This window comes from Xenopus tropicalis, chromosome 7 (assembly GCF_000004195.4).
Source record: "Xenopus tropicalis strain Nigerian chromosome 7, UCB_Xtro_10.0, whole genome shotgun sequence".
Classification (NCBI taxonomy): Eukaryota; Metazoa; Chordata; class Amphibia; order Anura; family Pipidae; genus Xenopus; species Xenopus tropicalis.
Genome location: NC_030683.2, coordinates 63,523,834 through 63,579,983, shown reverse-complemented (window position 1 = coordinate 63,579,983; position 56,150 = coordinate 63,523,834). Strand labels below are relative to the sequence as shown.

At 39.4% G+C, this 56,150-nt stretch overlaps 3 protein-coding genes across 19 annotated transcripts; 1 reads left to right on the top strand and 2 right to left on the bottom strand.

Moving 5' to 3' along the window:
• Positions 1-393: 393 nt before the first annotated feature.
• Positions 394-36,363, bottom strand: nmnat1 (nicotinamide nucleotide adenylyltransferase 1). Of its 11 annotated transcripts, none has more exons than XM_031905094.1 (7): positions 36,261-36,343; positions 34,097-34,249; positions 29,637-29,663; positions 24,216-24,388; positions 20,589-20,772; positions 14,151-14,284; positions 394-1,230 (listed from the first exon to the last, which is right to left on the bottom strand). In XM_031905094.1, exons 2-7 carry the CDS (start codon positions 34,171-34,173, stop codon positions 836-838), a joined length of 990 nt encoding a protein of 329 aa, XP_031760954.1. In that variant the 5' UTR covers positions 34,174-34,249; positions 36,261-36,343; the 3' UTR covers positions 394-835.
• On the bottom strand, positions 17,396-19,770 carry LOC101730730 (putative nuclease HARBI1). 3 transcript variants are annotated; one of them, XM_004916025.4, is made up of 4 exons: positions 19,260-19,770; positions 18,631-18,993; positions 17,983-18,104; positions 17,396-17,546 (listed from the first exon to the last, which is right to left on the bottom strand). In XM_004916025.4, exons 1-3 carry the CDS (start codon positions 19,378-19,380, stop codon positions 18,004-18,006), a joined length of 585 nt encoding a protein of 194 aa, XP_004916082.1. In that variant the 5' UTR covers positions 19,381-19,770; the 3' UTR covers positions 17,396-17,546; positions 17,983-18,003. The 3 variants fall into 3 exon arrangements, with proteins under 3 accessions (XP_004916082.1, XP_004916081.1, XP_004916083.1); XM_004916024.4 differs by having other exon boundaries at positions 17,396-18,104; XM_004916026.4 differs by lacking the exon at positions 17,983-18,104.
• Positions 36,331-51,564, top strand: lzic (leucine zipper and CTNNBIP1 domain containing). 5 transcript variants are annotated; one of them, NM_001017291.3, is given in 7 exon segments: positions 36,331-36,346; positions 37,638-37,756; positions 39,038-39,173; positions 42,561-42,659; positions 42,745-42,840; positions 45,971-46,052; positions 50,475-51,564. In NM_001017291.3, coding segments are annotated over 6 exon segments (573 nt in total). In that variant the 5' UTR covers positions 36,331-36,346; positions 37,638-37,655; the 3' UTR covers positions 50,534-51,564.
• Positions 51,565-56,150: the final 4,586 nt, after the last annotated feature.

Here is a 56,150-nt window from a genome sequence, read left to right as displayed (position 1 = left end):
ACAGTACCTTGGCTATATTAATTTTACTTTTGAACAATGAATCTCTCACATATGGGGGTAAAGCTGGCCATACACACACCGATAATATCATACGAAACCTTGTTTCGTACAATATTCGGTGCGTTTATGGCAAGTTGACGAGTCGACCGATTTCGCAGGAACCTGCTGATATCGGTCGACTCGTCGATCAGGCCAGTTAAAAGATTTTGATCAGGCGCCATAGAAGGTGCCTGACCAAAATCTGCCTTCAGTGCTGAATCGGCAGAAGGAGGTAGAAATCCTATTGTTTCTACCTCCTTATCTGCCATTTCAGCCCTGAATGATTTGTGGCTGATTGTACGATCTTTCGCAGATTGCAAATCGCCACGTGTGTGGCCACCTTAACAGTGTTTCTTAAAAGTAAGCAAACATTTAAGGGCTCAGATTGGTGGGCCCTTGATATCAGGTTCTCTGGTGGGCCCTTGGTACCCTAGTTCAATATTGAAAATGCAAAAATAAAGCATTTAAAAAAATATCTGGATCAGCCTGACTTAGCCCACAGCATGGGTAGCAGGTGATACTGTACATGTATGACCAGCCATGCCATGATATTTTTTTTTATTTACCCGTAATTATGGTTAATACTCTTTCAAAAAATACTAAGCTTTAACCAGTTAACCTTCCACACTGGAGCAATTTATTCAACTACAGGAAGAAAAACGACTGCTTGAAATTTGTATGGTTCAAAGAGGTGTTAGAGCCCAGTTCTGAGGCTGAGCTGTAAGAACCAATTTTTCACTTGTGAAAAATAGCTTAAGAATAAAAAACTTCTAACATAATAAAGAAACTATCAAAGCTAAGAATTCTTGGAATTTCTTGCAAGAGGTTCTAGGATTATACCAGAATTCCTTTCTTCACTTCTCTCATTATACAATTCATGATTTTCAATATACTCCACCACACTATCAGGCACTAGGTAGCGGATACTCATTCCCCGTCTCAAAGCCCTGCGAATCTTTGTAGAGGAAATGTCATTGGTTATCCATTCTTCCACTAGATGAATCATATGCTTATACTTCCAGAGAATATCAGACTCATAAATGAAATTACTAGCATTGCTTCCAAGCCTGGTGATACAAACAATCCCAAAAGAAGACAGAATTTCAATCACATCTTCATTTTTCCAAAGGTTGGGTTTGCCAAGTGACTCCAGCATATCTGCCCCACAGAGCAGCTTCACCTGAGGCATAACTGTAAAATACAAAGGTAAGAAGTCAAGTATGTATTAACAATGTCATTCTCTTCACATGAGTACATGCATACATATGTACCCAAACATACATACATACATGTGCACATATTTGTGTATATGCAGGGGCGGGCCAAGCCAACCGAGTGCCCCCACCGTGCAATGATAACCCGGCGGGTCAATGACAAGGGAGAGCGGACAAGGGGTAGGCAGGAGAGGTTCCTGCCTGGTGGCCCCCAAATGCTGCGCCTAGGCAGGTGTGTCTTCTGCCTACCCTTAGGTCCGGTCCTGCATACATGTATACACACACTTATTGATACGTCTACATATATGTGAACATACACATTTAAATACATACATGTATGCGTACATGTATGTATGTATGTATGTATGTACATACAAGCACATGTACATACATGAATACACACATTTACATAAATGTACGCAGACATGTGTAGATAGATATGAACTCACATGTATACATATATATGTAGACACACATATCTACATACAAACATACATCTGAACATACATGTATACATACAGTCATATGAATACAACAAAAAAGATAACAGTGGTATGTCTTCATTTCCCAGGAACATCTGAGTACTGGGGTGTTTCTAAACAAAGATTTTTAGTGAAGCAGTATTTAGTTGTATGAAATTTAATTAAATGTGAAAAACTGGTTGTGCAAAAATGTGGGTACCCTTGTAATTTTGCTAATTGCAAAATGCATGTAATTGCTCAATACTGATTACTGGCAACACCAAATTGGTTAGATTATCTTCTTAAGCCTTGAACTTCATAGGCAGGTGTGTCCAATCATGTGAAAAGATATTTAAGGTGGCCAATTGAAAGTTGTGCATCTGTTTGACTCTCCTCTGAAGAGTGACAGCATGGGTTCCTCAAAGCAACTCTCAAAACTTTCAGTATGTAATGTATGTAATCAGGAAATGGAAGGCCACGGGCATAGTTGCTATAAAACACAGATCTGGTAGGCCAAGAAAAATACAGGAGAGGCATATGCAGAGGATCGTGAGAATGGCTACAGACAACCCAAAAATCACGTCCAAAAACCTGCAAGAACATCTTGCTGCAGATGGTGTATCTGACCATCGTTCTACAATTCAGTGCAATTTGCACAAAGAACACATCTGTATGGCAGGGTGATGAGAGAGAAGCCCTTTATGCACTCACGTCACAAACAGTCTCTTGTTGTATGCAAAAGCAGATGCTTGATAAGGAAAAAAAGGAAAGCTTTTAAGAAATATAAGTCAGAGGGGACAGTAGCTGCGTTTAATGAATATAAACACTATAACAAGTGTTGTAAAGCAGTAATCCGGAAGGCAAAGATAGGAAATGAGGAGCGCATCGCGGCAGAGGCCAAGACTAACCCCAAAAAGTTTTTTAAGTATATTAATAGTAAAAAGATGCAGGTTGAGGGTGTGGCCCCATTGAGTTATAGTAACAATATGGTTACAGCGGATACAGAAAAGTCAGATGTGCTTAACCAGTTCTTTTCTTCTGTGTATACAGTAGAGGAGCCAGAGTGCCAAGTCCCACCCAATAGCTGCACTGTTGCCTCAGCTCCAACTACACAGTGGTTGACACAGGATATGGTGCTTAAAGGGTTACACAAGATAAATGTAAACAAGGCACGTGGGCCAGATGGAATACACTCTCAGGTACTGAGAGAGCTAGGGTCAGAATAACAGTGGCCCTTGTTTCTGATATTCTCAGACTCGCTTTCATCAAGTATGGTACCTAGGCATTGGAAGAAGGCGAATGTCATTCCTATATTTAAAAAGGGAGTAAGATCTCAGCCTGGCAATTATAGGCCTGTAAGTTTGACATCCGTGGTGGGCAAGTTATTTGAAAGCTTGTTAAGGGATCACATACAAAATTATGTACTGGAGAATGCCATTATGAGCAGTAATCAGCATGGCTTTATGAAGGACAGGTCATGTATGACCAATTTAATTGCTTTTTATGATGAGGTAAGTAAGAAGCTGGACAGTGGGGATGCAGTAGATATAATCTATTTGGATTTTGCCAAAGCATGAGATACCGTTCCCCACAAACGACTGCTTTCTAAACTAAGGTCTATTGGTCTTAGTGAAGTCATTTGCACATGGATAGAAAACTGGCTACAGGATCGGGTACAGAGGGTGGTTGTTAATGGTACATTCTCTACTTGGAATAAGGTTCTCAGTGGGGTCCCTCAAGGTTCTGTACTGGGTCCACTTTTGTTTAACTTGTTCATAAATGACTTGGGGGAGGGTATTATAAGTAATGTTTCAGTGTTTGCAGATGACACAAAACTCTGCAGACCAGTCAATTCTATCCAGGATGTGGCATCCTTGCAGCAGGATCTTGACCAACTGGCAATCTGGGCAGCTAAGTGGCAGATGAGATTTAATGTGGATAAATGTAAGGTCATGCACCTGGGATGTAAAAATATGCAAGCCACTTATACCCTTAATGGGACTGCACTAGGCAAATCCATAATGGAGAAGGACCTTGGAGTCCTTGTAGATAATAAACTTGGCTGTAGCAAGCAATGCCAGGCAGCAGCTGCAAGGGCAAACAAGGTTTTGAGCTGTATTAAAAGGGGTATAGATTCACGGGAGGAGGGGGTTATTCTTCCCCTTTACAGAGCACTGGTAAGGCCCCATCTAGAATATGCTGTCCAGTTCTGGTCTCCAGTGCTCAAACGGGACATGATTGAGTTAGAGAGGGTCCAGAGAAGGGCAACTAAGTTGGTAAAGGGTATGGAAAGTCTCAGTTATGAAGAAAGACTGGCCAAGTTGGGTCTGTTTACACTGGAGAAGAGGCGCTTAAGAGGAGACATGACAACTACGTATAAATATATAAGGGGATCATATAATAACCTTTCTAATGTTTTATTTACCAGTAGGTCCTTCCAACGGACACGAGGGCACCCACTCCGTTTAGAAGAAGGGAGGATCCGTTTAAATATTCGGATTTTTTACTGTGAGAGCTGTAAAGTTGTGGAATTCCCTCCCCGAATCAGTTGTGCTGGCTGATACATTATATAACTTTAAGAAGGGGCTGGATGGATTCTTAGCAAGTGAGAAAATACAGGGTTATGGGAGATAGCTCTTAGTACAAGTTGATCCAGGGACTGGTCCGATTGCCATCTTGGAGTCAGGAAGGATTTTTTTCCCCTCTGCGGCAAATTAGAGAGGCTGATGGGTTTTTTTTGCCTTCCTCTGGATCAACTAGTAGTTAGGCAGGTTATATATAGGCATTATGGTTGAACGTGATGGATGTATGTCTTTTTTCAACCCAACTTACTATGTTACTATGTTCAGGGATCAGAGCGGGGAGGGGGGGCATAGTGTTAGCCAGCAGGCAGCAGATGCAGGGATGGGGGTGTGTTCTGGGAGCCGTCATGTTTGGGATCGGAGCGGGGGGGGGGGTGTTCAGGAAGCCGGCATGTTCAGCGATCAGTGTGAGGGGGGGGGGGGGGGGGGGAGTGTGAGCCGGCAGGCAGCAGATGCAGGGATGGGGGGGTGTTCGGGGAGCCGTCATGTTAGGAATCGGAGCGGGGGGGGGGGGCGTTCGGGGAGCCGGCATGTTCAGGGCATGGTTCAGAGCGGGAAGGGGGGTTGTGAGCCGGCAGGAGGCAGACGCATGGAACGGAGCGTGGGGGGGAACTGGCATGTGCTTTTCAGCAATACCCCATACAGACATGCTGGACAAGATGGCGGCGCTGTTCACTGAAACAAGTATGTAGTTTCTAGTATGTGTATCTCTGTAAATCTTTCATTAGGCAAGCCAGAAATATAGCGTTTTTACACAGCAATAGTAGTACTATTTAATAGTGTGCTTAATAGACTTTCTTTGTCCTTTAATGCCATTTTGGTTAACTGTCCCAACCCCAGAAAGAATCCAACAGCCACGGTCAATCACCTTAAGCGTATGACCCAGGGCTCTGCATTAACGGTTGAGGAGTTAGGCTCATAATAGAATCCACCCTAGGCAATGACCCTGATTGCGGGTTTGACTTTGATAGAGTTACGGAGCTCCGTATTTCACATCCCGATACTGATAGTGTGAGGGATTACCTAATTAGAACAAAGGTGCAAATAGATGAATCTCCCCGAATTGCCATCCCACCGGCGACATCGCCGGTGGGATGGCACACGCTGCACAGGCGATTTCGGCAAATCGACGAAGTTGCCTCGCGAGGCATTTCCGGTGATTTGCCGAAATCGTGCCGCCGCATGTGCCATCCCACCGGCGAATTACGTTGTCGCCGGTGGGATGGCAATTCGGGGAGATTGTTGCCGTTGGGATGGCAACTGATAGCAACTCGGGGAGATTAGTCGCCCACGAACAGGGCGATTGGTCGCGGGTGACTAATCTCCCCGTGTGCCAGAGTCCTAAGAGGTTGTATGGGAATTGTCAATCAATTATACTTGCTGCTGCATGTAAACAAAAGCAGGGAGAGTCAGTCACTGGTTATATTATCAGATTCAAAAAGAATCGGCTGGAACAAGCAGGCCTTTCACTGACAAATGGGCATGGTTTACATACAAACTGCAATGTCAGGGCTATTGCCAAAGATTCAGTGAGTATCTAAACAAATCCTTGATGATTGGCTCACTAAGGAGCCTAAGGAATTTGATAATGCCGCAGGGTGCATTGATATTGTTAAATCGACAAAGCCCCATGTGCAAGCGCTCCAATATAGCCCCCCCACAAAGAAGGGGTAGGAGTGACAAAAATTGGGTAAGAAGGTGGAATGACGGAGTTAGGAGGGGAGGTGCTGATAAGCGAATGAGAGATGCTTTAGGTGTGGTAAATTGGGACACTGGCAGCGTGACTGCTGGGTCAGACTGGAGGGTGATAATAGACCACGGGGAAATAGTGGAGTAGCTGCCCAACCTTCCCCTGATGTGCAGTCTGCACCCGTTAAATACAACATAAAGTGGGCTGATAAGACAATAGGTATGCCTCGAGGGAAACCCATCACTTGGTATTAAGTTACAAACTGCCCTAAACAGCAGCCATTAATTTTGACTGACTTACAGATTTGTGACATGCCCGTTCGGCTCCCATTCCTAGTGGATACCGGAGCCACCTCGTCCACAATCAAGGCAGCTGATTATGTCGGCCCCTTCACACCAAATGATCCCTCTATAGGTATTAATGGGGTTCCTACACCCACGTTCCGTACAGAACCCATACCCATTTTTGACCCAAATGGGAAGGAACTTGTACAACATAGCTTCCATGTCATGACAAATTGTCCCATTAACCTATTAGGTAGGGATTTAATATCAGTTTTTAAGATGGCCGTTGCCCCTGACCAACACGGAGGTTTACAGGTGCATTCAGAGTGAGAGTTCAGATCCCATTGATGAACTTATCAACCCTCCTGCCCAGCCCCCACCTGACATTGCTGCTTTGTGTGTGCCACCATCTCTGCTGTATAATCTGCTCTTTTATGAGCTGCAGTTATATGCCACCTCTGCAGATTTAACATTCTGGCAAGATAATATGTTGACAATCGATGACAATGGTCTCTGGTCAAAAGGAGGGATTATAGGTCTCCCGAAGCATGCAGCGCCACTATTCATTATGCAGTTTCATGGTGCAGGACACGTAAACAGGAAAATTGTAACAAGTGAAATACAGAAACGTTTTTGGGTTTTAGACCTAAAACAGATGGTTAATGAGCAATTTGACAGGTGTATCAAATGTGCACAAAATAACATAACACCTAGTCCTGGAACCTAAACATCCATATCAACCAGGAGACATTGTGCGGAGACTCCATCCAAAGAAAGGTGGAACCACCCCATACGGAGATCCCACCACAGTGATCGCCAGAACCGCCGTCTTGACGTCTGACAGCAACCAATGGATATACACAATGCCCGTGAGAGTTACTCCACAGGATATCCCATCCTCGGACGACTACTTCCCCCCCTTGTGGCCCTATCCAGTCCTCACCCCAGGTTTTGTCTACTTCATTATTTTGCTCAGCACTATGTGTGCCTACCACCCTGCCTATGATTAAGTGCATATGTGCACGAAATGCGTTAGGCGTTGTATGTTTATAATGAATAAATAAAGACCAAGTTTTAAAAGATTATCCTGCCGTCCAGTGCGCTTGGTGTTACCTCTTTCAAGTTCTGCATTTTCCCTGGCTACGGGTTTGGGGCCCGAGAACTCGGACCATTCTTGGACTACAGTGAGCTCCTTTCATCATATATCAGATGACTTTATGACTTCTTTGATTGTCTTCCACATGTGTGATAGACCCGGGGTTTTAACACCCGGGTCTCTACTTTATATTCGGTATCAACACTTGGCTTTGAACTTGCACTCGTATATATTTATATTTTTTGATTTAGCGTTTTCGGTTTGAGTTTGATACCACCCCGAGGAGCTACCCTTGTTGTGTGGACAGTCTCCGGACCGCCCCAACGGGAACATGACAGTAGATAAGACAGCATTAGACATACGTGATGATAATTTGTGGGAATACATGGCACGGGTCGTTCGTAACACTAGTTATATGTGTCTGAAGGTCACCAGTGCAACTGAATTAACTGAGACTTGTTTCGTAGCTGTTGCTACTCCACTACCGTACTTACTGACATTTTTCATGCTAAGAATAATGACTCTGAAGATTTTTATACCGAATCACATGTCCCTATATATGCTTATGCTGCAGACCAAAACGCTACAAAACGCATGAGAAAGAATTTTGCTTCCATAATTACTCATAATGTAACCGCAAGTGGTATATGTTATAACATGACCTGTAAGGTTTACGAAAGCCCTGCGTGCATCCAGGCACGTTTAACAGAGTACTGACCCACACCCAGTATGCAGTAGGTTAACCTCTCAATGCACCAACACTATGTCATGTAATCATACATAGTGTCACCTAGTTTAGATAAGCATGTGCCGATGCTCAGAGGTTGGTTTTTCTCTTGTGGGAACAACTCGTTTAATTATATTCCAGCTAATATTTCAGGTGGGCCCTGTGCCTTAACTAGGGTTAGTTTGGCTGTTCCTACAACCCACCTGGCATGGGCTGCCCAGGCCCAGCAACCTAAGAGAGGCACAGATTATGAAAACCTGCCTGAAGATTGTGAGTCGGGACTTACACCTAATGTCTAAGTCTGAAATAATAGTGCTGGGATTTTCACTGGTAGGAGTACCAGGATTGACTATATATCAGGGTAAACAAATTAATAAGATTGCTTGCATCATAGTTAAAAGCATTAACGCTACCAGCACTGCAATAGGAAACTTACTAACTGACGTTAGAAAAGCTGTACTACAAAATCGTGCAGCGATCGATTATTTGCTTTTCAAGCATAATCGTGGTTGTGAATATTTTGAAGGCTTATGTTGCTTTAATCTTTCTGATCATACACACGCAATTAACCAACAGCTTGACATACTTCATGGTTTAGTTGACAACATTACCCAACACAAGGATCAAGGTTGGTGGGACTGGCTTACTAGCTGGCTCCCAGACATTGGCGGTTGAGTCAAGACTGTTATCGAAGTTGTCATTATTATCATTTGCCTAATTATCATTCAGTGTTTCATTTAGTATAAAAGCTATGAGCACGTAAGAATAAACTGAACAAGTTTAAACTTCCATTGTGGTTGCGTCCTTCTTGTTCCCATATATACCCCTTTGTCCTGGCAAGAGAGCTCCCTACACTTACAGTCTGCAGTCAGGAACCCTAACAATGCTGATTAGGATTCGGATTTGGTTCGGCCATGACCATAGATTCGGCTAAATCCAAACCTTGCTGAAAAAGGCCGAATCCTGGCCAAATAACGAACTGAATCCTGGATTCGGTGCATCCCTACCCCAAACACAGTTGGAAATCAACTAAGGCATTTATGCAGAGGGCAAAGAACAATATTCTGGAATGGCCGTCATTGACGAATGGTCAAAAATACCACCATCCAGAATCCAGACTATAGTCATCAAAGACTATAGGAGAAGTCTGGAGGCAGTTACATTTGCAAAAGTAGGCTCAACTAAGTATTGATGTAATATCTCTGTTGGTGTGCCCAAATGTATGCACCTGTCTAATTTTGTTATGATGCATACTGCATATTTTCTGTTAATCCAATAAACTTTATGTCACTGCTGAAATACTGCTGTTTCCATAAGGCATGTTATACTGTATATTAAAAGGAAGTTGCTACTTTGAAAGCTCAGCCAACGATAAACAAGACTCCAAAGAATTAAGAGGGGTTCCCAAACGTTTTCATATGACTGTATATGCATGTGTGCATATGAACATGTACAAACCGGATTCCAAAAAAGTTGGGACACTAAACAAATTGTGAATAAAAACTGAACGCAATGATGTGGAGGTGCCAACTTCTAATATTTTATTCAGAATAGAACATAAATCACGGAACAAAAGTTTAAACTGAGAAAATTTACCATTTTAAGGGAAAAATATGTTGATTCAGAATTTCATGGTGTCAACAAATCCCCAAAAAGTTGGGACAAGGCCATTTTCACCACTGTGTGGCATCTCCCCTTCTTCTTACAACACTCAACAGACATCTGGGGACCGAGGAGACCAGTTTCTCAAGTTTAGGAATAGGAATGCTCTCCCATTCTTGTCTAATACAGGCCTCTAACTGTTCAATCGTCTTGGGCCTTCTTTGTCGCACCTTCCTCTTTATGATGCGCCAAATGTTCTCTATAGGTGAAAGATCTGGACTGCAGACTGGCCATTTCAGTACCCGGATCCTTCTCCTACGCAGCCATGATGTTGTGATTGATGCAGAATGTGGTCTGGCATTATCTTGTTGAAAAATGCAGGGTCTTCCCTGAAAGAGATGACGTCTGGATGGGAGCATATATTGTTCTAGAACCTGAATATATTTTTCTGCATTGATGCTGCCTTTCCAGACATGCAAGCTGCCCATGCCACACGCACTCATGCAACCCCATACCATCAGAGATGCAGGCTTCTGAACTGAGCGTTGATAACAACTTGGGTTGTCCTTGTCCTCTTTGATCCGGATGACATGGTGTCCTAGATTTCCAAAAAGAACTTCGAATCATGACTCGTCTGACCACAGAACAGTCTTCCATTTTGCCACACTCCATTTTAAATGATCCCTGGCCCAGTGAAAACGCCTGAGCTTGTGGATCTTGCTTAGAAATGGCTTCTTCTTTGCACTGTAGAGTTTCAGCTGGCAACGGCGGATGGCACGTTGGATTGTGTTCACTGACAATGGTTTCTGGAAGTATTCCTGAGCCCATTCTGTGATTTCCTTTACAGTAGCATTCCTATTTGTGGTGCAGTGTCTTTTAAGGGCCCGGAGATCACGGGCATCCAGTATGGTTTTACGGCCTTGACCCTTACGCACAGAGATTGTTCCAGATTCTCTGAATCTTCGATGATGTTATGCACAGTTGATGATGATAGATGCAAAATCTTTGCAATTTTTCGCTGGGTAACACCTTTCTGATATTGCTCCACTATCTTTCTGCGCAACATTGTGGGAATTGGTGATCCTCTACCCATCTTGGCTTCTGAGAGACACTGCCACTCTGAGAAGCTTTTTATACCCAATCATGTTGCCAATTGACCTAATTAGTGTTATTTGGTCTTTCAGCTCTTCGTTATGCTCAAATTTACTTTTTCCAGCCTCTTATTGCTACTTATCCCAACTTTTTTGGGATTTGTTGACACCATGAAATTCTGAATCAACATATTTTTCCCTTAAAATGGTACATTTTCTCAGTTTAAACTTTTGTTCCGTGATTTATGTTCTATTCTGAATAAAATATTAGAAGTTGGCACCTCCACATCATTGCGTTCAGTTTTTATTCACAATTTGTTTAGTGTCCCAACTTTTTTGGAATCCGGTTTGTACATGCATGTGTGCATACCAATGTGAACATACATACATGTGTAAATGCATACATATACAGTGGTGTGAAAAACTATTTGCCCCCTTCCTGATTTCTTATTCTTTTGCATGTTTGTCACACAAAATGTTTCTGATCATCAAACACATGTAACTATTAGTCAAAGATAACACAAGTAAACACAAAATGCAGTTTTTAAATGAGGGTTTTTATTATTTAGGGAGAAAAAAAATCCAAACCTACATGGCCCTGTGTGAAAAAGTAATTGCCCCCTGAACCTAATAACTGGTTGGGCCACCATTAGCAGCAATAACTGCAATCAAGCGTTTGCGATAACTTGCAACGAGTCTTTTACAGCGCTCTGGAGGAATTTTGGCCCACTCATCTTTGCAGAATTGTTGTAATTCAGCTTTATTTGAGGGTTTTCTAGCATGAACCGCCTTTTTAAGGTCATGCCACAACATCTCAATAGGATTCAGGTCAGGACTTTGACTAGGCCACTCCAAAGTCTTCATTTTGTTTTTCTTCAGCCATTCAGAGGTGGATTTGCTGGTTTGTTTTGGGTCATTGTCCTGCTGCAGCACCCAAGATCGCTTCAGCTTGAGTTGACGAACAGATGGCCGGACATTCTCCTTCAGGATTTTTTGGTAGACAGTAGAATTCATGGTTCCATCTATCACAGCAAGCCTTCCAGGTCCTGAAGCAGCAAAACAACCCCAGACCATCACACTACCACCACCATATTTTACTGTTGGTATGATGTTCTTTTTCTGAAATGCTGTGTTACTTTTACGCCAGATGTAACAGGACACGCACCTTCCAAAAAGTTAAACTTTTGTCTCGTCGGTCCACAAGATATTTTCCCAAAAGTCTTGGCAATCATTGAGATGTTTTTTAGCAAAATTGAGACGAGCCATAATGTTCTTTTTGCTTAAAAGTGGTTTGCGCCTTGGAAATCTGCCATGCAGGCCGTTTTTGCCCAGTCTCTTTCTTATGGTGGAGTCGTGAACACTGACCTTAATTGAGGCAAGTGAGGCCTGCAGTTCTTTAGATGTTGTCCTGGGGTCTTTTGTGGCCTCTCGGATGAGTTGTCTCTGCGCTCTTGGGGTAATTTTGGTCGACCGGCCACTCCTGGGAAGGTTCACCACTGTTCCATGTTTTTGCCATTTGTGGATAATGGCTCTCACTGTGGTTCGCTGGAGTCCCAAAGCTTTACAAATGGCTTTATAACCTTTACCAGACTGATAGATCTCAATTACTTTTGTTCTCATTTGTTCCTCAATTTCTTTGGATCTTGGCATGATGTCTAGCTTTTGAGGTGCTTTTGGTCTACTTCTCTGTGTCAGGTAGCTCCTATTTAAGTGATTTCTTGATTGAAACAGGTGTGGCAGTAATCAGGCCTGGGGTTGACTACAGAAATTGATATTGAAATTGAAAATTGAAATTGATAAACCACAGTTAAGTTATTTTTTAACAATCACTTTTTCACACAGGGCCATGTAGATTTGGAGTTTTTTTTCTCCCTTAATAACGTAAACCTTCATTTAAAAACTGCATTTTGTGTTCAATTATGTTATCTTTGACTAATAGTTAACGGTTTTTGATGAGCAGAAACATTTAAGTGTGTCAAACATGCAAAAGAATAAGAAATCAGGAAGGGGGCAAATAGTTTTTCACACCACTGTATGTGTCTTTTTTGCCTTACTAACAGTTTCCAAAAATGTCAGCTTTTCAAGCTAGTTTAAACTAGTGCTTTATTACTGCACAATATCTGTAAAAAATTGTCCACCAGTGTGTCTATTGTACACACCCATCAATGTTACTGGCATCATCACTCAATTAGTGATTCACCTTGAAATCTTAAAGAATAAGTAAACTTTTTTTTTTTTTTTTTTTTAAACCTCTAAGATTACTCTGTTCAGGCCGCAGAATAACATACCTTTCTCCCTGCATGCAGATTTATTTTGTTTCTCTATTACAAGCAGCTGAACAGTAGTTCTTTAAGTTACTTCCTTGTTTAGCTTGAACCTCCGCTCCCTTTTGCTTTTTAAGCACTCCTCTCTCCAACTATGATGACCTCAAAAAAGTGCCTCTACACAGTAATTTTAGAGAATTTTAAAATAAAAAGCTTACTTATCCTTTATGGGGATCAATATTCAATACTCAATATTAATATATATATATATATATATATATATATATATATTCAAGGATACAACGTATCTAAGGACAAGATTTTAGGAAACAGTATGGGATGGGGGGGGGGGGGGGGTAAAAAAAAAAAATTACCTGAGGACTGCAACTGGCCTACTGATCTCCATTTGAACAGCTCTGCTCTAATGAAGGCTTCTTGCCAACACCCCAGTTCTACAGCAAGTAGCCCCCAACTTGACTTTCTTACATCATGCTATATTTGCTTGTTAGACTAGGAATCTTATGATTAGGCCATCCTACACTAACAATGTCCAAACTCTGACTCTGATGTTGTTAGCTTTTAATTTTTTTAAGGCTTATCCATTAGTGAGTAATGGATAATGCTGGTACAGGACTTGTTATCCAGAATGCTTGGGACCTGGAGTTTTCAAATAAGGGGTAATTTTGATCTTTATACCTGCTAAAAAAAATGAAACATTAAATAACACAATGGGATTCTTTTGCCTTCAGTAACGATTAATTATATATTAGGTGGGATCAAGTACAAGGTACTGTATTACAGAGAAATAAATAAATTATTTGATTTAAATGGAGTATATAGAAGATTGCCTTCCCATAATTTGAAGCTTTGTGGATAACAGATTTTTGGATAACGGATCCTATACCCATATAACATTCGATAGTGTGGTTGTTGCAGTTTATATTTTAAAACACAATGCATAAGGATCCTTATTACTGAGCAGAAATGGGTGCTATTTTAACAAACTTTCAATGAACAAATAAATCACCAGTGCACTAGAGGTGTATTGAAGATAAGAGTGCTGTCAAAGTATTCATATATATATATGTTAAATAATAAACCTTTGCTTTCTTGGAGACAACGGTCAGTCTTATCTTGGTAGCTGTTTTCTCTTTTCCGCTTGTGCCCCTTCTTGTGTACAACTTTCTCTGATGAGTCTGAAGTATTAGCATTTGCAAGTTTTTGCTGGTGATGCCTGTAAGTCCAAAATAAAGGGTTAAAAAATTAAAGGACAAAGAAAGCCTCATTAACTGGGGGTATAGTAGCACTTTCTAATTTTAGCAAGGGATGTCTGGGAATAGAGGTGTGATGGTGATACAGCAACTCCTTAGGGCAGTGATCCCCAACCAGTGGCTCAGGAACAACATATTGCTCACCATGTTGCTATTTTTAGATTGCTGGCTTGGAGGCATATTTTGGTATTGACCTTCTGTAGGCTGCCAGGCAACATAGAGGCTACTAAATATCCAATCATAGCCCTTATTTGGCACCACAGGAAGATTTTTTATGTTTGTGTTGCTCCCCAACTCTCTTTACATTTGAATGTGGCTCATGTTCAAAACACTTCTTATTCCATAAGAATGTGGATTATCATAAACACTTTACATGCAGTGATCTGGCTTAAAAGCCATTATAGTATCTATAAATAGATAAACACCCAAAGACAGATTGTGACATACATATAAAAGACATATAGAAAAAAGTTTCTCTCATCCTATGGCATAGGGCTACTATAATACTTCCAAAGTCCAGCAGTTCCATGTCATATAAGATAGAGTTCCCATCCTGCCCCTCTTAAGTTCTGGGTTCCACCACTGCAGTTCTTTTCCAGTATATGCAGGGGATGCAACAAAAAATGCACATGGTGCATATTACAAACCTGCACTGCATCTGTTTTACAACAACAGAAGAGCAATGCTTGAGGAACCATTAATAGAAATTGGAAAAGATTAGATGGCTAAGCTTTATGAGATACAGGGATAAAAGAAACCTATGCCATAAAGGTAGTCAAAACAATTATTTTCTGTTCATGCTATAGCTGCCCTTTAAACAAGACATTTAACCATACTGCAAAAAAAAAAAAACACACCTGCCCTCATTCTTCAGCAGGTAACTATCAAGAAACTCAGGGGCTGATTCACTAAAGGTCGAAAAAACGAGTGATATTTATAGCATGCGTTAAAAATACTATCACATCATTTTTTTTTACGATCGATTTACTAAAAGGACACTTGTCTGAATTAAGAAGCAATGTTCTTGACGTTATTTATCTGCCGATGACCGTTTTTCAAGCATTATTTTCCGCCGCATGCGATATTAGCGATATTCCGCATGTAAGCATTACACGTCGTGTACCACATGACTTCTGCCATTTTGTGCAGTTCGCTGCGAGTGCTGAGATGGAGAGCGCGAAAGGTGCAGCTGCACAGTTATCGCCCATGAAGCGCCAAAAAAACCCTTGGCGAGGCAAGCAATGGAGAGGAGGGATGAGAGTGATCTTAAAGAAAGCAGTGGTGGTAGGAAGAAGGTCCCAAAAATGAAGGAACACCAAGGTAGGCTGGGGCATGAGAGAGCTGAGAGGAGATGGAGGCATGAGGGCTCACAGGTGCCAAAAAGCAGACACACTGCAAAACACCAGCAGAGGCCAAAAACCAAAATTGAAAGCCTACAGGAAAAAAGCAGCTTCTACATTAGAGATTTATCCCACACCACCAAAGCTGCACGTGAAGGGACATATGCAATCCAACATATGCAAATATTCCAAGTTCTGCACTGTCACATTTGTCCAGCAGTGACAGTGAGAAAGAGAGGCCTGGCTACATCAGCAGCCCACAGTTTTCAGATATTGAAGGCACAGATAAAGATTATCAGCCACAGAAAGCAAGTGAAGTGGAAAGTGAGGAACTTCACACCCACTCCTCACCCAAACAAAGCAAGAAACAACAGCATGAGAGCAGACTCTCTAAATCTAAAAATTTTCTAAATTTGAAAATGAGGCTCTTATGGAGAAGTTAGTGCCAGTGTACAACAGAATCATCAGAAAATATGCCGTAAAAACATCTACAGCTGTGAAAAACAGATACTGGAACGACATAGCTGACCATGTGAATAGTGTCGGGGTCTGTCTCAGGAGTGTGTAGCATTGCAAAAAACGATATCAGGACATCAAAAGGGTCCTGGAGAAAAACCTTGCGGAAGAATCAAGATATAGGTACACATCTTACATTGATATTTCTATTTAACACTTGCTCATCTGCTTTTCTCCTCAATCTGCTTTTCCTTTTGGCTTATTGTCTTTCCTTCCTTTTTTTTTTTGCTTCTTTCTTGCTTTCTTTACTTTTTATGTTATGTATGTATGTATGTACGTACATACATATGCACGCCTATCATTATGTGCACTACTTATGTACCAAAAGCTGTTGAGTACAACAACAAATTAAGACAGCAAATAGGGGGTCATTAACATATTCCCAAAATTGTTAATGCCCTGTACTCTCCTTTATAAAGGAGGATCATTGTGGAAGCATTGTTTAATACAGAATATAAGGGAGAGCCATGTGCGTTAGCGAGGCCACTTATTAGCAACTTGCAGCATTTTAGTAGGGTTTGTGTCAGAGCATACCTTAGTATTGTTACACTTGAAAGAAAGGGGATTGATTGGGGCAACAATGACTAACAAAAAGTGACTGCATTGTTATGGGATTGCTTATTGTATGCAACACAATAAAAGCATTCATATATGTTATTGGAACTGGAGAAGGGCCTTTCAAAAAAGTTTTTTACACAACCTATGAGGAGCAGCTTATGCCTTGTATACATGGAGACTACATGACTGGTGTCGCTGGCGTCTTTGATTTGGACAGAAATCTCAGCAAAGGTAGGTGTAAAGACATTATTACAAGTGTATTTTCTCTTGCAGAGAAGCTTAATATTAATGGAATACAATGTTTTGTAAAACAGATTCATCCTTACCACCACCTGTCAAAAGCAAAGGCAGACAAATCCTCAGTTTCTACTATTCCAGGTAATATTGTTTCCTAATTTTGTAGGACATGTGTTTTGTGTCAGGCTTGTGCAATGGCATGAGAGTGAATTGTGTCCGTGTATATTGCAGGTGTTTCAATTACAGAAGTACAGTGTATTGGTAATAAGATAAGTGTGTTATAGGCCAAGTGTGTCTTGCTGGGTTAGGTGCAGTCAGTTCATCTTGAACTTTTGGCCAATCTTTCCAACTTGTTTTTGCCCTTGCACTCTGTATGGCAAAACATTTTACCTTTTTTGGAATGAATCATTGTCCACAAATACATTTTTCAAAATCAACTTTGTAATGTTGTAAAAGAAATGATAAACATAATGCAAAACCTTGAAATTAACATAAATTTTTTTAAATAAAGGTGGAAAACGACACTTGGATGGACACTTATCAGGTCAGCTCCACTCGCAACACCGACAGGCTCCTGAAATGGAAAAGAATGTTTAGTGCTGATGATGATGCAAGACAGTCTGGGTCTGGTGAAATTTTCAGATGATGAATATGACCCCTCAGAATGTCCCCAATAACCAGTTGTTAAACATAAGGCCAAAACCCCAATATCTCATCTTCCCACCCAAATAATGGAAGGTGAAAACATTTTTTCCACTTATTTAGTATCACAAGTCTCTAATGAAAAAAATGCACGTTGTACACCTAGATTTGTGTGTTGCCACAACAGCCTACAATGACAGTCAGGCACGACAAGCGTCATACAAGGCAGCTATGTTTAATCTGCATGAGCAGCACTTAAAGGTACAGGGAAAAAAAATTGCTTTGTTGGAAAAACAATATGCCATTTTAGAGAACATGAGTAATTCACAACAGGAAATGAACAAAAACTTGCTAAGTGTTCTACATACCAGTCGTGTAATGCCAACACGCTATAGTAGTAAAGATAGTGCAGATAGTTCAGCAAGCACTTCTGCAACTACAACTCGACAGCTTCGTAAAAAAAAATAAATGTCCATGTTTTCTTCATGTGCTGAGGGACAGATTTGGTTAAAGTGTTTCATTATAATTCCTCACTGTAAATTTGCAAGCAAAGTGTTATTTTACTATTTGTAAGAAATCTTTTATTTTTGTATTTTTCATGGAAAAATGTTGTATTAAGCAATAATATTAATACACATTAGTCCTATGTGCTTATAGTGCTATGTAAATAAACATTTCTCTTTTTGCTATTTGTTGTGGGGGGGGGGGGGACTCACCCACTCCAAGGGACATGAGCCTTAGTGGATAAGATCCATTTTGTTTTTAATATACAACTATTTTAAACTTAGCTGCATCTTTAATGAGTTAATTATTATCAGCAATAAACAGTTACTCAATCCTAGTTCCTACCAATGCACAAATGTTGTATATTGCTACTCACTACTGCTGAGAGAAATAAAATAAATTGGCATTTCTTTTGTAAGCGTGCAACTATTTTCACTGTAAATAAAAACAGTATTGTTTAAGATGTTGTTTTGTGTTTCTTTTTTATGGTATTAAAGATTGTAGGTACTTACAGGCAAAGTAATTGTTAACGATTTCTCTCCGTACTCGATTGCCTCTGTCATCAGCACTTTGGACAGGACGTATAGGATGAAATGGGTCATCCCGGTCCTCAGCCACAAAAACAGGTAAGCCATGCCGGTTAGCTACATTGTGCAGTACAGCACAGGCTACTACTATCTGGGCAACTTTAGTGGGGCTGTACATAAGACTTCCTCCCGACTTGTCCAGGCATCGGAAACAGCTTTTAAGAACACAAATTCCCTCAAGCACAGACCGCGCTCTGACATGTGCTTCGTTGAAAGCACATTCGGCCCTTGAACGAGGCCTGGGAATGGGGGTCATCAGCCACCTAGAACAAGGGTAGCCAGCATCTCCTGAAATAAAATAAGATGGAATAAGTTGCTGAAATCAACTAAGCTGCTTCCAGTCTCCAACTGTGAAAAGAGGGCCCTTTTGCAACAGATGTGACAGTGGGAGACTGATAGCTGACACTACAAGTAGCTGCTTTGACTCTCCCACTGTCAAAAGAGGGCCCTTTTGCAATTGCAAATCATGCTTATGGCAGGCAGGGCCTGGTTTGACAGTGGGAGACAGAAAGCAAATGTGGGAAAGTTGTGCTAGACATGACACAAATACTTACCTAAAAGCCACCCGTGAGGCATTTGTCCGGTTTGAAAATCAGCATAAAGTCCGGACTGCTTCAGGATGTAAGCATTATGTGAGGAGCCTGGAAATCCCGACACAATGCTAATGATGTTCATGATAACGTCACAGACCACTTGGATGTTAAGGGAATGGTAACTTTTCCGGTTCCGAAATATATGCTCCTTGTATGGGGGGGGGGGGATTTAATGCCACGTGGGTGCAATCTATGGCACCCAACACATTGGGGATTCCACTCACAACATAGAACTGTCTTTTGACGGTGTTCCGCTCATTTCTATTGGTGGGAAAGGAGATATAATTGCCAGACACCGAACGTATGGCATCCAGGACCTGGCCAAGGCACCGTGAGAATGTGGGCTGTGACACTCCCCCTTATATCCCTCCAACCTTCTGAAAACTTCCCATGGCAAAAAAATGAAGGGAGCACAGACGTTTCACTATGCCAGGAACAGCATGGCTTCTGCATGTTTGTGGCTGCAGGTAAGGCTCCAGTACCTCATACAGGCTGTAGATTGCTGCTCTATTTAACCTGTAGCGCCTCACTATTTCCTCCTCTAGAGTTGACCTTTCCCTGAAAACTATAGGATGCATCACTCTAGGACGTTCACATACTTGTTGATCCCCTCCTTCAAAATCTAACAAAAATCCGACTGCAAACTCCATCTCGTCTTCACAAACGCTCACAAATTGCAATGTTCTTTAAGTACTGCCTACCCCAAGTAGTATTAGTAGGCGATATTTAGCACGTTTAATGCTTCATATGTGTTTGTAAATCACGCGTTAGTATTATTTCTATTCTATAATTAGCACAATGCGATGTAAATGACGCATTGCAATAATGTGCTTTTTTACGCATGCGATATGAGTGATAACGCATTGCAATAATGTGCTTTTTTACGCATGCGATATGAGTGATAACGCATGCAAAAGTAGTGCATCGGCCCCTCAGTATCTAAAAAGCTTGTTAAAATACAAGGATGATTTTTGATCACAATCATTAATACGTGATTTTAACTAATAGATAAAATAAAGTTGAACTAATATGAATAAAATAAAGTTGAACTCAAAACAGCACTCATTTATCTGAATGCCTCCAAAAGCAGCATACTGTTGAATGTCACCAATCTTGTAATAAACTTACCTTACAAAATATATAAATTGATTGGGACTATTTATTCAGCTACGCATCCTATTAAAATAAAATGCACAACTTATAGGGGCATTTGCAGTAGGAAAACATCAGACATCCCAGTAATCATTTAACCATCCCATCTATGCATAGTTCAAATGTTTTTCTGTGTACCTGAGCACTAATACAGTTTCCATCCATTCTTTCTGGGAGCATTCCCATGAATCCACCTCAATCCAGTTGGAGTTCTTCGTTGCTAGGTTTGCCATAGCTAGACGATGAGACGCCTCGATTAAGCCTTTCTTCTTGTACCCATCACCAACAGGAGAAATTATGCCTTTTATTACTTTGTATTTACCTGTTTTTTAGAAGAGAATATTAGCAGAATATCCTTAAAAACTTTGTTTTAATTTTGTATTTTATTTAAAAGGGATTTGGGTAAAGAACACCTAATATCCTTAAGGACGCTTTGAAGGGCAAAGTGTATGGATGACCTGCAGCTGCTGTTATGAGGTTACTGAAGAAAACTATTTTGTATAAATTATACATACATTTTAGACAAAATATGATGAAATAAGAAAGTTGCTTCTAAATCTGGTAATGTAAATAAAGAGGATTTTAGTAATATTTTAGGGTTATTTTGTATCCTCCAATTACAATTTTATTTAAAAATCTGAGAAAATGATACTCATAAATCAAACAGGCAATTCTATTCAGTCCATCTGAATAAAATGAAATTAGATCTTGACCATTTATTAGGGCATTTGGGGGCGATTTATCAAAGTTCAAATTAAAAAAAAAATTTGCACTAAATTATGGTTCAAAAACTTTTCATTATTTATTAAGTGCAAAACATATAAAAACTTGGCATCTAAAAGCTTGCGAGTTTATGTACAAATTAATGGTAGTTGTTAGACAAAATCAAGCCATTTTTTTAATTTGAGATTTTTGAGTTTTTCAAGTTGTTTTTCAAGTTTGTAAACTTGCTAATTCAAGGTAAAGGTATTCAAGCTTTTTTATTTGATCAAGTTTTTCATATTCAGATTTTTTTAACAAACAAGCAAACATTCGGGTTATTTTGTAATGCGAATTTATTCGAACTAGGAAATAGCAGATTCAGCCCAGAGAAGCACACGTTTATCCAACTTCACAGATTCCAGAATTCCAGAAGCTGTGAACATCCTGGAAACAGTTTAGAAGTCACAGAACAAACCGGTAATAGTTTGATTCACAGAGCCACTAAATATCACAAGTATGTTTACCTTCTCACTAACACAATGGAAGAGCTGGACAATTATGAAAGATGCAACAAGCTGTGAATAAAGTGGACAGGAATCCTAAGACAGTATCTGCAGCTGAACTTTTCAACACAGTTCTGTGCAAGGAACCAGATATTCCATTGTAACTCGACCAATTATACAAACCTGTGAAAAAGCAGAGGCTCGGATGTACCTAAAAGTTAAACACAGCTGAACAGAAATCTACCAAGACCTAGCTTGCACACAAAAAAGTGCAACAAAAGAAATACATTTAGATCTTTTCCTGCAGTCATAAAGGAGACTAGTAAATGTGGTGCGCATTTGGCAATGATGTTTTATTTAGCTAAATTCTCACACACGCACAATAACCCCTATTGGAGGATTGCGATATGTAATGTTGAAATAGTGCTGCAGACACTGGAGATCAGATTCCTCCCTAGAGTGTTATTGCACATTTTACATATCTATATATCAGAATAAGAAGTCAACACTGATATGAAAGAAAGTGTTAATATAGAATCCGAATGTATTTATTTTTAACACTATGGCCCAAGAGGCACTGACTTTCTGCATTATCACCACACTAGCTGCTGCCACTTCAATGACTGTGCAGTATGGAAAAAGTCACCTTAAAAGATGCCCACAATCCTGCATCAGTACCCATAATAAATAACATTTACTTTTTACCACTTATCTGTAAAATGTTAGCTTTGTGCAGGTGGCTATGGACTGTGGTGCATAACGCAGAACAAAAAGCACCTCTAAATGCCTGTTACCCCTTCACATTTAAAAGCTCTTCTTATTGGAGACATATGAGGTTAAAAGCAGTTACTTAAAGGCCAACTTAAGTATTTCCGAAAGGTGCCCTCTAGCGGTAACAGGCAGTTAAGAGAGTATTGATTACAATGATTCCCTTTATTGCTATATTTGTCATATGCCTAAATGAGCTACATAGCTTTGCAGGGCCCTATGAGCGCAGTCTATGGTTAAGATTTAAGAAAAGAGTAAAAAACACTAAGGCATAGTTTGAGTTGTGGGGTTTTTTGCCTGAGTGAAATTTTTTTTCTTTTTTTTTAGGGCAGTGGTACAGGGGGAGATTAGAATAAGGTGGGTACGTGGTACATACGGGGCACAGACAATGTAGCAATGTAAGCTGGATACTAAGCCTCTAAAAGTGGTGTGTGGGATTTTATAATTGGCAAATTCTGAGTATGATCAACTGTGAGTGTTTTTATAATTAGGTTAAATTTCACCTCATGATACCCCAAGTTTTAAACATTTTTTAGTGTTACATCATTTGGGTTTCAGTAATCCCTTTACTTTCAGCTTAAATATATACAGTACATTAATGGTTGCCATAATAAAATGTCTCTGATATGACAAAGTCGTTTTCGTTGTAAAGTCCTTCACCCTCCATGTGGGAATTTCCTGATTACTAAGCTAGTTGTCTAGGAAGCTTACATATCAAGGGGTTTCCCTGTGAATGGTGGTGGGGCAGTACATCTGCTACAGGAGCTGTAAATCTCATTACTGTATGTGAGAAACCTCAACAGTTTTTTAACAAAGGTTATGTGTGATTTTTATCTTCCCCCTCTGATCAGTTAGCATGTTAGCTGTGGAGGCAGGTGGGGAAAAGTGAGCACTAGACAGTAGTGAGAGAGCCAGTTACAGGGGGACAGCATGAGAGAACTGGAGACCAGAAGTTCTGGAGGATGCAGAGGTTTCTATGATGGACCTTCTGGAGAAAAGTAACCAGACCACTAATGTTTAGTGTTTGTTAGATAACTATAATGTAGACTTATAAATAATATGTAATTATATATATATATATATATATATATATATATATATCCAAAAAAGACCAGCAACACCGAGTTATATTCCAAAAACAATCAATTGTGTATTAAAAATGCATGAACAGCCAACCCATGCTAACCAACCCCATGTTCTATATCCCCATGTTCATTTACCTTGCACCCGAGCTAAGAGCTGAAGCAGAGTGCCACCCTGTATATATATTTAAATACTGTTTTAGCTTTAATAATCATTTATCATTTATGTAACAATTGCTTGATTTATTATTAAATATATTCATTTTAATAAACATTTATTGGTGTGAATTATTTGTCTGCTTCTCAAAACAATAATAATAATAATAATAATAATAATAATAATAATAAAAATACAATTATAAATATTATTTCAAATCTTACATGTGAATAATATTAGAAATATTATTTCAAATCTTACATGTGAATAATATTAGAAATATTATTTCAAATCTTACATGTGAATAATATTATAATATTATTTCAAATCTTACATATGTTCAACTCCATATTTTGTTAAGCCAACCCTATGATGAACTGAGGTATTGCATTTATTGCTGTTTCAAACCTAACCATAAGCACATGCATGCTTTTTACTCCCAGTCCAGCCCTGAACATGATGATATGTCAGCAAAACATGAGAACAAAAATTATTGGACTGCTATGAAAATTTTACAGAGGCACAATTTTATTATCTCAGCTTGATGTGATACCTGTTTCATGCAGATAGTCTCTTGCAAGTTCAAACAGCCTGAGATGCATAACTGTGATCGGGTTAAAAGAGCCAGTGGCCAGTAACACAACTTCTCTTCTGTCATCTGATTTTTCCATATTTTGTGGCGGCAGTAAAGATTGCTGAACGGCCTCTGAACTGCTCAGATGCAATCTATTGAGAGTGAAAAAAAATAAACAAGAGTTTAGGGCATGGTTAGATAGACACGACAGACAGATAACTGTCAGCAAAATAAATTAATCTTAATTGCATGCCCATAGCACAGAGGGCTACCATAATATATAAGCTGGAGAATTAAAGAAAAAACAATTCAAACTTCAGTCAAGGGGACGGATAATTCTTTTTAGGGAACGAGAATAAGGTTTCATATGGCAAAAAAAGCATAGCAGAATGTACAGCCCGTAAGATCTGATATGGCTTATGGCCTGTGCCCACTTACAGCAACTTAAAATTCATTTGAAAGGGAAATTTGAGACCTATGCTGCATACAGGACAAACAGTGGTTAGCACTGCTGCCTTGTAATGCTCGGGTTCTAGGTTTGCTAAGAGGAAAGAGTTTGTATGTTCCCCCTGTGCTTGTATGTGATTTGACCAGGTAGCACAGTTTCCTTCCATATTCCAAAGACATAAAGAAGGGTTAACTGGATGCTGATAACAAAAGTACAATATTTTGTACTGGGGGTGAATAAGGAATAATTGGTATGTATATGTCAGGGATATACAGTGGAGGAAATAATTATTTGACCCCTCACTGATTTTGTAAGTTTGTCCAATGACAAAGAAATGAAAAGTCTCAGAACAGTATCATTTCAATGGTAGGTGGCAGATAGCACATCAAAAGGAAAATCGAAAAAATAACTTTAAATAAAAGATAGCAACTGATTTGCATTTCATTGAGTGAAATAAGTTTTTGAACCCCTACCAACCATTAAGAGTTCTGGCTCCCACAGAGTGGTTAGACACTTCTACTCAATTAGTCAACCTCATTAAGGACACCTGTCTTAACTAGTCACCTGTATAAAAGACACCTGTCCACAGAATCAATCAATCAAGCAGACTCCAAACTCTCCAACATGGGAAAGACCAAAGAGCTGTCCAAGGATGTCAGAGACAAAATTGTAGACCTGCACAAGGCTGGAATGGGCTACAAAACCATTAGCAAGAAGCTGGGAGAGAAGGTGACAACTGTTGGTGCGATTGTTCGAAAATGGAAGGAGCACAAAATGACCATCAATCGACCTCGCTCTGGGGCTCCACGCAAGATCTCACCTCGTGGGGTGTCAATGATTCTGAGAAAGGTGAAAAAGCATCCTAGAACTACACGGGAGGAGTTAGTTAATGACCTCAAATTAGCAGGGACCACTGTCACCAAGAAAACCATTGGAAACACATTACACCGCAATGGATTAAAATCCTGCAGGGCTCGCAAGGTCCCCCTGCTCAAGAAGGCACATGTGCAGGCCCGTCTGAAGTTTGCCAATGAACACCTGAATGATTCTGTGAGTGACTGGGAGAAGGTGCTGTGGTCTGATGAGACCAAAATAGAGCTCTTTGGCATAAACTCAACTCGCTGTGTTTGGAGGAAGAAAAATGCTGCCTATGACCCCCAAAACACCGTCCCCACCGTCAAGCATGGGGGTGGAAACATTTTGCTTTGGGGGTGTTTTTCTGCTAAGGGCACAGGACAACTTATTCGCATTAACGGGAAAATGGACGGAGCCATGTATCGTGAAATCCTGAACGACAACCTCCTTCCCTCTGCCAGGAAACTGAAAATGGGTCGTGGATGGGTGTTCCAGCACGACAATGACCCAAAACATACAGCAAAGGCAACAAAGGAGTGGCTCAAGAAGAAGCACATTAAGGTCATGGAGTGGCCTAGTCAGTCTCCGGACCTTAATCCAATAGAAAACCTATGGAGGGAGCTCAAGCTCAGAGTTGCACAGAGACAGCCTCGAAACCTTAGGGATTTAGAGATGATCTGCAAAGAGGAGTGGACCAACATTCCTCCTAAAATGTGCGCAAACTTGGTCATCAATTACAAGAAACGTTTGACCTCTGTGCTTGCAAACAAGGGTTTTTCCACTAAGTATTAAGTCTTTTTTTGTTAGAGGGTTCAAAAACTTATTTCACTCAATGAAATGCAAATCAGTTGCTATCTTTTATTTAAAGTTATTTTTTCGATTTTCCTTTTGATGTGCTATCTGCCACTGTTAAAATAAACCTACCATTGAAATGATACTGTTCTGAGACTTTTCATTTCTTTGTCATTGGACAAACTTACAAAATCAGTGAGGGGTCAAATAATTATTTCCTCCACTGTATACTGTAAATACAGGGTTGCCAACTTTTCAAAAACTTTTCACCAGCCAGGCTGTGGTGGCTAAACACGTCATGACATAAAGGGGTATGGTGATGGCACAAGGAACAGAAGTGATGATCCAGATTCTGAATGAATCGGGGCAGAGAAGGGATAAGACATACTTAGGGTTTGGTGTAAATCAGGGCTTAAGTTACAAATTAACAAAGCACTTGCTGGTAAATTTGCAATACAGGTCCTGTCTTGGCATGTTTTGGCAGTGAAATACAAAATGAGTTGAAACCCTAGCTATGTAAACCATATTACCATGATTAGCCTTCTGTTTAAGGGGTTGTTCATCTTTAAGCTAACTTTTAGTATGTTATAGAATGGCTAATTCTAATCAACTTTTCAAATGGTTTTAATTTTTTCTTCCAACTTTCAAATGGGGGTCAATGACCCCAGACACCAAAACACTATTGCTCTGTTAGGCTACAATTTTATTGTTACTGTGACCTCTATTGCTAACCTTTTTATTTTGGCCATCTACTATTAATATTCCAGTCTCTCATTCTGTCAGGCGCACCCTTCTCTGCCACTCCATCCGCTGCCTTCAGTGACTGGACGTGTGTCGGTACCGTTGCACCGAACACAAGGATGCGCCGCGTGCGCGCACGTTTTGACGCTGTGCGCATGTCCATTTACAATTTAAGGCAGCTGTGGCCTACTCGCTTTGCGAAGTGATCATTTGTGCATTGCCTGTGACTCTGAGCATTGTTATGCTGCCTGATTCTTGTGTTCCTGACCCTGCCTGATTTCTGACCGACCTTCTTGCCCGCCTGACTTCGTTTTTGCCTGCCGATTCTGTCTTTGACGTCGGCCTCCTTTATGGCACTCCTGCCACTCCTCCACAGGAGCCAGTCCTGTTACTAACCTCAGAGACTGTTCTTCCTTGTGGGAGGTGTAGGTGAGGCTAGCTATCTTCAGTGCTCCCGGCAACGACTCACTTATCCTTAAAGGTACGTGACACATTCAAAGCCGCTTCAATTTCTGCCATATTTATTTGTTCTAGAAAATGTTAAAACCTAATTGTCCACAAAGTATCAATCATAACAGTTAAAAGGAACATAATTTCTTCAATGACTTCAGTTTTCTATTATCTCTGTATAACCAACTATTTTTCGTAGTGCATTTTATATAAATATATACAAACACATTATATGATTCCTATGTGTTTTAATGTATTTTAAATTTAGAAGTCTTAATAAAGGTATGGGGTCCCTTATCTGGAAAAAGCTTCCTTATATGGAAAACCCCAGGTTCCAAGCATTTTGGATAAAAGAGTCTATACTGGTAGTATATCATAGAGTGATTGTTTTATTTCCATTTACTACTAAGTGGTAGTTTGTTAGGGGAATCCTTAGGGCTCTGGCACATGTGGAGATTAGTCGCCCGCGACAAATCTCCCTTGTCACGGGCGACTAATCTCCCCGAGTTGCCATGACCCGCCATCCCACCGGCGAACATGTAAGTCGCCGGCGGGATGGCACACACGGCGGCGCGATTTCGGGAAATCGCAACTTGGGGAGATTAGTCGCCCGTGACAAGGGAGATTTGTCGCGGGCGACTAATCTCCCTGTGTGCCAGAGCCCTTAATGGAGAAGGATCTGGGGGTTTTTGTAGATAACAAGTTGTCTAATTCCAGGCATGTCATTCGGTGGCTACTAAAGCAAATAAAGTGCTGTCTTTTTAAATAAGGTCATTAAGTCAAGAGATGAAAACATAATTTTGCCTCTTTATAGGTCCCTGGTAAGACCTCACCTTGAGTATGCAGTACAGTTTTGGGCTCCAGTCCTCAAAAAGGATATTAATGAGCTGGAGAGCGTGCAAAGACATGCAACTAAACTGGTAAAGGGGATGGAAGATTTAAACTATGAGGTTAGCCTGTCGAGGTTGGGGTTGTTTTCTCTGGAAAAAAAGCGCTTGCATGCTTGAAGCAGCGAAGGTGGCTTTTCATGGTGAAGGTAGTGAGGTTGTGGAATGTCCTTCCTAGTGATATTGTGATGGCAGATTCTGTTAATGCCTTTAAGAGGGGCCTGGATGGATTCTTGAACAAGCATAGTATCCAAGGCTATTAGTTAGTTAGTATTAATGTTTGTATATATATAGTTTATGTATGTTAGTGTATAGATAGGTCAGTATAGGTTTGTGTGTGCTGGGTTTACTTGGAAGGGTTAAACTTGATGGATTCTAGTCTTTTTTCAACCCTATATAACTATATTAAAAAGAATATAGATAGTCATAGAAGGCATCTCTAAGCATCTTTTACCATCAAGAAGCATCATCTGCCTGCTTTTTACTGTGCCCTGATGAAGACCCCCTATACTTTGTGGGGGGTCAAAACGCATTAGGTACTTTGTTAATAAAATTATCTTCTAAAGAAATATTTTTGAGTGCCCTGCTATTAATATCACATCACTGCACAATCACTCTGGAATTTTGGGAACCTATGTTGAACAGGGGGTAAAACATGGGAAATTTCTAGTAACATAAATAAAAATAACGAACCAACAACTTTTACGATCCGGCAGAATATACCACAAGGGTTTCAACCTAATTCCAAACCAAATGCCAACCCTAGTTTGCAAATGCAAATTAAAAAAAAAAAAATCACAGAATAATACAAAATTTTGTGAAAAGTCAACTTATGCTCTAATGTTACTTGACAAATAAGGGGCATATTTATGACTGATTACCTCAACTAATAATTTTAAGGTGTTAAGGAAGTCATGCAGGGTTTCCTCTATGCCTGCAAGAGTTGATAATTAGAGTTTAAATTTTATGCCAGGCACTCAGATTTTGAACCTGAATTCTGCAACAAAAGCTCAGATTTTGCCCATTCCTACAAATTGCACCAAATTTCTCCTTTAGTAAATGAGCCCACATTTCATGTCTCTGTCTAGTAAAGTAGAATGGAAAACGGGTAATGGTTTATATGCCAATATGGGGGATCACTTATGGCTGGCTTTTAATTTAATGCAGTTGAGGCTGCACAAAACATTAACAGTCATTGCGTAAAAAAATTCTATTCATTTTACATACTTGCCTTTAAAGCCAGTCCTTGCTGCACTGTGGGCAAAAAAAGATGGCAAATTATGCTCAAAATTGCACTTTGCACACTGTAATTGCACTCGTAAATGCGCCTTTAGATAAAGCTTAATTTGTATTTGGGCTGAAAAACACATTATAAATCTTAATTCTGCAAATAAAACATCATCCACAAACACAAAAAAAATCATTGCAGGGCAGAGATCTTTGTAAAGTTAGAACGTGCACAATTAAACACACATTATGCATTCTAGTCATGCGCATATTAGGTTCACTTAGTTCCTACAGACACCATAGCACTGAGGACAGGGCATGGGAGATTCAAATACCTTAAAATCTCAAAAAAATTACAGAAGAGGAAAAACATGCCACCTATGTGGCATGCCTATGTGGCCTTCCCACAAATCCCAGCCTGTCTAACCCTGCGGTTCAGCTGGTTTTCCACAAGCAGCTAACCTGGAAATATAGAATTACCAAAGCTTCTGAAACTTAATATCTATTGTAAATATAGGGTTAACACATTTAGGGCTCTGGCACAGGAGGGAGTTTAGTCGCCCGCGACAAAACTCCCCGATATGACATCCCACCGGCGAAAATGTAAATCGCCGGTGGGATGACATACGCGGCGGCGCGATTTGCGGAAATCGCCAAAGTTGCCTCTCGAGGCAACTTCGGCTATCGCATCGCCACGTATGCCATCCCACCAGCGATTTACATTTTCGCCGGTGGGATGTCATATTGGGGACATTAGTCGCCCGCAACAAGGGAGATTTGTCGCGGGTGACTAATCTCCCCGTGTACCAGAGCCCTAAATAATTTTGTCTGATATGGCTGGTGGATGCTGATAACAAAAAGTTTAGGTACATTAGGATCAAAGGGAAAAAATGGCTTTATCTATAAGAAAACAAACTTTTCGCTCAATCTGCTAGATCAGTGCTGTCCAACTTCTGTGGTACCGAGGGCCGGAATTTTTCCTGCCTAGCTGGTGGAGGACCGATAATGGAAGACAGTTTTGACCACTCCCCTTTTTGAAACCACATCCGTGTTATCACATGACCATACCCATATTAATGGTTGTAGTACAGCAAAAACCTGCCATACTCTGCCTTCCCTACCCAGCCTGTGTGTGCCATACTCTGCCTTCCCTACCCTGCCTGCGTGTGCCATACTTTGACTGTGTGTGCCATTTTTGGCCTTTGTGTGTCATACTCTGTCTGCCCTACTCTGCCTGTGTGTACCATACTCTGCCTGCCCTACCCTGCCTGTGTGTGCCATACTTTGCCTGCCCTACCCTGCCTGTGTGCCATACTCTGCCTGCCCTACCCTGCCTGTGTGTGCCATACTTTGCCTGCCCTACCCTGCCTGTGTGCCATACTCTGCCTGTGTGTGCCATACTCTGCCTTCCCTACCCTGCCTGTGTGTGCCATACTCTGCCTTCCCTACCCTGCCTGTGTGTGCCATACTCTGCCTTCCCTACCCTGCCTGTGTGTGCCATACTCTGCCTGCCCTACCCTGCCTGTGTGTGCCATACTCTGCTTGCCCTATGCTGCCTGTGTGTATGGCACACACAGGCAGTATACAGTGACACAATGCTAGCACTGCTCCTACAGTCTGCAAAATAACTATATATTAAAAAACTTTTCAATTGCAGTACCACCTCAGTATATGTTCTTTTTGTAGTGTGCAGGGATTATTTTTGGGTTTCTGTCTGAGGTGTGAACCGGTGAACAATGTGGGTGATTACAGCCTGAGCCTGAGGTGTGAACACTGCAGGGGGTGAACAATGCAGAGATTAAAAGGTGTGAACAACACAGGGGATTACATTTTTAAACAATACAGAGGGTTTACAGCCTGAATCTGAGGTGTGAACCATGCAGGGGGCCAGTTAATCACAGTACTGATACCATTTAAAGCTTACACAAGACTAAAGGTGGCCATACACGTGGCGATCTGACGATGTCTCGTACGACCATCGGTCGCACGAAACATCGTAAGATCCGCCACACACCATTCAGGGCTGAATCGGCAGGTAAGGAGGTAGAAACAATAGGATTTCTACCTCCTTCTGCCGATTCAGATCTGAAGGGAGAATTTTGGTCAGGCGCTTTCTATGGCGCCCGATCAAAATGTTCCAACTGGTCCGATCGGCGAGTCGTCCGATATCAGCAGGTTCCTGCGATATCGGTCGACTCGCCGACATACCATACACGCACCGATTATCGTACGAAACGAGGTTTCGTACGATAATATTGGTGCGTGTATGGCCACCTTTAGCCATCAAAGCAGCCAGACAGGTGGGGGGCCACACAGAGGGGGGTTGGACAGCACTGTGCCAGATTAATAAATAAGGAAGTTCCCTACAGATAAACTATCTCTAGCCAGCTGCCATATTCTACAGCAGGGATCCCCAACCCCCAATTGTAATGTAAAAAGAGTTGGGGAGCAACACAAGCATGAAAAATGTTCCTGGGAGTGCCAGATAAGAGCTATGATTGGCTATTTGGTATCCCCTATGTGTACTGGCAGCCTACATGAGTACACCTGTTTTTTATGCAACCAAAACTTGCCTTCAAGCCAGGAATTCAAAAATATGCACCTACTTTAAGGCCACTGTGAGCAACATCCAAGGGGTTGGGAAGCAACATGTTGCTTAGGAGCCACTGGTTGGGGATCAGTATTCTACAGCATTACTAGTGGAAATGTATAGTGTTTTTATTAATAATGATTTATTTTTAGAATTTTGTTTAAACAATAAAAAACAGCTTTACAATATAAAGTATGCCTGTTTGTGGATGATCTCATGCTTAACTATACTAAATCCTAGGGGTGCACTGAATCCAGCATTCGGTTTGGGATCCAGCCAAGGTTCGGCTTTTTTCAGCAGGATTGGGATTTGGCTGAATTCATGCTCCTGGCGGAACCGAAACTGCAAAATCACGTTACTTTTTGTCACATAGAAGTTGAAAATATTTCGCCACTTTAACCTTTCCAAAACCTAATTACCATATGTTTATTAGGATTCAGATTCGGTTCGGTATTTGCCCGAATACTTTATGAATACCTCAGTCTATAAAAGCAGACCTGGTTGTGTGGCGGGATTTCTTAGAAAGGTATAATGGTAGGACGTGCTTACAAGAGAACTTTGTTGATAATGCAGTATTAGAACTATATACGGATGCTTTGTAGCTTATCTAAATGGCCGCTGATGTGTAAATAGTTGGCCCATGAGTTGGCATCAAGAAGGGCTAAATACTAATTTAGTCCTTCTAGAAATTTTTCCTGTATTGGTAGATTTGGATATTTGAGGCAAGAATTTAAAGAACAAAAGAATTAGACTACACTCGGATAACATGGGAGAGGTCCAAATGATTAATAATTTATCCGCAAAATCCCCAGCAGTTATTAATATTCTCAGACATAATTTACATCAAATTATCTGGTTGAGAGCAAAACATGTGCCAGGCCATCAGAATTGTTTAGCTGATGCTCTCTCTCGCTTCCAGTTTGCCAAATTCAAGGGGTTAGCAGGGGAAGCAGTACAGGAGCGAGACAAATGTCCATCTTATCTATGGGACATTGTAACACAGCATTGATCAAATTGCTTAAGAGCTCAGTAGCTGATAAAACTTGATCAGCTTACATTAAAACCTAGATAGAATGACAAGAATTTAAAAATCTTCTGAGCGTGGGTACATCTGACAGACTGTTTATTATTATACGTGTTGGAGCAATTTGAAGCTCAGCATGTATTGTCATACATCAAACAGGCAGTTGGGCAGGAATATCATTTTTCTACAGGATGCTGGGTGCAAATGACATAACAAAAGTACCAGTGATCAAACAGATATGTAAAGATATGGCCAGGAACAGCTTTAGCAGGGAAGATAGAAGGCCCATTACATTGTACATATTGCACAAGTTGCTCTTAGCATTGGAGTTGATATGCTCCTCTTCATATGATAAGTTACTTAAATTATTAATTCTTTTGATGTGCTTGTAATTTATTATTTCTTTTGATGTACTTGTAAATTATTTCTTTTGATGAACTGCTGCATTGAGAATTGGTGAGGCGGTAATTCACAATACACCGAAGGTGTATATTCTTAAATCTAAAACTGCTGTGTTGGGAAAAGGAACCACATTGTCGAACAGCCTTTACAGAGTTTCTTACAATTAGACCACAGATCAAGGGCCCTTTATTTACACATTTAGATGGTTTATATTTGTCAAAATGTTGTCAAATATTTCAGAGGTGTATTACTCACACTGGCATCCCAGTAGAAAAATAAAACATCATTTATATGTATTGTCCATGACCTATTCTTGGGACACAGGCCTGGGTAACATTATCCCCAGCAAAGATGTATACAAAATCTGAGTACAGATTAGAAGGTGTTATCAGACTGATTCCCCAGCCACCTGTCTTTATGTGCACAAAGCAAGCATTGGCATACCTGGATTTCAAGGGGATGGTGCACTTGCGGATCTTCCAGATGTTTAAACAGAATCCCCACTCCTTAATATTCCTCATTGATGGACCAGAATAAAAGGTCCTTTTTTCAGTTTCTTTTCACCTTGCTAAAGTCAGATGATTTTATTCTGGTTTACTGCAGAAGACATATATTAGTATCTGCTGGTTTAAGACATTAAAACAGCACATTTATCACTGTCTGCAATTATAGTACACATATTTAATGGAAAACTAAAGGTGCCCCATTATGTATTCTGCTCTAAATATTAACCAGCAGTCCTTAGCTGGACAATCTGAACAGCTACTATAATTTATCAATAGGAGTTGTGGCTGCTTCATAACTAACTTCAGAAACTGCCATTCACTATCTGGTAACCACCAGTCATATCAGACAAAATGATTTCCTGATTTAATGCCCACTCGCAGCTACTCTGTTATCCATTTTTGCCATAGATCTCAAATTACAGAATGTTGGCTTTGAGGATTCTACATTTCCAGGTTACAAGTTGAGTTGCGATCCTGCTTGTGGAAAACCAGCAGGAATACAAAGGTTAGTAGGGTACTGTCATCAGGTAACACATTCTTTACATACGTCTGAAAACAATGCATATACATAGTAATGTAATTTTGGTGAAAAAGTTACTTTACTGCTGAAAAGTCATGTTTTGTCCCTGCATTTTCTGACTAATTGTGGCTAATTCTTTCTGGCAAACAACAAAAATATGTTGGCAAGCAAGCAAAAATACTTCTTTATGGAAAGTAATAGAATGGATTCTCGATAAACACAGGATCACACCTTGCTCCCAATGGCAAAAAGCACAATCAAAGGCCCTTTATCTGGTGGATCGGACATTCCTGTGCAGAATGGTTTAATGTTTGGAATGTACACTAGCTATATAACATTAAATCACCATGCAGTCCTTTAATCTGATGTTAAAAGGATTAACGATCCCCTACCTGGGCAGATTAGACATGGACAACGTAGAGCAGCATTTTTAGATACTGTTCCCCTTTATCTTCTTGTACCTTTATCTCCTAAATCTTTAGCTTGTAAACTCATAATACATATAAATTGGAAACTAATTTAGTTTAGTGAATGAAAGCCAAGTAATTAAAGGTAAGCAACCACTTGGCAATTCTTGGGACTACTAGTGAACTCGCAGGTCAAGCAATTATTGTTCAGAATCATTAAAGGAACAGTAACACCAAAAAATGAAAGTGTATAAAAGTAACTAAAATATAATGTGCTGCTGCCCTGCACTGGTAAAAGTTGTGTGTTTACTTCAGAAAGTCTACTATAATTTATATAAATAAGATGCTATGTAGCCATGGAGGCAGCCATTCAAAAGAGAAAAGGCACAGGCACATAGCAGATAACAGATAAAACACTATTGTATTCTACAGAGCTTATCTGTTATCTGCTATGTAAGCTGTGCCTTTTCTCCTTTTTTCCATCTTGAATGGCTGCCCCCGTGGCTACACAGCAGCTTATTATATAAATTATAGTAGTGTTACTGTAGCAAACACACCAGTTTTACCAGCGCAGGGCAACAGTGCATTATATTTTTATTACTTTAAAGCTCTTTCATTTTTTAGTGTTACTGTTCCTTTAACTGCTGCAAACGAAAAATAGCACAGTTGGCAAAATGTTCACAATCATCCCATGTGCCATTGCCTATACAAAAAATATACAAATACCAATGTGCATCAAACCTCAGACACTAGATTCTAAGTAGCTCCCAACTTTTTTTTTATTATTTTTACAGCTACACAAAAAACTGAAACTACACCATGATGCTTCCCGTTTTTTGCCAGGAACTTCATTAGATTACCAGCACACAGATACACTCCCTCCATAATGGGCTTTTGTTTCTCTGTAACACAAAACAAACAGGACGGTTTGTTTATTCAGAGCTCATTAGTGAAACTCAGCTAATGTTAAGGATTATAGTAAGCGAAAGCAAAACAATGCTCCGCTAGGTTGAAAATACACAGCACTAATAGTAGTGGCGAAATCACAGTGCTATTGATTGTTCTGTTTTTAGAAGTGACACATACCGAACAGTCCCACTTTTCTTAACGAAGCCCGCACTCCCAGATTGCTGCTAAATCATAACCACATTAACAACTCGCTCCTTCACTCCTACCTGACAGCTACTGCTGACGACACGAGTCTCATCTCGCGAGACGTTGACGTCAGGACTACATACGTCGTGATGACACGGCTCGTAAGGTGAGGTTTGTGGTGTTGGGTTCAGCTGTCAGGCAGGAGCTGGTCATGAATGGAGTTGTGGAACGTTAAGCATCGATCAGGGGCCGTGGGCGATTTTTTTGAGCAGTCGGGACTGTTGGGCGGTATGCCTTATTTCTCTTGTCAGTTTTATGACATTTTAACACAGCTTATATTAAAAAACGTAGCTGATAACCAATGTTTATGCATATGAGAGGTTTTATCAAATGATAAGAATTGTTTTATAAGTCTATATACTATTTGTAAAGGAATGTCTTTAGGTTTTTATATATTTTACCCCAATTGAAATACTTTCATTCTCTATCAAAGATGTTGATTCTTCTTTTTTTCCCCCTTTCTCCTTTACTGCCTTAAAATCTGTGTCCAACAGGGTATGTGCAGGTTTCTAAGTTTTAGAAAATGTTGCCACCTCAATTAAGTGTGAAAAAAAAAGTTTGTTCCTAACGGTTTTTTTCATTGAAGCATTATCATCTGAGATGGTTGCAGAGGTGGAAAAACTAGCTAGCTGAAGTATTTGATATTATTAAGCAAATCCTTACTGATTTTCTTTAAAACTGTGCAGTTGATCCAATATATTTATAAACGTATCCAACATGAAGTGGATATTTTTTTTTTTTACCTTAGCGGGAGTGTAGTACCACCTTTACAGTTACATTGTGTATCAAATTATGAATTTTGGTCCACATTTCTTGGAGGATTTCATGCCTGACTCAGCCCCCATGTCAGTTTGAAACCATATTTGTGTATAGTAAAAGGCATAACCTTATCAATACATGTTCTTTTCTGTTCCAACTGCCTTAAAGGAGTATTTCATTCCCCATGCTTCTGTACAGGTTTCTTGTGTTCTCACTGACTAACATCAAGGTCTCGTGAACAGCATGTGTACAGCATCAGTAGGTGCAGGATCGTGAAAACCAGTCAGAGCACCATTTGGCACAAAAAAAGCAGAATGGGAAGTTAAATATTCTTTTAAACATTTACCAGGCAAATTGAGTATATTACATTTTTATGATGACATTGTGCTAATTGACTGGGTCATCAAATAGGCAGCATCAACAGGGGAAGACTTAAGGGGATTCAGAAATTATTTTTAATTAAAATTGGCAAAATAAATTGAGGATTTCTCTGCAATGATTATATAGCAGCATTTTGAATAAAAACCATACACTTGACTTCATGCAAATTTCCAATCAGCCATTTGCAGAATAAAGGACCTTATTGTTGTCTGGGTCATTTTCAGAGTTGCAAATATTTTCTTTTTCTTTTTAAAAAGTTATTGTGAATATTTGTAATGGCCTCAAGAGGGAAATCAGAAACTATCAAACTGAGACAGAACTTAGAAGAACAACTGGACCGTTTAATGCAACAACTTCAAGACCTAGAAGAATGCAGGTAAATAAACTTGCACTAAACTTGTAATGCCTGCTGCTTAGTCACACTTTTAAGTAAAGAGCAACCCTAAAGTGCTGTATTCATACAACTTACACACCAACCTTAATTACAGCTCCTTTTGAGGATGTTCTTGCTTGCTTTGCTATTCCTCTTTTCATTCCTTTGCACAATGAGGAATTTTTCATATGGAAAATTACAGTGATAGGTATATTAGGAGTTTCTATCAGGTAATGAGAACTCATGTAATTTTGGACATGCACCCAGTTCTCATTAGCTCCCATAACAGTACACTGTACATGAACATTTAAAATCTACCACTTTTCCATGATGGCATACTCTGCTTTGCTCATCTTCCTTTACATGTTTGTGCCATTTTGCTCCAACATCTTTCTTCTTCCCTTTCAAGTGCATTCCTTTTTTCCTCCCAACAGTTCTTTCCTACAGTATTTTTAATGTAAACATGTGTCTCTAAAAAAAAGGTGGTGAGAGGGACTATCAAAATTATTTCTTTATTACACTGCCCAATTTGTTCCCTAATTTGACACCATTATTTTGGTCCTACCTATATATAATGCTTAATGCATTTCCCTGATTTTTCAGTTTCTTGGATTTTACACCATTTTTTCCCTGGTCTTCTGAAAACCTTAAAATAGGGTTCTATTCAGGGCCACCATCGGGGGGAGGGAGGAGACGGGGGGTAGTGTTGTGCCAGGCCTGGCGAAACCTTCTTTACAAGGGGGTCCGGCCATGTTGTAAAAGTTGCTCAAATTGCATAAGTTATATATAATGCTATGTTAAAACTTGCCTAGGAACTTAACCTAACTTACATGAAAGCTTTTGTAACTTTTGCAAGCAAAGACAGTGCAGAGATGCTTAGCAAGGGCAAGCAGGGGCAAATTCCACTGCCTCCAATGACTTGACTGACTTATTAGCACATGAATGAATTATTTTAACTGCTTAATATAGACGAACACTGAATTTGTCCTAAAAATACACTGAAATGCAATAGTTTTTGAACAAAGCAACTCAAAGAAATGCAAAATACCAGTTTTAAAAAGCAAAAATATACCTATAATCATAAACAGACCTCTTTGACTCTCTTTTGAGACTTTGACTTTCTTTGACTTAATGTAAACCTTAATTAATTATAATGAAAAACTGAGCACGACATTAAGTAACTTTGGAATTTTTAATTTGACAGCTTTTCTTTCTTTTGGTGGTAGGGAAAATATAAAAAAGTTACACAATTTATATCTAAAAGGAATGGTTATTATTTTTCAGAGAAGAGCTTGACGGTGATGAGTACGAAGAAACCAAGAAGGAAACACTAGAGCAGCTTAGTGAATTTAACGATTCATTGAAGAAAATTATGTCTGGTAACATGACTCTAATAGATGAGTTGGGCGGGATGCAGCTGGTGAGATATTTATTTTTAATTGTTTTAGGTACCACTTAAAGGGGGCATATTGCATATATTCCTTGAAATCACTTTTATCATGTAGACAGCGATAAATAATACATAATCCCTTTTTAGCCAAATTGAAATCGGGGACTGTTACCTTTACAACATATATATGTGTTGGAGTTCCTAATAGATCCTCTCTGAAAAAAATCAATTACAGCTCTGGCTTTACTCATTGAAAGTTCTTTATCAGGTCTACCTAGCTTTTGCATAGCTGGCATTCTACAATACAAATTTATATGAGCCATTTGCTCTCCTACACAGCCTGAAAAGTAGGCAGAAATAAGTAGAAAGGTTGGGTAATGTTTTGGGAAAATTTTAATAAAGCAACACAAAAGGCACATTTGTTCTATTTTTAAGGTGTATAATTAATAAAATAGCGAAAACTTATCAATTAACAATGTTACCATTAGGGCAGAAGTAAACGTAAACACTGGAGTAAACACGGAATTCACAACAAATTTTGCAGGCTCCTACCTGTGTATCTCTCTCCTCACCGTGAAAAACCACCTACGCTGCTTCAAATGGAAACTCCATTCCTCTCATCTAAAGGGGTGGCCTCTGGTGCATTGATTGTTTTTATGGGAAAAAAGAACACCCCCAATCTGCCTATAATCCCCTCTAATGTACTTGTACATTATGTAATTAGTAATCCTGTCCCCTCGCAAGCGCACGGTCTAACCTCATAGCTTAAATCTTCCATCCCCTTTACCAGTTTAGTTGCACATCTCTGCACTCTCTCCAGCTCATTAATATCCTTCTTAAGGACTGGAGCCCAAAACTGCACTGCATACTCAAGGTGAGGCCTTACCAGGGACCTATAAAGAGGCAAAATTATGTTATCATCCCTTGAGTCAATGCCTTTTTTTTATACACGACAGAACTTTATTTGAGAAATTAGACAACTTGTCATCTACAAAAACCCGTAGATCATTCTCCATTAAGGATACTCCCAACAAACTACCATTTAGTAGATAGTTCACGTTTACATTATTTCTTCCAAAGTGCATAACTTTGCACTTCTCCACATTGAACCTCATTTTCCAGTTTGCTGCCCAGTTTTCCAATTTTTTTCAAATCGCTCTGCAAAGTGGCAGCATCCTGCATGGAACTTATAGTTATATAATAAAAGTATAGTAAGTATAATAAAAATAGAAAGCAGTTATAAAAAAAAAAATGTTTTAAAGCAACAACCCAGAAAGTACTCCCGGTAAATGAGGACTTCCGCTGCTGTATATGTTTTTGTGGGAAGGGTTATTTTTTCTATAAATGTAGTATTTTTTTTTTACTATTATATTTATCTTTTGCTATGGTATCATTTTGATTATAATCCCAGGTGAAACCTAGCTCTGTTATTCATCCATAGAGGGTTATGTTGAATGTTAAAGGAAAATTAAAACCTAGCCCCACTCCACTGCCACCCCCTCCAAGCTCCCTCCCTGCAGCATCTCTTTTAATTGTCCTGACCTGCCATAAATTTGCACAGTTGCACAGCAAAGTTCAAATGGGCCATCTTCCACTCTCTTCACATCCTCTTCTGGTCAGTGTAAAACTGGCCCACCAGGATACCAGGAAAACTCCCAGTTGGCCCTCCTGCCTTTTGACCATTTGGCCTGTTTCATGGTCATTCCCTATTTCTGAATGGGAACAAAGAGGAGAAATAGATGGAAGAATAGATGCTAGCATGTAAATAAAAGAGACTAAGAAAATAAAGAGGTTGAGTGAGGAAAGGAAGAAAAATAGTTTGGAAAGTGGGCCTAGGGTCTAAGGTTTTCTGGTGGGGCCCCTAGGTTCCCAGTCCGACACTGCTTCTGGTAGAGCGACGACACAGATCTTGGAGTAGCATGCGCAGTTGAATATATGTCCTGAATCAGCATTAACTGTGCATACTCCTGCAAGATCTGTATCTACAAATGACAGAAGAGGATCAGAAGACTGACAGCACGCAACTCAGCAGATTTATTGTTGGTTAGCTCACAAGGAGACTTCTGAACAGAATAGCTCCTGCACGGGGGAGCTTTGAGAGGGACAGTGGATGGTGGTGGAGGAGAGGCTTTTGTATTACATTAATGTGCCATGAATGCACAGAAAGAGAGAAGATTTTTGCTACGATCCCAGAAAGCTTTTAAAAATGTTTTTATGTAAAGTATATAATTCAAAGCCTTTCTTGTCTAATTACATTACACAGTATACATACTGTGCACCTGTACAACCCAATTAAACATGAAAAATTATCATGGAAATATTAGATTAAAAATATTCTTGTTATATGACAATAAAAGAAATTCAGATGCATGTGGCATTTTTTATTCCAGTGCCCCATTTCTGCTTTATAATTCACTAGCCCCAGCCACTCTGTAATCATCTTTCACATTTGTCATATATCACCTTGTTGCAAGTTTTCCCCCTATAAACTGTATCTCGGCATGTAAAACCATAACCCACTTTTAAATGCCATTTAAGAACTCCCCCCCCCTGCAATTTTTTGCCTAAAAACAAAACATAATTCTAACCAACTTTGCAATATACATTCATTACACATTTGAAGTGTTATCAAGTTATTTGTATATATTATTGCTTTTAAAAGCAGTGTTTGTGCTTTTCTGTTCTCTGTCCTGATGGCTCTGGCTTTTGCAACAATGTAACAGAAGGCAGTGGATTGACAGACCTGTCTTGCTATAGGAGACTGGCTTTTGCAACATTGTTTAAAAGTCATAGCAAGGAGTTAAAGTGATAGATCATTCTTAGGGCGAGGTCACACAAGGCGTCTTTACGTTGCATTTTTAAAACCGCAGATTTAAGCATAACTACAGCAATAAAACAGCACACGGCTGTTTCTCAGCCTGTAGTTTTTTTTCCCAACATACATTTCAGATTTTTCTCATTCACCATAATTCTGCTGTTGCGCGTTTGTAATGACAAAATACATCTGTGTGCCGTCATTGCTACAGTGCCACTTCTCTTTCCATTGTACTGTCACATGCTAGTGTCACATGCTCTGTACACGTTCCGTATCAAAAAAAGCCTTGAAGGAAGACACCTCGGAAGAATTTTAGTACATTTTTGCAAAAAAAAGAGCCAAGCGGGAAAGCAATCTTAAAGCAAAATGTAGCCGGACTTATTGTCAATAAGTTACAGCATACAACGACGTAAATACGTATTTGCACAATCCATCTTGCAAGAGTTTGGTCACATATCGAAAATACCTGGCGTATTTCAGTCAAGTGTATTTCCAAACCTGTGGAAATAGCATTTCCATGACATATTTGCATTTATTGGTGTTTCTTATTAATTCCGTGTTTACTGTTATGTCATATTTTACATTTTTCCATTCCTATACAGGCAATACAGGCAGCTATCAGCCAAGCCTTTAAGACTCCCGAGGTGATCAGAATGTTTGCTAAAAAACAGCCTGGGCAGCTACGAACACGTTTAGCAGAGGTAACAGAATAAAATATTTCACCAGTACAGTTTTTTCTGCAAAATAGTTTATTTAATACTTTTTTGTTGGTTGTTTTCCTGTTAGCTAGATCGGGATTTAATGGTAGGCAAACTAGGAAGAGATCTATACACACAGCAGAAAGGGGAGATCCTGATTGCGTTGCAGAAACTTGGAGAAAAGGTAAATCTAAACGCAGATATTTCTTTTTATCTATTGTATCAAGCTACTTAGATGTAATTGTTGTATTCATTTCATTTAATAATTTATCTGTTAATTTATGTTTGTGTATTTGCTTTTTCTTTTTTTTTACATTTACATTTAATCGCTGTATACCCCAGGGCCAAAAAACAAAGGCGTTTATGATGATGTGGCATGTGTAGCTATCCTTGGACCACCCGGCCAGCCCTACTATTACTGTTGAGGACCGAAACGTCTGATTCTTTTAAACAATATGTCTACAATAAACGATGATAATGATGATTTTAAAGGGTGTGCCGGTCACAGATTATTTATTGCTGAATACTCAAAATTTGGCTGTGCACCCCGCAAGGTTACAAGCTTTGGAGTGCAGACACTATAAAGACTGATATATATATATATATATATAATAAATGTAGTAGTTTCATCTTACTTATATTGCCACCCTATTGACAAGGTTAACACATGCAGTTCAGCAACTGCAGTTGCATTGGCTGCCATTTATGAGTATTGCAACATTGTTTATAGGAATTTACTCCTGCCTCACATTAGCTGAGTTGTGTGAGACTGTGTAGAGAGTGGTAGTTAGTTACAGCATAAGCAATATTGAGTATTTTTTTTGCACTACTAATGATTTTGTTTAATATATGTTAAGATGGTTAGCTATGTCATAGTGGTATTTAAAAGGTTTATACATTTTTGGAGTGATACCATAATGAGTTTTTTTAAAAAAAATAATCTGTTGCATTATGCAAGTTCGTAGTGCACCTTGGTTTTGGAGAGTTCTGTTGTGCAATGTTGTTGTATATTGTGGGGGTTTACACAAAGTAAATTTTGAGTATATAAGTTTGAAATCTATATATCCTGACGTCATTTACTGTATATTCTAATATGAATCTCATCAAATTGGCTTATGCATATAAATAATGATTTCCAATTTTACATTTTTTTTGCCTTGAGCCACCATTTTGTGATGGTTATTGGACTTGCATCATATCAGGAATGAGAACAAATGCAAGTTCTGTAACAGGAAACATGTGGACTACTATAGTTTGTATAAACAAGCTGCTGTCTAGCCACTAGGGCGACCATTGAAGCTGGAAACGTTCTGTAAAATACAGTGGTATATGCCTTTTTTTCTAGTTCTAATGGCTTCCCACACAGCTATGAAGCAGCTTGTTCATATAAACTACAGTAGTGTTTCTGAAGCAAACACACCAGTTTTACTAGTGTAGGGCAATAGTACATTATATTTTAATTACTTTTTTGGTGTTACTGCACCTAAACCAACAATATTCTGTCAATTCTTTGGCTGAAGTGGCCTAGGCTGTGTTTGTATGCTCTTTGCTTATGTGCAAGAGCAGCTTGAGGGAGTCTTAGATGGCCTTTAGTACTTTTTATTTTTGATAGAGATGCACCAAACCAACTATTTTAGGATCCAGCCAAAACCTGAATCCTTTGCTGAAGATTTGGCTGAATACTGAACTGAATCCAAATCCTAATTTGCATATGTAAATTAGGATAAGGAAGGGTTAAAGACAACCATGCGCTCGGTGTGAAAATTTTTCAACTTATTGTTTGTGACAAAGTCACATGATTTTAAAGGAGAAGGAAAGGGTAATAAAGAGTCAATCTCAAAATGCAGGCATACCTTCAGTTGTCTCAATAGTGCCCTTAAGTCTCCCCATATTTCTCCCATTCAGAAGATCTGAAGCCAAACACTTAGAAAAACGCTGAACAGGGTAGAGAAGATTCCCATAATGCCTCACTCTTACCCAGACTTGGAGACTCGACTGTAGGCGGCGCATGCGCACAAACAGGAGGCTCCCCCTAGGCTTGGGACGCAGGTGCTAGTGGGGGAAGAGGCAAGCGGCGAGCGGGGCGGGATCAGAGCCGGCCGGCAGGCAAGTGCTTGGGGAGGAGAGGCACCTTTCACTTTAACAAACCGGTGGTGGCGCTGTGCTGACAGGCGAGTTTGACACACACCAGGACAGGAGCGGGGAGATGCCAGAGGAGAGGATGCGAGGGGGGGCAGTCTGTGCTGACAGGCAAGTTTGACACACACCAGGACACGAGCGGGGAGACAGGGAGATGCCAGAGGAGAGGATGCGAGCAGGGGGAGCCGAGTTGCATAAACAACAGGAGCACACGAGCGGGGTGCTCACAAGAGGCGAGTGGACGCAGCTGCTGGGGGGGGGGGAGACACAGAAAGACGCGGGGGGCTGCAGGAAGGCTGTTGGGGGCAGTATGCGCAGTACAGACATTGAGGGAAGGGGAGTGGGCATCCCTTGTTAAAGATGGCGCCGCCGTTCACTGAAACAAGTATGTAGGTTCTAGTATGTGTATCTCTGTAAATCTTTCATTAGGCAAGCCAGGAATATAGCGTTTTTACACAGCAATAGTAGTACTATTTAATAGTGTGCTTAATAGATTTTGACTGTCCTTCTCCTTTAAGCATTGGGATTTGGTTCGCCCAGAGTCATGGATTTGGCCGAATCCTTCCAATTAGATTTTTGATCATCTAAAAGCACATATTAGAAAAATATATTTTTATAAAAGGCTTTATATGAAAACATATATTTATCATGCTGTGTAAAAAATGCAGTGACGCATTACTGGTGATGTTGCCCAGTGCAACCAATCAGCAACTAGATTCCAACACTTGGAAAACCAAAGCAAAGCTTCTGATCAGCTGCTATGAGCACCATCACCGTAATGTTCCACTCCACTTTTTACACAGCATGATAAATATACCCCATATGGTTCAAGTATGGGCTGTTTTATGTGTGCTTTATAGAGGTTAGCAATATTTAGAGGGAGAGTTCCTTTTAAACACTGTACTAATTGAAAGTTGGGATTTAATGGAGTTATCTGGGAAATGCTGGGCTGTTGGGTTTATTAGTAACCAGCATGGGGGATTTGCAGATTATGGCCAACTTTTGGGTACCCCCTCATTAGACTGGTATTTTTTGGTATTTTACAATATGCTCCCAAAACCTATGAAGTAGATAACCATTTGGAATGAAAACATTGAAACTAAAATTTATTGTACTGTAGATATCTTATTGGTTGACAATTACAGGGTTTTACTCTAATGTTTTATTTCTTGTAGCTTTCACCTGAAGATGAAGCTTTTCTCTCTGAGAATGCGGGGGCTGTTTTTAACCAGTTTCAGAAGGTCTCAGAAGGTTTGGGTATGTGTTGTCTGTTTAATTGCTATAAAGGTTCTGTCCATAAGAAAAAGTACATTTGGTATGTTCTTCTGTTAAAAACCCCCCACAAAATCTAAAGTTTCTGCAAATAGAAATTAATGAAGTGTTTGGCAGAAACCGCCCCCCTCCTTAAAAAAAACCACATGTAATTGCACTGGAAAAAAGTTTCCACCCTGTGCAACACAATACAGGCCTGTAAGATTTAATAAAGCAGGCCAAGGTATCCACAAATCTTCCCTCATGTATGAGGAACAGATATTTAACGGGCCTCTGTTCACTAGGGTCTGGAACCAGCCATGTGTAAAGGTCTCACAACCTGGGATGCCCTGCTCTAAGCCCTGGCTGGTAAGAGCCATGCCATGTGGGGGAGTGAAAGCCCATGTGGGGGTGAGAGTTCACATTAGGTCCCTTCATAAGTACATAATGTGGAGGTCACACCATAACATAAACTAAAACACATTTATTGTCCCAGAACCCATACTAGTTATACCGGTGGTATCAAAAACTGGTTATAGGTTTAATTTGATATACTTGACTGTTGGTAGGAAGAGTGGGTCAACTCAGTGACGTTAACCCTTTTAAGATTAGAGTGCTTAGCATCTCTCATTGCCAGTGTGAGAAGTACAAGAGTGGTGGAAACAAGTTTTGTATGAGTTTGTGAGTTTTGGTTGGTCTTTGGGTGCTGTGATGCTAGTCTAACCTGTGTGCGAGGCTGTGACAGCCACATCTAAAGTCACATGCATCTGAAGTGGCATAATCGTGACTGGTACTGATACAAAACAGTATTTGCATGGTCAGCATTGGTCACAGGGGGGCACAAAGATGCTTTTCTTTCTCTCCAGGTTAATGACATTAAAGAAGGAGATGTCTGAATAGAGAGGCCTCCTGCATCCTGTTTGTTCCAGTAGCTGTCTGAAAAGAAGAGGCTTTTATATCCTCTTTCTTTAAAAAAAACTTTCCTTTTTCATTCATTTTAGTAACTGTTTATAAACTTTGTAACAAGAAAAAAATTATTTTGTAACAACAACCCCACCTGCTTGTCAGTTCTTTCATTTGTACAGTTGAGGAGTATTTGTTCATAAGGAAAACAGAATTTTCTCATGTCTTTCCTAAGCAGAAAAACTTTGGAACAGTTTTCTGTTTTCCTTTGGAAATCATAAATAGTTTATAAAAAGGATGCAACATTTTCACAAATGTTAATTCCCAGACTTTACTAAAATGCATCTTTCTGTCCATATGTGATGGTAGCGTTTGTCAGGATATAAATGGCCATGTTTAACCCTTTCCCTGCCAAGCATGTAGCTCCTACATGCTGGCATAAAAAGATGTTAAACGACACCCATGGAGGAACTACGTTTTCTTTATCTTGCGCTCGTTCTCTGCGCTCCCTGCTTAATCTGAGTGCAGAGAGCGAGTGCAGGGTAAAGAACCCCCTAGGGAACGAGCAGGGGGGGGGTAAATAGTGGCCCCTGGGCGTGATTGCCCAGGGGCCCCATGGGAAAAGCCTGACACGGAGATTCTACACTAATACACACTTATTCTTACACTTATACACACACTCTTACATTTTGGGGGTGGGTTGGCGGGTTTCACACATTCACAGCACTTACGGCACTCATTTTGCCATGTGTTAAAATGGCTAAAAATGCAATTAAATGACAAAAATGCACCAAAATCACAGAAAATGTTTTTTTTCTTGCCTGAAAAAAATGTTTTATTGCCATGGCGGATAGCGTATTCGCTAACCGCACTGCAAATACCTTTTGTGTATTATGTTTGTGTTTTTATTAATTTTTTTGTGATTTACGTGCATTTTTAGTCATTTTATTGCAACTGTGATTCTGACTGCAGATATCACTAGGAAATAAAAAAAAAAAAAACATTGATTTTAGGTTTTTTGGTGGGGATTTAAGCAATTTTGCTGCATTTCACATTGTTCTTTGTTACTTGTCTTTGCACATGGACATTTTGTCTGCTGTATTTCAATTTGGCTTTCTCTGTACCCCACATAGTTTGGTAAATCTATGCATATAGGGCATCAACTGTTCAGTAGACCCCTGGTGTTCATATTTAGAGTGTTTCATGTTGATACGTTATGAAATGTGGGGGTACATAATTGGGCAAAATGCAAGCTTTGTGACGATTTTCAGAAATGTTATAAAAACAGTTCTATTTAGCATAGCTTTGTAGTGTGGTAGTTTGCATTAGAAAGATGTATTTACACATTTTTGTTTTGTCAGAATGTGTACTTTTGGAAAATGTATGCTTTTCTAGGGTCTGTACTAGTTAAGGGGGTCTTATGGCACATAATGCACATACCGGGTGCAAAAACTGCATGAGCCGGAGCGTCATATGTGAATATCCACTATTTTTATTTGGGTGCCCCTGTACTCCGCATAGTTTGGTAAATCTATGCATATAGGCTATCAAACTGTTCAGTAGACCTCTGGTGTTCCTATTTGGGGTGATTTTCCTTTGTATGCAAGAAATTGTGTGAGATAAATGCGGCAAATTGTAACATTTTTAGGCGATTTTCTGAAATGTCACAGAAACCACTAGCTTTAGGAAAGCTTTGCAGATTGGTACTTTGGTGTAGAAAGGACTCTTTACCCATGTTGGATTTGTCAGAATGTGTACTTTCCAAAAATATATGGTTTTCAGGTGTTACCCTACATTTCTGCTGTTTCTATTCCACATAAAACTGCCATGTGTTTATGAATTAGGTAAAGGTAAGCCATGAAATTAGTGTATATTATTAGGTATATTTTGGGGTCTCTAAGTGCCATGTGCTTTGATAAACCTATGTACAGTGGGCATCAAACTGTTCAGTAGACCTCTGGGGTTCATATTTAGGGTGTTTTATCTTGGTACCTAATGACCTATAGAAAATAAGATGCTGCATATTGGAAGTTTTGAGGTGATTTTTGGAAATGTCATAAAATCTGCAAACTTAGGAAAGCTTTGCGGCTTGGTACTTTTGGAGTAGAAAGACATGGGTACCCATTTTAGATTTCGGGGAATGTATACTTTCCAAAAATATATGACTTTCTGGGGTGAGCGTACTTTTTACTAACTTTATCCAACATAAAATTATGTAAATGTGTTGATTTTGTCGAAGCTGCAATGACAGAAATGATAGATTTATATGGGGGTATGTTCATATCGGGGCCCCTACATACAACATACTTAGGTAAACCGATACATATTTGGTATCAAACAGTTTAATGGCCCCCTGGCGTTCAAATTCAGGGTGTTTTCTCTTGGTACCTAATGATACATGGGAGATAAGATGCTGCGAACTGGAAGCTTTGAGAGGATCTTTGGAAATGTTATCAAAAATGCCAACTTTAGAAAAGCTTTGTGGCTTGGTACTTTGGAGTAGAAAGACACAGGTACCCATTTTAGATTCGGGGGAATGTGTACTTTCCAAAAATATATGGCTTTCTGGGGTGAGTGTACTTTTTTTGTAGCGTTATCCCACATAAAGGATGTAAATTTGTTGATTTTGCAGAAGCTGAAATTACAGAAATGATAGATCATATGGGGGTATGTTCACATTGGGGCCCCTACATGCCACATACTTAGGTAAACCTATACATATTGGGCATCAAACTGTTCAGTGGACCCCTGGCGTTCATATTTAGGGTGTTTTATCTGGTTACTTTATGACCTGTTGGAGATAAGATACTATAGACAGGAAGCTTTGACGCGATTTTTAAGAAATTTAAGAAATTTTGATAAAAGCCAATAACTTTAGGAAAGCATTGCAACTTGATAGTTTGGAGTAGACATATAGTTCTACCTATTCTGGATTCCACAGAATCTGTTCTTTCTAAAATGTATAATTTTCTGGGATAAACCTTCTGTTAGTGGAATTTTTGACCTTGAAATCTAAAGTATGCAGCTTTCTGGAGCAATGCTTTGGAAATTTGGTAATGTACTGCTGGGAGTTTTTGACCTATACAAGTGGGAAACAGTGCAAAATGTTCAAAAACTGTGTGGCAGTAGAAGTTTCACTTTGTTCAAAATTGCTGGCAGTGAAAGGGTTAAAAGCTTGAGCAAATTAGATGTTTTATTGATTTTTCGAAGTAAAATAAAAATAAAACATCAAATGTGGTATGTGTAATCATTTGGGCACCCTGCTAGCTGATTTTTTTTTTACCCCTAAAAGTAGTATGGAAATAAAGCAAAGACTATTTAAATTCTGTTAATAGTAATTGTAACCCAAAACTTGCAGAAACTAATAGTTTACAATTTGTCCCTAGAACGTTTTTGTTCATTTCCTTGCCCAGACATTTCAGCACTACTAAATGCATTTGTGATCATGCATATATTTTTTATTTAACTTTTATACTTGTTAATGTTTATATGTCACTACTAAAATATGTTTCTCTGTGTGCATAGGATCAGGAGACAAGGTCCTGGCTCTTGCAAGTATTGAAGTGGAAAATACAAGAAAATGAAGCACTGTTTGAAACAAAGTGAATACTTTGCTGAGTATTTTGTTGAATTTGGCTGCAGATGTATCTGTTTTGTATTAATATAACCAAGTTCTAGGTCTTTCATTAACTTTTATGAAAAGACTTTTGCATACGATGAGCCTTTGTAGCATTTTTTTTTTTATCTTGGCTTCATTCACATTTGATGATAATGATGACAGTTTTGCGGTACTTTACTTTCTAAATGTACTGCATTTTGAAATATATGTACAAATAATAAGGTATTGTTTTGAATTTTTAATAAATTGGTTAGATTTTGTTTTAGTTATTTTACTTTTTTGGGTCAAGCAGGAATCAGTGTAATATTATCCCTGACAAGATTTATTAGATGACAGCTATACTGCTACAAATTTGGCATTCTGGGGAAAGAAAGAATCATCCCCAGGACTAGGGATAACATTCCAGTGGTATTTAAAAAGACACTGGCAATTTTTTTTTTTACACCCCAATGTTTCCATTGACTTTGACAGGGAAGATTTTCAAACTGCTGCCACACTTACAGCTTTGAAGCTCCACCCCCCCCCCCCCAAACTTGAATAACATAATCATGGGGTCACCACGAATGAAACAGTGACATTTGTTGGATGACCCAAAGTGGGAGGGGCCAACAACAGGCAATCAAGTTTCACCAGTTGACTTTAAAGGGGGAAATTCAAACTGCTGCCAATCTAACAGCTTTGAGGCTACACTCGCTGAACTTGAATCACATAGTCATGGGGTCAGACTGAATGAAAATATGATTGTTGGATGCTGAATCGGATTTTACCTATTTACTTGGTGAAAATTCAACCTGCTGCCATTCTCACAGTAATAACACCAGGGTTCCCAAACATAGTCAGTCGCTGGGTGACTATGTTCGTTTTTATTGCTCCTGAGGAAGCGTGACGTGTAGCACGCGAAACGCGTCAAGAGTTTTCCTTTTGCCTTGCTGTTTTCTCCAAATTGAGTAGTCTGCACTGCGCAGCTTTTGTTCTAAAATAAACATTATCACACTATTCCTTGTTCTCTTTTTCTGGTACATCCCATTGAGGATTCTGGCTACACCTACAATCAAATTACGTTTTTTAATATGGCCTTGTATCCATTGATATCTGGTGAGCATATATTCAGCACAAGTGGGTGTTGATTCACTGTGCACACATCATACCACCGTTACGTTTGCTTTTACAATCTGTTCTTTATGTGTCTTTTGTTTGTATTTTCCATGCGCTTCCAACATTGCATCCGTACTGGGTGAATATGTATTCATGGATTTTTTTTTAATGGGTGGAGCCACCAACAGCCAATCACCTATTGACTTTCAATAGGGAAATTCAACCTGCTGCCATTCTCACAGTATTAACACCAGGGTCCCCAAAATTTTCACTAGGGGACTACAGTTTTAGTTTTTAGAAAGTGGGCAGAGGCACCAACAGCCAATCAGATTTCACCTATTGAATTTTATTAGTTCGATGCCAGGGTTTCCAAACTTTGCACAGTCAGTCACTGGGTGACTACGTACTCAAGGTTAGAAAAAGTGGGCGGGGCCGCCAAAAGTCAATCACATTTCTGTCATAGTTTTCAGTGGAGAAATTTTAACTTCTGCCATTCTCACATGTTTAATGTCAGGGTCCCAAAACTTTGCACAATTTGTCACTGGGTGACTACGTTCCAAGTTTAGAAAAGTGGGTGGGGCCAACAGCCAATCAAATTTCATATGTTTAAATTTAAACTGCTGCCATTCTTTAAATATTAATACTAAGGTCCCCAAACTTTGCAGAGCTAGTCAACCGGTTCAGAGTTAGAAAAAGTGGGTGGAGCCACCAAAAGCCAATCCTATTTTAACTATTGATTTTCAATGGTTAAATTCAACCTGCGGCCATTCTCACAGTATTAACACCAGGGTCACTAGGGGACTGCATTTTTTAGGTTTTAAAAAGTGGATTGAGCACCAACAGCCAACCAGACTTAACCTATTGAATTTTTTTTGGTTTAAATTTAAAATGCTGCCCTTCTCACACTATTTATGTCAGGGTTCCCAAAAATTGCATAGTCAATCTCTAGCTGACTGCGTATTCAGGGTTAGAAAAAGTGGGAGGAGCCACCAGCAGCCAATCCATTTCCACCCATTAAATTTCATTGGTTTATATTTAAACTGATGCCATTTTTTAAGTATTAATTCCAGGGTTGTTAAACTTTCCAAAGTTAGTCACTGGATATTTGCCGTTCAAAGTTAGAAATAATGAGTGGACCCACCAACAGCCAATCACATTTCACCTATTTACTTTCAATGGTGAAGTGTAAAATGCTGTCAGTCCCACAATTTTTATGCCCGAGTCCCTAAACTTTGCAAAGTTGGTCACTGGGGGACTGCAGTTCAAAAATAGGAAAAGTGGGTTGGGCCACTAACAGCCAATCAGAATTCATATATTGAATTTTATTGGTTTAAATTTAAAATGCTGTCATTCTCACACTATTTATGACTTCAACTCAAGGTTAGAAAAAGTGGGCACACCCACCAATCACAATTCACCTGTTGACTTTTACTGGTTTAAACTGCTGCCATTCTCTGACTATTAATCCTAGGATCCCTAAACTTTAGTCACTGGATAACTGCAGTTCCAGGTTAGGGAAAAGCGGGCGGAGCTACAACCACCAATCAGATGTCACTCGTTGACAGTGGGGAAATTTAAATTGCTGCCATTCAGACACTATTAAAACCAGGGTCCCAAACTTTGCACAGTGGTTTATAGTATATAACTGTGGTCCAAGGTTAGAAAAAGTGACGGAGCCAACAACAGATCAGATTTCATTCAGTGACTTGAAATTTTCCAAACCAATATGAAGTTTGTTCTCAAGCTTCCCTTTCTAGTTTATTATGCCCTTGTGCCTCTCAAACAAGAAGTGTTACTTTTGATGCTGCCCTGGTGCTTAGTAGCTTTGTGGGAGGAGGATAAAATCCTTAAAATCAGGGAGAAATGTATCTCTCAGGAATGATGCTGTGTTTGTGAGTGATAATCACTTGCACAATACTGCACTGGGAGCTTTAAAAGGATTCTGTAATTGATTTTTTATTACTTATCTACACCTGTTTACATAGCAAATACTTCACTTTACAATTTTAAAATGTTATTCTTGAACAAACAAATGTATTTTTTAATTGTAATATTGGCAGCCATCTCAGTGCCTGATTCTGAGCTTTTAGAAGGAGCCAGCACTACACAATAGTGATATTTGCTTGTACAATACTGCACAGAGAGCTTTAAAAGGATTCGGTCATGATTTTTATGGTGTAGTTTGTATTTTTAAAATACACTGTTTACATAGAAAACAATTCACTCTACCATTTTAAAATGTTATTCTTGAATGAACACTTTTTTTTTTTCAGCAATATATTTGTGTAGGCAGCCATCTCAGCTCCTTGGGGCTGATTTACTAACCCACGAATCCGACCCGAATTGGAAAAGTTCCGACTTGAAAACGAACATTTTGCGACTTTTTCGTATGTTTTGCGTAAAAAGTTGCGCATTTTTCGTAGCGTTAAAACTTACGCGAAAAATGCGCAACTTTTCGCATAAGTTTTAACGCTACGAAAAATGCGCAACTTTTCGCGTAAGTTTTAACGCTACGAAAAATGCGCAACTTTTTACGTAAGTTTTAACGCTACGAAAAATGCGCAACTTTTTACGCAACTTTCGTAATGGATACGAAAAACTCGCGTTTTTACGCAAAAATCGTATTGGTAACGAAAAATTCGTAAAGAATCCGAAAAAATCGCAAAATACCGATCATTACGAAAAAAACGCAATCGGACTCATTTCGACCCGTTCGTGGGTAAGTAAATCAGCCCCCTTGTGTTTGAGTCTGAGCTTTTAAAAGGAGACAGCACTACACAATAGAACTGCTTTCAGATAAGCTTTTGTTTCTTCTGCTCAGTATACTTTCAGTAGGACCCAAGCTGCATAATAGCAAAACAGGCAACTTTGCCTGTTTACCCACTTGTTAAAATTCAGGACAGTACCAGTAGTGCTATTAGCCCATGGAGGCATCATTAAAGGCAAATCCTTTAGCAGAGGTGTCATGGAAATACCATCTTGTTAACTGCCTGTTCTGCTGACTAGCTGATGGGAGGAAGGGGGGATAATTTCATTTCAACTTGCAGCGCAGCAGTAAAGTGTGACTGACATTTATTAGAATATAAGTCATATGGCTGTGGTACCCTGAAAAATGAAGAACAAGGCTAGCTAGTAAAATGTCAAAATTATATTTTTTTAAGTTTTTAAAAAGTGGGTGGATTTTAGTGCAGGATTCTGCAGTTATATTAACTGATGTATTTATATAAAAAAAAACAAACATGTTTGCCATGACCATATTCCTTTAAGCAGTACTATAAAACTCTGGGGCACCAAAATACAGGTATGGAATGCCTAATCCGGATACCTGTTATCCACAAAGATCTAAATTATCAGAAGGCCATCTCACATAGACCTAATTTTAAGCAAATAATAATTTATTTTATTTTTTTAAAATATTTCCTTTATTTTCTGCAATAATTAACTATATATCAGGCCAAATTTCACTTACTGGTGGCAAAAGCCAACAAAATGGGGGAACAGTATCAAAAAACATCTTTGAGAGGAATTCAGACACCCTTTACTTTATATAATCAAAAAACATACATAATTCATTAGTGACTGGCCAGTCTGCTTACAATCAATAGATAATGCAATTAAAACTTGTTTTCTACAATTAAAACACAAACGAAAAATGTATTTAAAACTGCTGCTAAAACCTCCTAATTCAATCACAATCTGCTGCCAAAATTCATCAAAATAAAGTGCAATGTGCCAAAAAAAGCTGTATCTGAGAGGGCCGTGTCCCAAGAAAATTCATACACTCATCCAACTCTCAATTATACAGTTATAGGTAACAGCGTTCTCTTGTAAAGTACAAATATATTAAAGTGCCATATATTGGAGTGTACTCTTAGTGGCACATTTACTAACCTATTTTGAGGGGGGGTTTTTTTGTTTAGTTTTTTACTAGATATTTTTAAGATTTACGAATGGGTTTTTGCCCATTTTTTTTTCTCCAAAAATTAAAAAATTTTGGAAATTTTTCCTGAAAATGTTTTTTCCAAAAAAAAACTAATTTTTCAAGAAGACGTTAATGCCCTCATTGTTTTCTATTTTACCCAGTTTCAAGTGAAACTTAAACATACCGATTTCCAAGAATCGACAACAGTGCCAATGCTCCTATAAGGGCTGCTGGAGTAATTCCCGTTTGGGAAAAATAGAGGATTAATGGAAACAAACATCTGTTTAACCTTGAATTTTTCGAGTTTTAACAATATTTTCCTCACAAAAATATTCAGGATTTTTTGAATGTAAACTCAAAATTTTCGTACAAACGTTTCAAGCATTATCATGGCATTTTCTAAATACAACAATGGTCACATTTTTACGACTTTAAAGGCCAAATTTTTTTTTTTTTTTTTAGTAAATAATCTCTTATTTTTTTGTAGCCACAAACAGAATATATACAGTGGGATAATTATAGTTCAACAACGTTCACTTAGAATGTGCCATATATCCAAATGTAT

Coding starts and splice junctions, on each gene's coding strand:
- nmnat1 (XM_031905094.1), bottom strand. CDS start 34,173: ATGAGGAATATTAAGGAGTGGGGATTCTGTTTAAACATCTGGAAGATC. Junction 29,664..34,096: donor ACCATCCCCTTGAAATCCAG/GTATGCCAATGC, acceptor TTTTGCCCACAG/TGCAGCAAGGACTGGCTTTA. Junction 14,285..20,588: donor GAAACTGTATTAGTGCTCAG/GTACACAGAAAA, acceptor TTGGACTTACAG/GCATCACCAGCAAAAACTTG.
- lzic (XM_012966659.3), top strand. CDS start 37,656: ATGGCCTCAAGAGGGAAATCAGAAACTATCAAACTGAGACAGAACTTA. Junction 39,174..42,560: donor AGTTGGGCGGGATGCAGCTG/GTGAGATATTTA, acceptor ATTCCTATACAG/GCAATACAGGCAGCTATCAG. Junction 46,053..50,474: donor GAAGGTCTCAGAAGGTTTGG/GTATGTGTTGTC, acceptor CTGTGTGCATAG/GATCAGGAGACAAGGTCCTG.
- LOC101730730 (XM_004916024.4), bottom strand. CDS start 19,380: ATGAACATCATTAGCATTGTGTCGGGATTTCCAGGCTCCTCACATAAT. Junction 18,994..19,259: donor GCCTCACGGGTGGCTTTTAG/GTAAGTATTTGT, acceptor ATTTTATTTCAG/GAGATGCTGGCTACCCTTGT. Junction 18,105..18,630: donor CGTTAACAATTACTTTGCCT/GTAAGTACCTAC, acceptor TCTGTCCCTCAG/CACATGAAGAAAACATGGAC.